The following is a 70,058-nucleotide window of genomic DNA, read 5'->3' on the forward strand; positions in this document are numbered from 1 at the left end:
TAGTGGGTGTGGTGAGAATGGGTTGGGTTGGACTTAATGATCACAGTGGTCTTTTCAACCTTAATGATTCCATGATTTTAAAGTTGAGTTTTCCTCCATGCTGGAAAAGGCAGAAGACAGCAGCTGTGAACAAAAGCAGTGTCTGATGGCAAGCGCTGTGTTTACAGCTCAGAAATGGGAGAATATTTCCCTGTCCCATGCAATCAGAGAGAGGAAAACTTCATAGAGCCTCTTTTCTAAACAGATATCCTGCTTCCTTCCCTCTGCCCTGCTTGTGCTTTGGGCTGAAAAGGTAAGCAGTGATTGCAGTTGCAGCAGAAAAATCCACCTCTGTGATTTTGGGCATGTTTCTCAAATTGGGAATGAGTCAAAACCCAGCACCCAGTGTATGCAGTCAAACTAGGACAAGTTGTTCTAACTATGCCCTTTCCTTGGCAAGCACAAAGGTGTCTACAAGCCCAGGATAATTTTTCCACGCTGCTATTGCTCCCTGGCATGGTGTGGGTGGATTTTGGTTCCCATGCCCTTCCCAGGCTGTCATCCGAGAGGTTTTCAAAGCTTTTGTTTATGCTACATGACTGGTGAGATAGGTTTTGGAGGGACTGATCCACCAGTGGACTGTGGCAAGAGAGCTGCTCTCCCCGTAACCCAGAGCAGCAGGGATGGGGGTGAAGAACCAAAGCCTGGGAAGGCTGCAGTACTCTGCAAAGGCAGACCAGTTCCTTTCCCTCCCTCTGCTTGACCACCAGAGAAAATATACACCATAAAACCATATATTTCCACAATAATAATAAAATAAAACAAACCAGCTACACACAGCTCTGAGTTTTTGGCTGATCCTCCTGGGAAAATACCCTCTGTTAGGCATATGATTGCATTCCCAGATATCCTGCTGTTTGTTTCTCTACCCTTCTGAAAACACACCTTTCAGGTTGGGATGGTTTCAGCCAGGATGTTTCCTCCATCCACCGCTCCTCCACATGCTGTGGGCTCACCTCTTGCAGAGACAACCCTGTTCTCCTTGCCCTCCCCATCTGCCTTTGAAGGATGTGGTTGTGGAGGTTTCAGCATGGCTATCATCCAAGGTGTGACGAGTTTCTAGATGTAACAAGCACCTTTCTCTCACCATGCACCTGGGGTTTTGATGTCTTGCTGGGTGAGCAAGAGTGGGTCAGGAGAGAAACTGGAGCACCCTGGTCTTCCCACATGTGCTGAATTTTTTCACTCTCAATTGAGCCTCACCTTCCACTCTCAGTTGGATCTCACCTGCAAGAAATCAGTACCACAGTTCCTAAAACAAACGAACAGAAGACAGGTTGTCTATGGAGCTCATTACAGCTTTCCCCCAGATGGAGAAAGGAAGTTTTCTCATTTCACTCTCAGCACTCATCTAACCATGGAAATTTTAGCTATCAGGCTGCACGTTACACAGCAGAGGATATTTCCAGCCCTGAAAGAGCCATCACTCAAATCATTGGATGAGTCAAGAAAATTAAAAGAAAAAAAAAGGAACAATTTTGCAAAGCTTGACTGTTTCCTTGCCTTCTGGGGAAGAAGAAGATATGTGGCATTCTGGGTGCCTTTATAATGGGTAGATAAGGGAAATTATATTTCTGACAGAAGGTAAATGGACATGTACACCAAGAATTTCTGGTATCCCTGCAGAGGTTCTCATAAGGCCAGCTGCTACTGCAGCTGTATCTCAGATGAGTTTCTCTCACATATCCCTGTCCTGGCAGCTTCAAATGACTGTACCCTACACCACCATGTGATTCCAGGATCTTGAATTTTAGGAGGGTTGAACCTCCAAAAAGCACACTTTCAGGGAAAAGGCAATGACAGGATTATTGGCTGTGCTGTGTTGCAGGTGCAGCTTCAATAAACCTGTATAAGATTATTTTTCTCTAAACACAGTTGTGGCCAGTGTTGTCCTCCTTATAGAAAGCTGGCATTAAATCCTTAAAGGGTATTCCAAGGGGATTTACTCTTTCACCTCTTCATCCCACTCACCCTTCTCCACTGTCCTTTTTCCTTCAGACCCTGCAGATCTTCAGTATCCCCCTTTGACTGTAGGGATCCCACCACCAACGTAAACCTTGGCTCTGAATCCAAGAATGATGATTCACGTCCACAACCTCTTTCCTTTACAAACAGGGTGGTGACCTCCAAATTAGTTGCAAGGAACGGTCCCATGTGAGGGTTGCTGATTGGGGTGTGCCCAAACTTTGTTGATAGTCTGATGGTATGAATAAGGCTGGGCTTGTGCAGTGTTTGCTACTCTGGATCTGATCCTTGAGCCAGGACATCAATGGGAATGTGAATCAGAGTACTTGACCACATAGTTGAACTAGATGGTCTTGGTGGCCTTTTCCAACCTTGATAATTCTATGCTTCTATGAGTTGTCTGATGTGTCTCAAGCTGATGGGGCTGAATTATTTCTTAGGACCTTGGAGGTTAAAGGCACGTGAGAAAATGTTTTTGGTAGCTTCTTTCTGGTAGCCATGGCCCCAGTGGGCTCATGTTCTTAGAATCATAGAATCATAGACTGACTTGGATTGGAAGGGGCCTTAATGATCATCTAGTTCCAATTCCCCTGCTGTAAACAGGTTTACCATCCACTAGATCAGACTGCCCAGTGTCCCATCCAACATGATCTTCAATGCTTCCAAGGTTAGGACATCTACAACTTCCCTGGGCAACCTGTTCTAGAGCCTCACCACTCCTGTTCCTCACACCTTGTGACCAATGGCAATACTTGTGGTGACAGTCAGCTGTCATGCTGAGATAAAAGTCTACCAAGTTCATATTGTTATCATCCAGGCACGGTGAATTTGAGCTAGTCCTGTGCTTCCTAGTTGGAGGTTTGGTAGCCTCCCCTATCTGCCATAAGGCCGAATTGAGGAGCTCTGTCCTGTCTGGAGTCTACTTGTTCTGTTTGGAGCTAGGACAAGAGGTAACAGCCTTAAATTCCACCAGGAGAGGTTCATGTTGGATATCTGAAAAAATTTATTTCCCAGAAGAGAGACAATGCACTGGAACAGGCTGTCCAGAGAAGTGGTGGAGTCCCCATCCCTGGCGATGTTCAAGAACCATGGAGACGTGGCACTTGACCACATGGTTTAATGGCCATGGTGGTGATGGGTCAACATTTGGACTTGATGATCTTAGTGGCCTTTTCCAACATTGATGATTATTTGATTCTGCCAGTCAGATGCCTCTATACCTAAGCCACTGCCATGAAATATGGAGCCTTCAATGACCCATCAAGGAGGGAGGAGAGAACATAACCTAACCAGACTAATGCAATCTGGGGCCAAGCTGGACTGCTTGCCCTGAATGGTCCAGCTGCATGATTCAGGCATATCAGGAGCACAGGTCATAGCTTGTTCCTTTCCTTCTTCTCCCATGATCTCTCCTCTCCCACACTCTACAGTTTGCAACCATGAACTGAATTGAAGAATGTCTGTGATTGGAGCCATCCTCCAGACAGAATAAAGGAGAAATGGGGGAAACTGACAATAAAACTTTCTTGGACCTTGACATTTGTTCCACATATCCACTCCATGCACTGAAAACTCTTTGTCTCACATCGGTTACACAAAAGGGGACTAGCTTTGCACAACATGCTCCTAAGGTCTGGCACAAACACACATGCTGACCACTGCCAAACACAAAGTGGGTTAAAGTTTATTCCCTAAAGCTCCAAGGCTCTGTTAATTTTTTGCACCCTCCATGGTACTATCAGATTGGTGCCCACCTAGCCCACTTTCTGCTCCCCACTTTGTCTTGTTTCTACCTTTTCTTTTTGTCTTGTTTTTTGTTTGTTTTTGGTTTTTTTTGCCTTTTGTTTGTTCCCCAAGCCTTTTCCTCTCCTTGCTTTTAAAAACTGAGCTTCAAGACAGACAGACTTGGCTCCTGCTGGTGATACTGGTGGGAGCCCAGAGCCCTGGCAGTGGCCCTGGGCGTGACTGCAATAGCAACATCATGCAATAAAAGCATGGTTTGGGACATGGCCAGAACCTGGTCCGAGTCTGAAAGCTTTTGAAGTTTTCTCCTTCAGGATACAGGGCTAGGGGCCAGGTGATGCTCTAGTTGCATTCTGCATCCAGGCTCTATAGGACACCCTGTAGTCTGATTGCAGCTGAGATTTGTGGAGCAAAAGAAAATGCTCCTCAAACCCTGAAGGTCTGTGGTTATAAGTGGCATCTGCACAAAACATGCTGACTGTGCACAGTGGTAAGTAATGCCACCATAGGGGACACAGTGAAGGACCAATCCTTCCCTCCCATCTCATTTTCTTACATTCCCTCTGACTGTCTTTAATTATTTCCCCACTCAAGCTTTGTCTGTTCGCTTTGATTTATTTTGCTTTGTAACAATATTTCTCTTCTCTCCTTCCAGTTCTGGTTGAAATATTAATCTTGTTTATTATTATTAGCCTTCTCTCTCTCTAATCTATTTAAATGGTTTCCCACATTTCCACTTCCTACAGCCCATTTCTCACTTGTAGATTTTCTGTTCAGCTGCACTTTGCTTTAACAGTGTCATTTATTTACTGCTCATTTTTTAATTTCAAAGCCTTTCTCCCTTCTTGTTGTGGCCTGTGTTCATGCACTGCTCCTTTCTTCCTGCTGAGGACAAGCATTTCTCTGCTTGGTTGGCTCCAAGATGGGCTGTATTAAGAGCAATAATTCAATTTCTTTTATTTCTTTCAATTTCTTTTCTGGATTTTTAGTGTGGATGGAGAGGAAAGTTTTGCTTTCTATTTCACTGCTGACCAGCTGGAGGCTGGGCATTGTAAGTAAAACAAACATGTGGACTAATACTTATCCTCCCACCCCCCACACTCCAGCAGATTGTATTTCCCTCCTAAAAGCATTCATGCATGTATTTGTACAATGTCTAGTGCAGAGAGCATGGCTTTTTCACAGATTATTTCCTAAGTATCACTGCTGCATTAGCTGTCATGTGGGACTCACATAACCTTGCTAAAAGAAGTGATGATTAAAGATTCATGCTCAAGGTCAGGGCAAATCTAGAAAGAAGAGTGGAGGCCTCTGAAAACAGGCTGCTTCCATCCTGCTACAGGCAAAGCAGAGAGAGAAGGCTCTGGGGTTTGAAGGAATGAGGAATTATTCAAAAGAAGGACTGGAAACAAAAGACAAGATGTAGAGTCTGGGCAAGAAGCCATCTGCATAGGATCCTGAATATACAGACTACGAACCAACATTTTGGAGAGCAATTTTGGGAAAAGAAAGAAAAATTGGATGCTATTCCTTCTGTTTCCACATGCTCCATGATCTTAAAATCTTAAAATCATAGAATCATTAAGGTTGAAAAAGCCTCTAAGATCATCTACAGTCCACTGTACACCATTCACCTTCCAATATTTCTCAATAAGCCATGTCCCTACACACCAAAAGCAACTCTGTCTTGCTTCTGAACTTCTCTTGGTCTTTTCTTTCTCTGAAGATGAAGGGTCCTAGTCTGATGTCTTCTTGACCATCACTTGTTTCATCTCTTTATTATTTTCATTTCCAACCATTCCAATTTAACTCCCACAGCTGTTCCCATCCTCTTCTGCCTCTGCTGCATCCTGAGCTATGTGGCAAGAGATGACAGTGTGATTGTGAGTGCAGGAGGAGGCAGTCTGGATGGACTGAAGAGGTCACCAAGAACTGGAAAAACCTGATAGAATCCACAGATAACAAGCATTGTCGCTTGGAAACCCCAAATGTTTCTGGAGGGCAGAGAAGAAGAGCAAACAAAAGCACTTGACTCCCATCCATGCTTGGGCCCATTGAGAACCTCAGTGACAGCCTCCAGGCACAAACAGTTGTGCTGTGGGCATTGTACAATACAGTGTTTTTCTGCTTAAAGCATTTTTCTAAGTGCAAGTGAGTTAATTCTGAAGGACTACAAGCAAGCCACTGAAAAAACCATTATTTACATATTCTCCCTTTTTCATTATGACAGATATGAAGCTGTTGTACTGTAGATGGAGAATGCCAGATGATGCCTATCAATGGAAGCAATGAGCCACGCCAGACTGGCATGACTGCCTCTGCCTTGCTCAAATTTTCGCTGCTCAACCCTACAGAGTAAGAAGATTCATTCCATGTCTGAATCATAAATTGTTCCTCCAATTAGCCCTGCAGACGCTGGAATAACAGATTGGATCTGAGTGAGAGGTAGAAGAAATTGCTGCACGTGATGGGTTATTTCCTACGCGCAAACACACCCAGCGTTGATTCCATATTATGGGCTGTCACTCCCCAAAACTTCAAATTGATGCAATCAGATGAAGTCAAAGCAAACACAGTCCCAGTATAAAACCTTTCGATGGTGCATCATCCCACACTGTGCAGACTCTGAGGGTGCAAGAATCATGAAGGCTTTGCTCATTGCCCTGCTGGTGGCAGTCCTGTGTGCCAAGCAAGGTAAGATGCTACAGAGGCTGGGGCAGCCAGGTGGAGAGGATGGAAATACCAGAAGAAATGTTAGAGATAATCCAAGAACAAGAGGATTTGACTGCTTTTGCTACAATTGCTGAAGTCCTGGTAGTGCACTTTTTCTTTGCTATTCCTTAATTCAAACAATATTTAATGAGGCTGAGTCTTAGCTTCTGCTCTACCAAGGTGCTCGTACTCCAAAGAAGATGAGCTCACCACTTGAGTATCTCTCACCCTTGAGTACCATGCTCTGAGCATCTCAAGATACACACACGAACTGAAAAATGCTAAGAGTTGAAGACCATCAAGCCTGCCAGTGTTTGGACAGTGCAGGGAGAGGGAAGTGATTGTCCCCCTCTACTCAACTCTTGTGAGGCCCCATCTGGAGTACTGCATCCAGGCCTGGGGCCCCCAGCACAAGAAAGATGCAGAGCTCTTGGAGCGGGTCCAGAGGAGGGCCACTAAAATGATCAGAGGGCTGGAGCACCTCTCCTGTGAGGAAAGGCTGAGGGAACTGGGCTTACTTAGCTTGGAGAAGGCTCTGGGGAGACCTCATCGTGGCCTTCCAATACTTGAAAGGAGCATATATACAGAAGGGGAAACAATTGTTTACATGGGTTGATAGTGATAAGACAAGGGGGAATGGTTTTAAACTAAGGCAGGGGAGATTTAGGTTAGATGTTAGGAGGAATTTTTTCATTCAGGGGGTAGTGATGCTCTGGAACAGGTTGCCCAGAGAGGTTGTGGATGCCCCATCCCTGGAGACATTCAAGGCAAGGCTTGATGTGGCTCTGGGCAGCCTGGTCTAGTGGTTGGCAACCCTGCCTATGGCAAGGGGGGGGGGGGGGGGTTGAGACTCAATGATCTTTGAGGTACTCTTCAACTTGGCCATTCTATGATTCTATGACTCTATGATTCTATGAATGCTCTCAGACATAGAGTTTGATTTTTGTGTGATCATATGAGGAGCCAAAACTTGGACTCAGTGATCCTTGTGGGTCCCTTCCAACTTGAAATATTCTATGAATTAAGCTGGGCTTATAGCTTCTCCTTCAGTTTTCTTTTTGTTCCTGAATGAAACTGCTGGAGTTGCTGATAGAGATAACAGGGCTAATGTTGAGGCTTCATCTTCTGCCAGCATTTCACTTTATTTCCCACAATGGCATTGCAATTAAGAAACTAGGTTGCTGGCAGATATTTGAAAGCCCAAGAGCTCTTTGCTCTCAGCTTTGATGAGCTTTCTTAAATGTCTCAGAATGAGTGCATTTGTAATGGGATCCACAATATGCTGTGCTTGGCCTCTTTCAAAAGGAGATACAGATATGACTTGATAATTGTCTTCAGATAACTAAATAATAATAATAATAATAGTAATAATAATAATAATAATAACGGTTGCTCTCCCTGCATGTTTGTAATCTATATGTTTGTACTGCAAACCTTTTTGCACCGCTAAGGCTATTTCTGGCTGCATTTGCAAAACTAGAGATAATGGAGGGTGTAGGCAAAACATAGGCAAGGCTTCACAACTACAATATTTTAAGTGGTTTCCTGACTTGCATTACTGAAAGAGGGGATGAGTGCATTTCAATTGCTTTTGCACATGCACTGGAATCTAAGTTCTGAAGGAAGTGTTGTCAAATAGCTATGTGTGATGTATCAGAGAAACAGATCAAGGAGAACTACATAGACTGAAAAATGTGGTAACATATTGGACAGACAGCAAGTCTGGAATTGTTCTGGCATGGTATTCAAAGGATATCAATCCACAGCTTGAGTCAGGGGACCTCCAGAAAGAAAGGTGGGAGGCTTAATACAAGTGACAGGGAAGGACTGAGTCAGCTAAAAAGATGTTAAAATTGCATCTGGGTAGGCTTCAGAACAAGGTGTTCAGTTGTTTGGTGAGGTTCAGAGCTCCAGATCTGTACACAAGGCACCTGAGCTCTCCATATTGAAGAAGGATAGCTTTTTCTTCTCTGACCTGGGGGAGTTTGAGCATAAAATGGCTTTTCATTCTCTTTTATAGCTGTTTCTGGAGTTGGCTAACAAAATATTTTTGTCAGGTTCAAATTCAGGCATGTGTCTGAATCAACTGAACAGCTGGGCTTCAGAGAATAGTGGAAAGAGATTAAGAAAAATAGACTCAAAATCAATTGCAGGGAGTTGCACTGTACAGAAATAAGAACTTGAGAAAGCCAAAAAGAGATGAAGCAGGGAAATTTTTGTCTATATGAAAACCCTCTGTGGGTTGCCAATTTATCACCTTTGATCAGGAATCATTGGAGTTTTGCCATTCAGGATCTTGTGGTCACCATTCCTGGAGGTGTTCAAGAAAAGAGTAAATGTAGTACTGAGTGGTATGGTTAATGGGCATGGTGGGAATGGACTGACCGTTGGACTAGATGATCTTAGTGGTCTTTTCCAACTTTTCTTTGATTGTATAATTATAACCATTGGTGGAAATGGAGCAAGCTGTCTTTGAGATATGCTTGACTGCCTCCTTTACCCCTAACCAGAAACATGGGACTCTGAACAGGATGGAAACCCTGTTTCCATTCCTAGCAATTGTGAACCAACCTCCAGGGAACACAATGGCACGTGGCTGTGTTTCTTGCTTGGCCAGCTGTCAAGCTTGGGAATTTGGCTCAATTTACTGCAGTTCTGCATGGAAATAGATACCCTTCCACCTCCTGTCTTTGTAATAGCCCTGGCTGAGATCTGCTTATAATGTCACCAAGGGTGTTCTGTTTGAGGCAGTGGTGGAAATACTCACTCCATTGTTCACAGCAACCTCTCCCAGGGAACTCCCTTTAATGTGACTCTGCTCAGTAATTTAGCTCACAGAAATATCATAGGCCTTAATTAATTTGTGTCTGTACAATGTTTTGCAGATGCACTCTGAATACTGAAAACTAAGCTCTCACCTGAGAACGGCACCAGTTTATTCCTTGCTGAAACTGTACTATGCTAAACTACAAGTTCTGCTTCTGCAGGTTGGCTGCCAACGAGGTCAGCAAAAAACTCGGGAAAGCTGGAGCTCAGACTGGAGGAAAAGTCACAGGAAAGCACTGCTCAGGCTGAGAAACATGTTTTCAGATTTAATCACCAAAAATCTAAAGTAAAGAGAGAAAACTTGTTTTCTTCTGTTTATTTGCCTTTTCAGCTTCATTAATCAAAACCAACCTCCTATTTCACTTGCCACGAAGACTCACTTGTAACATGTACTTTTTATTTTCCAAGGAGGGACATGGTGTTTGCAACTTTCTTCCCAGGAGGGTGTTGCTAAAGCCACTGATGTGTGTCATATATGCTCTTTCCAGCTTCCTCCTTGTTTTGCTACACATGCGAAAATGAACACTCCAACTGGAACTGTCTTAAAACCTACAAGTGTGAAGACCATGAGAAATACTGTACAACCACATATAGCACTGCTGGCTTTGGTGAGTACTAGTAACACATCAAGAATTATTTTTTTGTCTCTAAGGACAGTCATGGGCAATAATTTCTTCTGGGCAGTAGTTGGTCTTGTTGGAAAGAGTTGATCACCAGGGCTTGAGGCTCACATCAAATAATGTGGAAGAAAGCTATTTTCACAAGCAGATCTTGTTGCTTGATCTGGAAGCTCATACCTATGCTTTGTGACATAGGACAGAAAGTGGTTAGTTATAAAGAATGTAGTTTTAGAATTTAAGGTTTTTTTGCAGTCCTGCATGAAGCGTGGCATGAATTTCTATCAAGGATTTCTCAGTGTTGTGCACTTGAGCCAGGTTGTGTGAACTCTCACCCAGTACTCATCAAATCTGCTGATCTCTGTTATTCCTGCATTGCAAGTTAAATGTAGAGCATTATACTCCTCCCATTTTCCTCTGGTTACGACTTGCAGGGGAATCCTATGTCACAACTCTCCTTTCTTGTCTGTTTTTCATCCAGGCAAAGACATGGGATATCGCCTAACCAAGAAATGTTCAGCAAACTGTCCTGAGACCAACACAGACTTTGGTGTGGTGGCCATTTCTACCAAGTGCTGTGAGACCTCCCTCTGCAATTTCAGTGGTGCCAACAGTGTGAAATTAAGCTATGCCGTGATGTTCCTGGGAATGGTAGCCAGTTTGATCTGTGTCATTAAGGCAGGATTGTGATAAGGTTTGGGGTGGGAGAAGACATGACCACCCAAGGACCTACATGATCTTGCCAAACAGAGTAAACAACATCTTTTGTCAAGTGTCACCATCAAGGTCTATGCTATCCTGCATTTTTTTTTCCCCAACACTTTTTATTCAGATCTGACCCACAAAATGGCACGGCAGTATAGCTCCTATGTTTTCCCCCTTATTGTTTTGTACTAATTTTCCCTGAGAAAGCTATTTTGATTGCATGTATTGTCAGACAAAATAAAGATTTATGTTATTCTAGAGCATGTTTGATGTATCCACACTAAGCTCTGCCTGAGAAAACAGCTCTGCCCAAAACGGCTGCAGTTTGAATCTCTATATCACATCAAATTCCCTTTTTTTTTTTTTTAGTGTTTGGGAGTACTCTCTTGACTGCCTTTCTCCATTGACTCAATTGCATCTAGCAGTTGAAGAAAGACACTCCAAAAAGCCACATGTTCTGCCTGATCACTCAGAGCTGATGAATGAAAGTGTCAATGTGGAAAGGTCAAAGCCATTTGTGTTGTTCCCACCACAAGCTGGCACTTGTAGGAGCAGAGAGAATTGTTTTGTAACTGCAAGCACATGGGAGTGGGAGCTTGGCAGGTTGCACTCTTGGCAGTGCTAACAAGTCTTCATGTGATCTCTGCAATGTGGATGATTTCACCTCTTAAAATAAGTCAAAGTGCCTCTTTGAGATGCTGGGGATGTCCAAGAAAAGGATGGTGCTGTTGGACTTGTCCTCATTGAGAGGTGGCCTCTGTGACAGCTTGGAAAAGATGCTGGTTGGGTATTAGGAAACATTTCAGGTTGGATATTATGAAAAACTTCTCCGAAAGCGTGGTGAGATACTGGAACAAGCTGCCCAGGGAAATACTGGAGTCACCATCCCTGGAGGTTTTCCAGAAACATGGCACCATGAGGGACATGTTTTATTGGACATGGTGAGAATGTGTTGAAGATTGGATTTGATGATCTTAGAGATCTTTTCCAACCTTCATGATTCTATGACTTTAAATGATTGCTCATGCCTACAGGGATGGAAATTGTGCAGAAAGAGCCTGAAGAGGTGGTGATGCCTGATTAGGTGGGGTGATCTCTTTCGCTGCTGTATTTTGAGGCTAGGGAATGGGAGCAATGATGTGGAGATCCCAGGAGAGCTTTTGAAGGAACAGAACTCTTTCTAAGATGGACGAAGGACAAAGAACACTCTTGGAGCTAGAGGGTGCATAATTCCTGGTGGAACACATTTTGGGAGGGCTCAAGTAGAAGTAATACCTAGAAAAACTCCCATTTGCAGCCCAGCTGTGTTGGAGAGTTCTGCTCCATCAGTGCTCAAGGCAATCTGCAAAGGGCATGAACTTCTGCACCATGGGGAGAAACCACAGTGCTGGCTGAAGGCTGTGAAAGAAGGCTTAGTCACTCTTTAAAGATTTATTTTCTGGGCAACAAGAGTGTCCTGGCATTCCTTGAAATACGAGATGGGCCAGCTGAAGTGTCGTGGCATTTCTTTTTGGAAAGAGAAACAGAAACTTGGCTTTTGCCCTTCTCTTTAATCGTTTTCACCATCACTTTTCCTGTATGCTAACCACATTAATTTCTTAAATTATTCTTAAGGCTTTGGGCCAACTGGAAAATCCATAAACAACATTTGAATTAGGCACCATGGTTAACTTTAAATTTCAGCATTCGTTTCATGAAAAAATATACATGTTTTCACCAAAGTAAAGAAATTATTCATCCTTCTCCTGTGGTGATTTCAACAAGGTTTAGTACAAGATGATCAAAACAAGACTAGCAAAACACACATCCCCCTCACTCTCATTTAAATCCCTTGCTTCCCTTTCCAAAATGTTCTGGAATTTCATAACATCTAAACACCTGTAAGCTGTAATATTCTCTTCTCATTTGTCTGGGTCCCTCTGGTGACCTCTTTCTATCCACTTGGATTCTTTTCAATCTGTCTCACCTGGTGCTGATAAGAGTTGAAGATAGTATTAACATCACAGACACACATGGGGTCAGTTGCAGGCATGTACAAAAACCCTGCAATAACTCATTTAAAAAATAAACTCTTTCCATCTCCAAATCTCAGCAGCTTGCAGGAGACAAGAGATATTTTAGTTTTTGCTTGGATAAAACTACAAGGGAGGGAAGGAAAAAAAAAGTGCCTGGCAGATCTGCTATTTCTGTACCTGTTAATGGATGCTGCTGGCTGAAATAAACCTGAATGTGGGCTGCCTCTGCAGTGCAATGTACAGGCTGCAGAATGACATTGCCTGGTGGCTGGAGTACCTTTCTCTTCTATTACCTCAAATAATCTGCAGCAAAAGTTGATTTGCCAATAAAGACATATGAAATCTCTTCTGAATTGGAGACAATAAACTGTTTCAAGGAAATGAGGTTTGAAGTCCCTGGTATGGAGGGTGCAAGCTATTTTCCTCCTGCCCAGTACATTACGAAGGCATTGGCTTTCCATGGCCAAACAACACCCCTCCTTTGAGTTTTCTTGGTTAATTGCTGCCTCTGTTCCAGATGACTTTCATGCCCTACCTATTGAGAAAGCATTAATTTCCTCACCTTAGTCACGTAAGTATCCATACTAGCAATATTTCCACATTCAATTTACAAGACACTAGAAAGACTGACATCAACTGAAGAACTGGGCATGCCTTTCCAGTGAGATAATGATTGTAGGTGGGTCCTACTGGAAGCTCAACAATCTAGTGGGAGGTGGAAATATAAGCAATTTTGAGACCAAGAAAGAAAGAAATACAACAGATGGAGAGCAGCAAGAGGCAGAGTCCCTGTCAGAAGCCTGGGGCATGCAGGTTGTTCTGAGTGTCACATGAAAAGAACCCAGCTGGATCATTTTTGGGACTGTGCCTCAATCCCAATGGTTAGATGGCAGAAAGACAGTGGAGGGAGGAAAGGGCAACAGAAGACTCAGAAAAAAATGAAGAATGATCTTAGTTTGTACAGAGAGAAAGGTTGAAACATGATAAAAATGGAGAAATAAAGAGCACTGTATAGAAACCCAAAGGAGTACTTGTATCAGGCATTTCAAATTATATCGGTTGGCTGTATTTCTTTTTTCATGAAGACTTAATGAGTTGAGAACATTGATCAGGCAGCCTCTCACTCTCCTTGCTTTCATTGTTTTGTTTATTGTTTTTTTTTCTCCCTGACTTTTTTTTTCTTTTTTTTGCAATTTGTGAGAAAATTCACAGCTTGCTCGATGTGATGAGGGTGGATGTTATTTTTATTTTTTAATTCGAGTGGTCATTTTCATTGCCTGGTGGAATTTATTTTCCAATAAGCTAATATCTTCCCTCATATAAAATATCTACTTTTTGAACAGAAACATTTAGGATTCTGAACTGCAGTATTGAAAAGACTCAGAAAATTATATATGGTCCCCTATGAAATGCAGTGGAAGGAGACTTCTCTTGTGATCTAGCTGTACTGAGAATCCTGGGAGACATTTTGAATACATTTAAATCCCAATTTCAATTTCAAATTCAATCCATTTCCATATGCACTGAAACAGTGTGTGAGGATGGGATCCTGGAGGATGCAGCCTGTGCTGAGCCTGGAAAGATGAGCACTCTCTTCTCACGTGGACTCTGTTTTGTTTTCGTGTGTTGCTTTTCCTCCACTTATCCAGAATTAGAAACTGTTGCATACTTTGTGCCAGATGAGTAAGTCACATTGTGAAATAACTCAGAAAAGAAGGAGGGGGAGATATACGCTTGTTTAGATTTCCAACAAAGCATATTTCCCCATACAAGCTCTGACATGTTACTCTCAATCACTCATCATCTGACACACTGCAACACCACAGTTATTAGCCTAGCATATAAGCAAACACTGCAGAGGTATAAAAACTGCCCCATGTGTGCTCTGCTCATTTTGGAGGCTGCGAGACCTATAAAGGATGAAGGCTTCTCTTCTTGTTGTGCTTGTCATCGCCCTGTGCATGGAGAGCGGTGAGTTGCCAAGGGTTATTTTGTGCCAGCAAGACCCCAGAGCTGGGGAATTTATTTGACACTGCAGGCTGAGGAGGGGATTTTGCAGCACACATGGTACTATTGAGGCTCATTATGCTCTAGAAGATAGTCTGTTACTCAGGATAAGAACACCCAACCCTTGGGTTGCTGTATTCCCACCAGGAGAAGTCCTAGAACCTTAGGACCATTTGAGTTAGAAGGGAGGTTTAGAAGTCATCTAGTCCAACTCCCCTGAAATGAACAAGGACATCTACAGCTAGACCAGGTGCTCAGAGTCTGGTCCAGGCTGAAATGATGCTGAGGAGATGAAGTGGGAGTTGAGATACTCATCTCACCTGACATCTTCCAACCCACCCCAGAACTTGCAGTGACTGTGTAGGGAGCTGAGAGTCTTGGTGGATCTCCATGAGAAGGGGACTTAATTGAGGACTGTACAGAGCTGGAAGTGTAATACGGAATCATTGGCAATATGGAATCACTGAATCGTAGAATTGTTTGGTTGAAAGGTACCTTTATAAGTCATCTAGTCCAGTTCCCCTGCAATGAACAGAGGTACCTATAGCTCAATCAGGGTGTTCAGAGCCCTCTCAAGCTTGACCTTAAGTGTCTCAATTAAGGCTGCAAATTTGACCTGTAAGAACATGTAGCCTGACAGTTTTTTAATGCTTATTAATTGGTTCCAATTACAAATTTTAATTACCTGACTCGATAGAGATGTTCGTGCTGCAAGAAGATGCAGCTCTGGCTCCCATCTCTTTTCTGCAGATCCTCTGTCAAGATTAATCCCAGGTTTGAGATGGGGCCACAGAGTCCCGTCCTCATTCTTATAACTCTTTTTTTTCTTTATCTGAACATCTCCCTGAGTACTACAGGGGAAATATTTGATTTCCTCATCTCAGATGGCTTTTGCTCTGTTTTAAACCTAATATTACTCTGGCTTAGTTGTAGGGCCATAGAATAACTGAAAATTAACGTCAGTTTTAGACCCCATCTAGCAGGGCACTAAGACTCATAGTTAATTTGAGGCTGTAAATGTTTTTACTGTGGCACTTCACAGGCTTTAAACTTGGCATGTACTCAGTGAGGTTGAGAAACTCAAGGGCAATAAAACCAATCCCTTCCTGCAGCTTACCAACTATAATCACATTTTTTTAAAAAGATCACATAATGAGACAGCAAACTCACTGAAGGAGTTGGTGAAAATTAAAACATAGGCAGCACCATTTTGCTGTGCAATCTAGCCAGAAGGCTGGTAGCTGTTCCAATTAATCTTGAACCTGAATGATTTTAATGGTGCAAATTCTGCATCTGCCAGAACTTGTTCTTTCTAATGCCTTACATATGTTAACTGTTTATCTGGGTGGCTCAAATTATTCACATTAAAATCGTCATTGAAGAATGTTCAATTTCATTTAGAACAGAGGTCTTTCCTTGCTAGACGCAGGAGACCTTCAAGGCAGTCACATGCTTCCAGAGTCATCTTTAGTAGTATCACAGAATCATAAAATATCCAAAGTTGGAGGGACCCATAAGGAACATCAAGTCTAACTCCTGGCTTCACACAGGACCATCCAAAAATCAGTAAATGCTTTGTGGAAAAGAAACCTCACAAAAGGACAGTTGGCAAAATTACTTGCTTTCCCCCTCCCATGGCAACAGGACTCTTAAATTACTAGCGCTGGGAATCTGGGATGAAACAGGACTTAGGCATCTAAAAAGCCCCACTATTTCCTGCATAGATCCAGCAAGTTTCTCTTTGAACTAGATGAACTAGGGTTGGAACTCGATTATCTATGAGAATCCTTCTTACCCAAGCCAATCTATAATTCTACAAATGGGCTTAATTAAAGAAACTGCATTGATTAAAGCATAAAATGTATTACACATCTAGAAAACCCAGTCTGGGGACTCTGCTATCCTAGTCTATCCAAGGTGGAAAGGGTGGTTTCCAGTGGGGTGGAGCAGAGATATGCCTGATTGAGGGTTGCACAAGAGAAGTGAGCAAGGCAACACAAGTGTTGAGCTTGGGAAAGGAGGGAGACAGTGTCTGAGACACTACAAGCCCAACCACCCAATCTCTATGTCCTCTGCTAGTTGCTCTTCATCAAATGAGAGAAGGAGAGTAGAATATATGAGGACTAGAGGCCAAAATAGGAAAGGTTAGTACTGAGTGGCCACGGGAAGGGTTGTTAGTTGCAGTGGGGTGAGGAAGCAGCTTCCACAGAGGCAGAGAAGGATGGATACTTCCCTAAAATTCATTGTTGTGGTTTCCTATGAGATACAGTGCATGCCTTGGTCACTTGGGTTAATGGTAGGCAGTGGAGATCCTGTTTTGGTCAGACAGACTTGTTTGAGCCCTGTTTGGGTCCAACAGGGGCAGAAATATAGTCAGGACATTGCTGGCAAAGGCAGCAAGAAAGGCAAAGGAGCTTGGGCTAGAGAGAGGAAGGATGAGGGAAAAGAAGTGCAGGAGAAACAAAGCTAAGGGAGACTGCTGGCACAAGAACAAGATGCATATTAGCTGGTCACAGACAGGGATAGCCTGAGAATGAGAAGAATGAGACTAATCCCCTTTGGGTGGCATTACTGCAGGAGTGTTTGCTCCAGATAAACAGATGAGCAGGAAATTCCTGTTATCATGCAAAGAAACCTTCCTTAAGGATCTCTTTGCTATGAATGACTGCTTTAGCTTACTTGAGCACAAGCTGCTTTCATTCATTCCTATTAGCACAGCACTTTGCAGATGCAGTGTTACAGATGTACCAAATTTGTAGTGCTAGAGAGACTCTACCCTTGGACGGCTGTAAAAAAGAATGTGCTGCAGCTGAGGAGCTAGTTTGCTAAGCCATGTCATCTACAGAGCCAGGACTGCTTCCCAGCACAAGGGAGCTCCAAGAATAAATTCATCAAATGCAAGCATCCCTTTTCCCACCAAACACAGAGATGCAGAGCTACATGGTTTGTTTCTTATTTGAGATACGTTCTGGGAGCATGCAGAAAAAAAAACAAAACACCACACTCAGTATGGCCAGGAGACTTACTCTCAAGTCTCTCCTCCTTTTAGGATTCAAGATTTTTAAAAGAATTCACTGTTGGTCCACCTGTCTGTTCTGAGAAAGGATGTATAGGCCAGGACTCTTCAGATAACTTGAAGGGGATGTGAAAGAGAGTGGACAGGAATCATCTGGTCTCTTTCCATACAGCTATTGACAAGCAAATGGAGAAGGGGAGAAGGTTAGAAATTGGGTTAGAAAGAGACCACAAGAGCACCATGCTTCCAGTAGTAGTAGACTGGGGAACTCTTTCCAACAAACTTGTGATGCCAGAAGTTTCAATGGATTCAAGTGAGACTCAAGTATCCAGAAAGGAGATCACTTGAGAATTACTACACAAGTAAACCACACGGATTTGAACTTAAAGCAATTTTGGTCCAGGTGAGTAATTTTGGTCCAAATTTGGATGCCTGCCTGTGGCTGCTAGGCTTGATAGATCCTCAGTCTGGACTAGCACCACCAGTTTTGTGTTCATACAAATATTTCTAGAGATGAGTGATGGATGTTGTGTGCTTTTTTTGCAGCTTTCTCCTTGAGATGTTTCTCATGCAAAGATGCAACTTCCAATGTACAATGTCTCGGTACAACCTCGTGTGCTGACCATGAGAAGTACTGTCTTACGACATATTCTACCAAAGGACTCGGTGAGTGTGAAGCTTTTTCTAGTGCTCTGCTGACAAAAGAGGTTCAAGATTAGGCTGACTGCAGGTGTCCTCCCATCAGGAGATGTGACAGAAGAATTAAAAAGGCATCAAATATTACTGAGGTGTAAACTCAGCAAATTCATCTCTGTCACAATATATCATAACAATGCTTGTAAAGCACACCCAGGAGAGGGAAACAATGGAAAAGAGAAGATTTCTCTGCACAACAATCCTGTCTAATCTATAGGCTAAGAGATATATTTACAGAGTGTTGGAACTAGAAAAGACCAGGTGCTGTGGAAAGGACAAAGCCAAGGCAAGGTGATGATGACATCTTCATAGAATCATGGAATCACAAAGAATCACAAAAGAATCATAAAATGACTTGGGTTGGAAGGAACCTCAAAGATCATCTAGTTCCACGACCTTGCCATGGGCATGTATGCCAACTGCTAAGCCAGGCACTAGATAAGGTTGCCCACTGCCCTATCCACCCTGGCTTTGAACACCTCCAGGGATGAGGCAAACTTGCACTAAATAAATGCTTTAGATCTCTGAATTTATGCTTCAGGTTCCATTTATCTGGGCCTAAACATGGCATTAGAGTCTTAAGGTCTAGGGATGACCTCCATAGGTCACCTATAAACAAATAATGATGCAGTGTGCCAAAATCCAAGGGAAAACCAGCCAGATTTGGTATAGCTACAGTGGTATGCTCCCCACTGGATATTATGCAGACAGCTTATCATTTGTTAAAAAATACAATATAAAAAAATCTGACTTTTCCCCTTGTTCTTTCTCTCCCACATCAGGTGATGACCGTCAGCAAAGTATTACCAAGAAATGTGCTGCATTTTGCCCGACAATTGACTTGAATATAGGAATTGCCGGTGTTGCCACTAGCTGCTGCCAGACTTCCCTGTGCAACATCAGTGGGGCTAGCAGTGTGAAAACCAGTTACACCATGATAGCTGTGGGTGTCTTGGCCAGTCTTGCCTGCATCCTCCGCCTCGGGTTCTAAAGCAGATTTGGGAAAGGAGCTACTTGGCATTGCAAGAGTTCAATATCTCATCTGTACAGAAGTTTCTGTCAGGGTGAACTCTGTCTCTCCAACCTGGTGTATCACATCCCATCAGTAAATATTTTTACTCTTTCCACGCTCTGACAGCCATGCACAAAAGCATGACCCTACCTCAGAAAGGTGTTTGGAACACTTTGTATGCTCTGTACCATACAGACACCATTTGTCCTACTACATAACTTTATAACTCCATTCATTTTCCCCCTTCATTTTGGCCCTATCGTTTTCCTGTGCCATTTCTTCCTTTATACCATTTTATCCCGTTTGATATTAGAGTTGTTAAACAGAAGTTGGGCACAATAAAGTGTTATTTTAGTCTGTTGTGTGAGCGTGTGGCATGCCACATAAGGTGCAGTGGCTGGGTGCATCCACGTTATCAGCAACGAAAGCGGAAGTGTCAGTCTGCAAGTTGAACAGAAATAATGCTGAAATATATTGCATTCACTCTGCACTCACTTTGGGAAGCCCCTATGAAGGTTTTCCTTTTTTTTTTTTTTTGGTAGAAGTGTCATTTTGTGAATCTATTTCAGAGTAAACTCAATTCTGTATAACTTGCTTTCAATTTCTTTTCTGGATAAGCTGGCAGAAAGTAAATGGCTGTTGAGCTCTTCAGCAGGCAAACAGAGGGTACAACGTATGACTGAAAATGAAGGGATCTTGAGCATTAAATTTTCCTTAAAATGATTTAAAAAATCACTTATTTCAGTGGAAGTTGCTCTATAAGCATTATGGATTATTTTGGAAAGAAAAAAAGTAACTAGAGTGGTGCTTAAAGAAAACTCACTGGAAAAAAACAGGTGGCCTCCACCCTGTGCCTGCTGGAGTGTATAATAAATGATTAATTCTGAGAACAAATCTCTTATTTTTGCTAGTAAAGTTTTCTACCTGTGTTAAAATTGGATGAACTCATTCCCCTGTGCCGAACTTCCTTGTGGATAATAGCTGTGAATGAGAGATTTGCTCATTGAAACTCTTCCAACGTGAGTCACTCAATGCTGAAATGCTTTCTCCTGAGCTAGAGAAGCTCTCCATTAGGATTACTCCATCAAAGATCTCCCAGGGTAATTAGCTGGGTGCAGCTCACCCAGCTGGTTCTGTCTCCAAACTCACCACACTAGAGCAGCTACACATATTGCTCATTCAACTGGGATTTGCTGAGAGCAGAGGAACAGCAATACCGAGAAATATCTGGATCTTTATAACAGGTTTGCAAAGGAAATGTGGTCTTACAGCTCCAGCTTACTCAACCTGCTCCTGTCCCTTCTTGTCCACCCTTCCTTCCTTCCTTCCATACCTGACTACACACTCCCTAGCTATTTCCTATCCTTCCTCACTGGCTTCTTCATCCACTGCCATCCTGGACTTTGCTTCCAATCTCTCTTCTCACTGGAGATTCATCTCACTTTTTCTCCTTGGTGCAAATGCAAGATTGGCTAAGGATAATCCATCTTTAGCCACAAGCTCTTTGTTATCCCTGTGGTTTCTGTTACATTGCCATTCCTCAACTGAGCTGGCTCCAGTCTTCTATCCAATCTACTGACTTCACCTTTCTTTCCCTCCTTCTAAATTTAGAGATACTTCTGTGGCATATACATTTGAACATTTTGAACAAGCCAATAACTTCTGTGACCATACTCTGCCCTCAAATGGCCATACTCTGCCTCAAACTCAGGTCGTATGGTTGTGACGACCAAACTGAAGTAGTCTCCAGTCTTCGCTATCCACAGCCTTAGAATTTCTTAGGGATAGTGTTAGTTGGCACAGGCTAAGATCAAGCTGGGGCAGTAATAGTGACTGCACTGATTACAGTACACATCTTGTCCTGGAGAACTTGGGAATATAAACATGCTCTTGGCATCTAGGTTTAAAAGAAGGAACTGCTCTGTGCTACCAGAGCTTGGAGGATGCCCCTGTTTTGGACTGAGAGGAAGGCTGGTAACTGAAAGAAAAATATGTAGGAAAAAGGGCAGAAGACCCATGATTGAGCCTGCTACTGACATGCAGAACTTCATGCAAGATTTTATTTTTGTTGGGTTAATGCTTAGACTAGATGATCATAGTGGTCTTTTCCAATCTCACTGATTTTACAACTCTATGATCTATATTCTGTTTATGGCTGTTGTATGGAGGAGTTATGGACAGCACTGGGAAGACAGGATTCCCATCCCAAAGGGAGCAGCTCTATCTGTGGGCTCCAGCCTGCCTTCATCTAACTTTGTTTCTCCCTGACCCCAAAGGTTTTACATTCCGTGTTGCCCAGCAACAAAACCAATCAAGACTGACCCACATCTCATGTTACATAAAATGGTCCTTATCTGGAGATGGGAGTAGCAATTGCCCTGAGGCACAGGAGGTCCTTCCATATTAAACCCTCCTTGGCAATAGTTCTTGTATAAGAGGAGACTCCTCTCTGCTAGTCTGCCTGAGAAATCCTGATGTAACATCTCCCACACCTAATTTCATGTCCCTCCACCCAGGGTTTCTTATTTGTTGGCTACAATAATTGCATACTCCTGTTATAAGCACATCAACCTGCCTTGTAGAAACATTTGAGACACTTAGAGGGTTCTTGGGAAGATGTCTGGTGCCTCACATATAGTTGGGATTTATCCTGGTAGAAGTTGGCTCACTCTATGTGGATTATATAAGAGCTCAGTTTTCAGTGCTCTCAGTTACGGTGCCAGGACCTGAATCAGACAAGGAGATCTTGCCCTGACTAAATTAGGCATGTGTAGGAGGTGATTTGACCTTAGCCCTTGTTTTCCCTCAACTCAGGCTTTATCTCCATTGATATGGAAATTACTGTGCTGCCTTCTGTGCTCTTCATATGTGTTGTCTTTTTTTCCCCTCACAATATCAAGTTTTCATCCCTTATTTCTGGAGATCAGATCAACAACAAATGCACCAAAGACAAAAGAAGAGACAAGGTGGGTGTGTAAGATCAGAATAAGGTCCTCAAAGGGTCTAAAATGCTTCTGAAAGCAATGGAAAGGGGCAAAACCAACCCATTTTCAAAATTAGCTTTGGCTTTATTGAGATTCAGACAACTCATAGCTGCATTCTGAGGTCCATTTTAAATTTCTTAAATGGGTATCGATGAGATCATTCTACAGAGGTGATTCAGCCCCCATGGTTATTTTGATCTTCCTCAATCTTTCTTCCCACTTGGTGCCCCTGATTGGCCAGCTCCAGGCCTTCCTCCAGGCTAAGGTCAGCAGGAGATGCTTCCCCATTCTGACTGCTTATTGTTGTCTCTGACTGCTTTGAGTTTTGTAATCTGTCCTCTTGGGAAATAAGGAATCACTGTGACTTAGTCACTGAGTTGCAAATTATTTCTCTCTAGACGCGGGAAGAGAGCATGCTCCAGCAATATAATACGCTCAGGAAACAGCAGACTTTAATGTCTTGAGGACAGCTCTCAGATAACTGTTTGACATAGAAAAGTTTCCTACTCAATTTTCTCTTCTTAAACTCAGTACACACTTGTTGGGAGTTCTTAGTCACACTTGATGACTAACAAGATGGTCATGTGGTGAAAGGAATGAGCTAAAAACTTATTGCACTAAGGTTCATGTAGAAACAAGTGGGTGTTGGCAAGATTTGCATGATGAGGTTAAAATACTAAGGCCTGAACAGTAGGCCTTGAATCAAAGTTGACCTCTAGATGAATCTTATAACCCAACATTACATATCATCAGGATCTGATCATTAGCAAAATATGTACGATAATTAGTGAAATATATATCTTGGACAAAACATCTCATCTCGCAGATGTAGCTTAGATAAAGCACTATGAGAATGTGTTAACCTTTCCTTGTTTAGAAGCATAGTGTCAAGGCCTACTAGTACACAAACTTCCTTGGTTTCTCCTTGAGTCCTGGCCAGGCTTGAGGTGGAATCCAAAGGGAAAATGAAACCAGATGTTTCCACCTAATTATCATGTAAACTTGTTTATTCAACAATATAAAACATGGACCCTCTTGTAGTGAAGTTGGAGACCTCTCCCACAAGTGGGCACCCCAAGTACTGCTGTCTTCATATAGTAATGGTTAGGGTTAGCTGCATTGCCTTGTTCTGCTGTATCCTTTCACTTATTATCTCATTGCATTAAATTTAAGTAAAAGTAAACACACTTCTTTAACTTGGTGTCTGTGATATTTGTGCTGACCCTGTCCACTGGCAGAGCAGGGGTCTATGGCAATAAACAGAGCAGTCTTTCACAGATGGAGAAAAGTCATAGTTTCATAGGTTCATAAGGTTGGAAAGGACCTACAAGATCATCTAGTCCAACCATCCTCCTATCACTATCCCTACCCAACTACTAAATCAAATCCCTTAGCACCTCATCTAAACGCTTCTTGAACAGCGCTAGGGATGGTGCCTCAACCACCTCCCTAGGCAGGCCATTCCAGTGCCTGACCACTCTTTCAGAAAAAAAATGTTTCCTCAGGTCTAATCTAAATCTTCCCCGGCGCAACTTGTGGCCATTCCCTCTCGTCCTGTCATTATTTATCAGGGAGAAGAGTCCCACCCCCTCCTCACCACAACCTCCCTTCAGGAAGTGGTAGAGTGTGATAAGGTCTCTGAGCCTCCTTTTCTCCAGACTAAACAATCCCAGCTCCCTCAGCCGCTCCTCATAAGACTTGTGCTCCAGACCCCTCACCAGTTTTGTTGCCCTTCTCTGAACACGCCCCAGGGCCTCAATGTCCTTCTTGTAGTGAGGGGCCCAAAAGTCGCAGAAATACACAGAGTAAAAGTCTATGGGATAACCAATAGGAGAAAAACAAAGGGAAAATAGTTGCTTCCTTTTACCCTCATTACAAAATAACAGCAGAAGGAGACACCCACTAATTATGAATAACAACCTACTTATAAGACACAATAAACTTGATTGCCCTCTGCAAAGCAAAAGGTGATCTTTACCAGCATGTCCCCTGTGAACCTGACAAATCTCCAAGAGCACGAGTAGAGATGGCTATTTTGACTTTGGTCTTGATTAACTCTGGAATTTTCCACCTGGTTATGCCATCCCTGGAGCAGTTTTGGAAAAGCCTGAAAAGTGTCAGGGAGTCATGAGAATAAGGAAATAATCCAGTGTTAAATGAATCGTATTAGACACAAAGGAAACAATACGTTGAACCACAAAGACCAATAAAATATCCTACTGATGGCTACTGCTAGAAACCACCTCCCGTGTTATTCCATAAGGGTCAGAAAAAGGGGGTTTTGACAACTTGTTCTTTTGTGTGTTCTGCTCCCTGCTGTGCAGGACTAGTCTCACCTCAGAGGAATACTGAAGTAGAAGTACAAGCTCTTACAAGACACATCCTATTTCTCAGAATGTCAGAAGCTGATCTTAAGAAATTCAGAGGAGAGATACAAAGAGGAATGGAGAGAAAATGATTTATTTAAGAGGACAGATCGAAAAAGAGACATTGTGAGAAATGGCTTTTTTTGAAATAGATTGAGAATTCCAGAGTGACAATTTGTGGTATTGTAAATAGAAGTCTGATTTCCAGGAAGCACTGGATGTGGAGAAAAACAGACCCACTAAAAGATGCTTGAAATAGAAGTAAACTGTCATTAAATAAAACATTTATGGAATTTCAAAAGGTATTTGAGAAATACAACGAAAAAAGGAGTGAGCACTGAAGCTAATGGAAAAAAATGATAAAGAAAGGAAGGCTGACGCAAAAATTTGAGAAAAATGTTTTGTGTGAATAACCATTATCTAACTTCATTTACTGTAAAATTGACTTTATTAGAGCTATAACAGTGTAGGTGTGTTGTGAGTCTGGCCTTCTGTTTCTGTGTAATAATTAAGACAATGGTATGAGCCCTGGAAAAGGGATTACAAAATGCAAAATACAAAAATGCACTGCCAAGAATGTTTCCCTCTGCCTGCAGGCTCCGCTATTTCATCAGTGCAGTTGCTGCTTCTGTGGAAAGATAGGAGGAAATAAAGGCAATCAAAGAGAGAAGAGACAGCTCCCATTTCCCATTACTCATAAGACTGGAGGAGCAATAAACCAGGTGCTAAAGGGACTTTTCCCCAAGGTGCTATCCTCCTCCATGGGCTCCAGCATGGAGAACTCCCACATGCACATTACACACCCTTTGGTTGATTTCATGACTGGAACCTGTAAAACGGCTTCCATTCAAAAGGTATAAAACCTGTCCTCCAAACACCTTGCCAGTTCAGCTGAGAGGATCTGGTGGAGATGAGGACTACTCCTGTTATCTTGCTGGTTGCTGTCCTGTGTGTGGAGCAAGGTGAGCCTCTAATGCTGTAACCAACAAGAAGACAGAATTTAGGGAGCTATCATCAGCTTTGCAGTATTGCAATGCCACTGCCATGCAACTGTCAGCTTCCAAATATACCTTGATTAACAATGAGCTCTCTATTTGCTTCAGAAATAAGATCCTGATAAAGTAATTCTTTCCAGCAGGCAGTACCGAGTGATATAGCCCTGTGTTGCACTGGGTGCTGGATTATATTCATACAATGGTGTACAAGATACTTCTCAGCAATGCAAGTTGAAAGTGCCAGAAGATAGAAGAAAGTGTATTTTTTATTCATATTGGTTTTAAATATTTTACATTCTTTTCCATAGTGCGACTTCCCTCATTGTACGGAGCCATGTGTTTTGTCACATGTTATGTTCCCTAGGAAATGCAGCAGTGAGTTTTTTTATAGGTGAAATCAGAGTCATAGGTGCAAGAACTTTTCCATGCATATTCAGTGTTAAAGGCATATTTCTCCTGAAAGGAAGCCTGAAGTATTCTAAATGTGAGTCTTCCTTCTCAGACTGAACCATGCGTATTGCTGCTTTGATACTGGCACGTAGGAATAATGATCAGATTGCCAATATCTCCCCACGCCTGATGGTTTCCCAGAAACCATGATACATATCTAGCAGGGGTTGAGAAAGAGGCATTTAATTAATTCTTGCTCTCTGCTGTATTAAACCTTTACGCCCACGTTATTTTGGACAGATGGTTCTGCAGCATGCCTAGAAGTTTTGGTCGGTTTTGGGGTGGGGAAAGGGGTAGAAAAAAATGACTTTATGCCCAATCCTGAGTGATGTGAGATTCAAGACTCTGGCAGAACACATTTCATTGGCATACTTCATTGCTCTAGTGGGATGGTGATGTTCTATGTTGATATTAGCTTGCAAATGGATGTTAGGACAGCCTTTTACACAGCATATTTCTGTAGACCAGTCTAGATCAGAGAAAGCTAGTAATATTCTAACACAAGACTTCTACACTCAAGATCAAAAGATCACAACTTTCCATTCTAATAGAGACAAAGGCAATCTAGGACACAACCATTATTTCATTCTTCTCATATATCTGGGGTTCCATCCCACTCCTATGTTAAATTTTGTTCAAAACCCTTGGTCTCACAGCCCAGCAAACATGGTCTGTTTTATTTGTTTCCACGATCTCACCGGTATAGAACATTATGACCAGAAAAAATCTTAAAAAGTCAAGATTCTTTTCCCTGCTCCAATGCTAGGCCAGATCAGGCAGATGTTCATCAGAAGAACCTTTGAATGTTTACAGAAAAGAAGATAAAAAAGCCTGGAACTGCTCAGACACTACTTCCTTCAGTGAGCTAATCTAAATATCTAATGAGCACCTCTTTTCATGTAGTTCTCTGTTTTCACCACAGGGAGTTTATTACCTTCTATGCAGTATCTTTTTTCTTCCTTGAAGTGGTTTACTGTGTCTTTCCTCAGTGCTATCTTGCTTTGATTAAGAAAGTTAAATGCTTCAAACATTTTCTGCAAGGCTGTATTTTCAAGATTTCTGACCACTTCTCTTCCCTCTCCCCTGGTCTTTGTCCAAGTTCTTTGAATATTTTTTGAAGTGCCACATGCAGATTTGGACGTCAGTGTTTCAGCTGAGGTCTCAACAGAGTGGAAAGGCCACCTTGCATACCTTCCACATGACATTGCTGCCCGTGTTCCTTTGAGTGATGTTTGCTTTCATTGCTGTTCTGTGACACTGTTTGTTTCCACTGTTTACACTACCATTCCTAATTGTAACATAACCTGTCTTTCATCCTACATTTATGGGGTCAATCTTTATCTTAGTGCAACATACTTTTCTTTATTGAACTGCATACATTATTTTTTTCATCCTTTTGTTACATCCATGAATCAAAATCACCTAGAACTTTTCTTACAGTACATTTGCAGCTATTTTCTTTCCCTTCCCTTCCCTTCCCTTCCCTTCCCTTCCCTTCCCTTCCCTTCCCTTCCCTTCCCTTCCCTTCCCTTCCCTTCCCTTCCCTTCCCTTCCCTTCCCTTCCCTTCCCTTCCCTTCCCTTCCCTTCCCTTCCCTTCCCTTCCCTTCCCTTCCCTTCCCTTCCCTTCCCTTCCCTTCCCTTCCCTTCCCTTCCCTTCCCTTCCCTTCCCTTCCCTTCCCTTCCCTTCCCTTCCCTTCCCTTCCCTTCCCTTCCCTTCCCTTCCCTTCCCTTCCCTTCCCTTCCTTTCCCTTTCTCATAGAATCATAAAATAGCTTGGGTTAGAAGGGACTTCAAAGATTATCAAGTTCCAACCCCTTTGCTGGAGAAAGGGTTGCCAACTGCTAGATTAAACACTAGATCAGGTTTCACCCCATCCAGTCTGGCCTTGAATGTCTCCAGGGATGGACCATCCACATCTTTTGATGCAGCCCAGGATACAGTTGGTCTTCTGGACCACAAGCACACAGACATGGCTCATGTCCAGGTTTTCATCCACCAAGACTCCAAGACTAGGGGGACTGCTCTCAAGGACTTCTTCTCCCAGTCTGTATGCATACGTGGGACTGTCACGACACAAGTGCAACAGCTTGCACTTGGCTTTCTTGAACCACATTATGTTTATAAGAGCCCATCTTATGATTTATTCAAGGCCCTTCTGGGTGGCATCCCTTCCTTCTGCTGTATCAACTTGTCCTAGTTTTATGATTTTTTTTTATCAGTATTCCACATCATAACATCATGTAGTACACTGGGAGTTAAAGATGCTCCAGTTCTGTGGACTGTCCATAGTTCTGGGTATACCTGTCTCAGAAGAGAAGAACTACATAACCCAGAGGACTGTTCTCTGTTCTGTTTCCATTTTCCATTCAGAGGGAAAGATAAAACTGTTCACATGTCACAAGACAACCCTTTTTCCCTTTCTGTTCATCTTAGCAGTGCATGTACTTCCTAGCTATCTTCCTTCAACACTAGAGTAAGGCCTTTAATTTTTAGAAATTCTTTCATTTTATTTGATTTATTAGCTTCAGTTCCAATTACACTGTATTATATTGTATTATCTTGCATTCTGATATTGTATTTAGTAAATTAACTTTCCTCCTCAGATTGTTGCTGCTGTTTTGTTTGAGGCCCATCTCCCTATCTTTTCCTCTCTTTCCCTTTCCCTCTTTCCTGGGGCGTGGATCCTCCCACCTCATTACTCAGGGAACTGAGCAGAACCGGATCATAAACCATTGACACAGCTGCACCACTCAGCCTGGTATCATCTGTAGACTTGCTGAGGGTGTATCCAATCCCATCATTTATGTCATAAAGATGTTAAAGAGTATCAGTCCCAAGACAGACTGCTGGGGGATAGCATGCATCACTGACCTCCACCTGGGCACAGAGCCATTGACAGCAATCTTCTGGCTGTGACTATCCAATGATAAGTCCACTCTTCAAACCTATATTTCTTAAATTTAGAGACAAAGATATGGCATAGGACCATGTCAAAGGCTTTGCATGAGATCCAGTAAATTATATCAGTTTCCCTTCCTTTGTCCACTGATGCCATCACTCCATCATAGAACTTGCCTTGGTGAAGCCATGCTGGCTGTCAAAGATCATGTGCTCGTCCCCCATGTGCCCTAACATCTCTTCCAGGAGTATTTGTTTCACAAGCTTCCCAGACACAGAGATGAGACTCCCTGGCCAATAGTTCTCCGGGTCCACGCTCCTCCCTTATAAATAGGAATGACATTTCCCTTTTTCCAGTCACTGAGGACTTCACGTAACAGCCACATGATCTTCAAGAACTTCTAATTTAATAGTTTCTCTGAACTACATTGCCCTTGTACTTCTTTGTAGCCAACTTCTTATCAGGCAAAACCACACTCACAGAAACATGTCCTCTAGTTCCTTTCTGCCCTTTCTGTACTGATAGAGTCCTCGCATTTACCAGGTGCTTGGCAAGCATTTTGTGTTGATTCACTTTCCAAAAAAATCTGTATTTTTAAATAAACAAATCCCCTCTCCTACACACACAGATTTTACTCTTGGTGATTTTGAAAGCTCACCACAACCAAGTCTCTGAATCAGTTAATCTGTTGAGCTAGGATCTGGTTTCTCATGCATACTGTGATTCTGTTTTTTTTTTTCTCTCCTATTATCATCATGTTCCATAGGCTTTCATTTTTACCTTACAGCCTTCTGCATCTCTCGGCAAGCACAAACATCCTTGGTAGACAGGACAACTCATTGTTATCTGTCTGTACTGCTGGTCATCCTCTATATTTGTATTTCAGACGTATACCACTAACTCAGCATTTCCCAGTTAAACCATTCTTTCGGTTAAGACTTCCCATTTGCTGTCTATCTTACAGTAGTATGCAGAAGTTCAACACAGAATCTAACTGCTCTCCCCAGGCTCCCTACAACTGGGGTTAGGCCAGCTCAGTTAGTGGTGTTTGACCCCAAGAAAAGATATGTGACAATACCCTCCAAGACAGTTAAAAGAAAAGTAGAACACTAGGCAATGTTTGTCTCCTCAAAATACTTCAGGACTCAGGTATCCTCAAGTTTTCCAGCGCAAACTCTTAGGGAGAAGCAAATGAGCAGTCACTGACAATCCACCTGAAGAAGCTCTCAGAACAGAGAAGCTATTGCTCCACAATAATCTCCATCATAAAAGTCCCCCAAATCCTCAAATTCCACTCACATCTACCACTACCAGAGATTGCAAGCAAATCGATAATACTTCTCAGTCTGAGACATGTGAGACAGAGAGGGATTTAACATTGCTGCCACAGGTCAAGGGATAAAGTTAGTCACTGGTCATTCACACACAAGATTTTGTCAGGATATAACTAGGAAAAATGTAGATACTTCCATTGCAGGTATTGGAGTTCTTAAACTACAAAATGTGCTCCTTTCCCCTCCCAGTTTATCCGTTTATGTGCTATGTGTGCCAAGAACAGGAGTCCAACAAGGACTGTTTAACCATTTCCATGTGTGCAAAGGAAGACAAATATTGTGTGACTGTTCGTGACAATGTTGGAACAAGTAAGTTACTGAACAACTCTTTATTTGTGCTGTAGGAAAAGGAGACCTATGAATTCATGCTAGTCACAGCCGCATATGAAAACAATAGCCCCAATCACCAATTGTTAGGAAACCCTGCTGCTCTCTGTTGCAAACACTGCATTGTCGCTTGATACTGTTAACCAAGAGTTGGCGAAATGCTGACACCATGTACAGCAACAGCAGTTAAACCATAATTCTGGTTAAAATGTCTTATTTATTGTCTATCTTAGACTGATACACATAAGACTACTCTGCCCAGACTTTTTAAGGTCAGACTGGACCAGGCTTTGATCTGGCTGCAGGTGTCCCTGTTTATTGCAGGGGAGTTGGACCAGATGACATTTAAAGGTTCCTTCCAACTCAGATGACTGTATCATTCTATGCTAATTTCACTTTAGAGACAGATATAACTTGGAACTCAGAGAAGACCAGCACCACATTGCAGCAGTATTGATATGGCCAGACTGCTGCTAGTCCTGAGAGGACCTATTTGCCTTGGGGACTACTCCCTAGCCTCTTATTTTATTTTTTATTTTTAAAATAATGATAACCAGTGCAGATTTAGCTAGGAAAACATTATATCAATAATCCTTGCATTTTATTCTTTTTTTTTCCCTTCTCTTCCACATTAGACCTTGACAAGCCTAAGTATATCATCTCTAAGATGTGTTCTCCAATATGTCCAACAAGAAGTCAGCAACAAAACCAAACCTACCGGAATGTTTCATGCTGTGAGAAACCATTGTGCAATGTGAATGGAGGCAGCAGCAAGCAAGGCAGCTATGGAGTGTTCCTGGGTGTCCTAGCTAGTATCACTTACATTTTTGCCTGTGGACGGTGATGGGTTAGGAAAAGCTCCTTGTGTTGTCATTATTGTCTGAAATAAAAGTATCTTGCACTGGGATAATTACTGCTCTCAAGAGCTCATGACTTGCAGATGAGCTTTACCTGGGATTTTCAATGATCTCAGTAAGTTAGATGCTGAACTCCCATTGATTTCCTAAGTCTACTTGAATCTGAAGTGTCTTCAGACAGTCACGTCATCTAAGAAAACACATAAAAGACCCTTTTGACATGTTCAGGCTTCAAATCGTTACAACTTTGAAGAGATTCTTGAAGACATATTTCTCTCACTTTGAGTTTCTTAAAGCTGTGTGGAATCACAATCCACCCTGCCAGAAACACAGGTAATATTTCTATAGCTATGTCAATGCAGTGGAGAAGCTCAGTATCTTTTTCTGGTCACAGTAAGTTGGTTATCACACATCAGTTTATAAACAAGAAATAAGAAGTAAAGTTTATTTCTGGCAATATTTTGGAAATTTCTCCAGCCTCAATCGGCAGCAATTTCTGGCTCCCATAGCTGTTTGCACTTGGAAGTGTATGATGAGCACTCTTCATCTCTCAGCTCTGATGTGTCAACTGAATTTGAAGAAAAGGCAAAGATGAACACATGTGACCCAGAGAGGATATGCAATGTCTGGTACTGGGGAGATGGGCGGGAGAAGGAAAGGGTTTGGTATACTGTCTTCTCATGGATCTGGTCCAGCTGGACAAGAAAATGTCTCCATATCTATTTCCCTTTTTTTTTTTTTTTCAGAGCCAACACAACCCAACTGTTGTGCTATCACCAAACTCAGTCATTTAGAGACTGTGAGATAGTTGAAAGAAAACCATGGCATAGAAATGATTGATTGTGCTGGGATTTGTTGGGTTTTACATTCCAGGCTCTCTGCTCCCTCCTCTCCCAGCAAGAGCTGCAGCTGAAGGGAGGCAGAAAAGCTCTGTATGAGGCCTGGGGATGCCTACAGAGAAGAGGAGCAGGCAGCTTAAGACTAACATAAATAGCCCAGAGCTTCCTGGTCATAACCCCTGCTGCAAGCTCATTTCTCTGGAGCAAAAATAAAAAAGAGAAAAGTTGGCAGCAACACTTGCTCAGCTGTGTTCTGACACCAGGACTCATCCTAACAATTCAAGGCCTTTGTTTTGTGGTTGTTCCTTTTTTTTTTTTTTTTTTTTAATGAGATGCTTTATTTGGCGGCTAAATGAGATCTTTAATTTGTCTAAGGCATTGTCTTGAAAGTCAGCATATTTTTGGCTGCAAATTTGGAAGGATGCATTACTGGTGATGGCAACAGGGTCTTGGTTTCTCTAACCACAGGACTCAGTAAGATCGACAATTCATTGGAATAAATGGAATCAACCTCACAAAGTGGGGCACATGCATCCTTGCCAGTCTGGCCAACTTGGTGAGGGATTATTTAAAGTAGGAAAGATGGGGGAATAGGAGAGTTATAGAGAGCACCCAGATAGCAACTCAAGGCTGAAGTGGGTATAACTCCTTCAAGTGCTGGATTAAAGTACACACTAAGGTGACACTGTTGTGGATGTTTGCTACAGGATGCCTATCAGGGGGAGGAAGTAGATGAGGCCTTTACAGTTCTGTATTCATTGAGGAGGAAGCAGGGTAATAAGTAGGACTGCAAAAGTAGACTTCAGGAGAGCCAACTTTGACCTCTTCAGGGACCTCCTTGAATGAATCCTATGAGAAAAGGCCCTAGAAGGAAGAGATCCAAGGCTAGTATTGAAGGATCACATCCTCTAGCCTAAAGTATGATGTATCTCCATGGGCAAGAAATTGAGGTCCTGGCAATCAGGAGAGGTGACTGAAGACTGGAAGAAAACAAATATCATCCCAGTCTTCAACAAGGGCAAGGAAGATCCAGGGAACCACAGGTAAGTCAACTTCACCTCAGTCCCTGGGAAAGTAGTGAGACAGCTTATCCAGGAGGCTATCTCTAAGTATGTGGAAGACAAGAAGGATTCACCAAGGCAATATGCTACACTAACCTACTGCTTTTTGTGATGGGACAACAGGCTGGATGAAGGGAGAGCAGTGGATATTGTCTACTGGGACTTCAGCAAGACTTTCTACAGTTTCCCATTATTCCTCATAGTCAAGCTCAGGAAGTGTGGGCTTGATGAGTGGATGCTGAGGTGAACTGAGAATGGCAGGTCTCAGAGGGTTGTGCTCAGTGGCATAGAGTCTTTTGGAGGCCTGTAGTTAGCAGTATCCCCAGGGGTCAATACTGGTTCCAGTATTGCTTAAGTCATTTATCAATGATTTGATAGTGAAGCTTCCAATGCAAGTTTGCTGATACAAAACTGGGAGGAGTGGCTGATGCTCCAGAGTGCTGTGCTGCTATTTGGAAGGATTTTGACAGGTGGAGAGATGTTATATGTTGTCTGGCTAAGGTCCCAGATCATCACCAGTCTGGTAACTGCTTTTCCTGGGCTGGAGAAAGGTGTAGGTCAAAGGTATGGGTTCCTATGGTGCAGGAATTTGGGCACAGACTGACAAATTACCTCTTAATCCAGGAAAATATTGTATTTGCCTTTTCCAATGAAGCTAAAGTGCATGGCCATATCCAAGATCATGTTACTGGTGATCTCCAGGATTAACTGCATTTGTTGGCAGCAGACATCCAGACGATGCTTAGGGATGCTCCTTTAGCACAAGGATCTGTTCTGGAAGATGATGCTTAGAGGTGCTCCTGTTCTGCAGTCTCACAACTTTGAGTTCCATACCCAGAACTGGGAGATGTGCTTTGCATCCAGATTGCAGTAGATACAATGGGAAGGCAACCAGAGACAGCAACCACACCTAGTACATGCTAGTTAATGTGCCAACTAACACATCAAAACCAAGAACATTTAAATGAAGCAGGCCACAAGAAAAGGTGGCTTTTTCCATATGCACATTGGTAAGGGGTATTAAGCAAACTAAGTGGTGACTAAGCATAGAGGAAAAGAAATCTTGGGCATCACAGCTACCAAGCTTGTTTCACCTGTTTCTGTTTCTTCAGGATGACAATCAGGGGATTTCCCAAATGCAGTGTCCATTGTTATAAAGGGGATGGGGAAACTCTGGCGAAATACAGAGTAGTCAGCCCAGGCTTCAGTCTTGGAAGGAAAACAGAAATAAAATGTCATACAACTTGTAATGGTGTAGGGGCTATCATGGAGATGGGAATGAATAGCAAGAATTTTCTGACAGATGGGTGTTATTCCCACCTGTGACAAAGTGGCAAAATCTGTAGATAATGTACTTAGTGGTACTTATCACATATTTTAGTGTTAATACAGCTTTTGTCACCATAGCACATGACAGCCTCATAAGGAAGCTAGTTCACAAGCAAGTAACTGTTAGTGGCTTGATGTCAAACCAAAAGGATGTATTAAACAGGATCCTCTGCATCTTGCCATGGTTCTGGTATGATGCAATATTTTAATACCAGTTTGAAAGATGGACTAGGGAATAAATAGATTGAGCTTGCAGGTGACACACTGGGAGAATGTGAGAAAGAGAATGAAATCTGCACAGGACAAGCACAGAGCTCTACTATTACTGTGGACATATCATTTGCACAAATACAGGATGAGGAAATGCCCCTTCTAGGCATTTGGCAAAAAAAAGAAGTTGCAGAGGGTGTCAGATCATGCATTTAACATCTGTCATATTTGAGAGGGAAATAGAACAAAAAAGAGGCCTTGCGTCTATTGAAAAGTTGCACACTTCACACTGGGAAGTGTAAACTGGAGTTTGATGGGATGAGATCCTTCCAGTCTCTTCCCCAGTGGGAAAGCTTGAGCTGCTGCATTCTCTCCACTTTTTGTTTAAGGGTTGGTTCACATGGCCACAAAGGAGCTTTTAGATAGGATCAGAAAGGATCCTAGCATCTCAGGGATGAAGAGCTGCAGCTGACTGCTGGGAGAACTGCCTCCAGCATCAGCAGCTAGAGCATCATAATCCAGATGCATGATAGAAATAATGTCCTCAGCATCTCACTAGCATATTCTCCCTCCCCTCCCCTCCCCTCCCCTCCCCTCCCCTCCCCTCCCCTCCCCTCCCCTCCCCTCCCCTCCCCTCCCCTCCCCTCCCCTCCCCTCCCCTCCCCTCCCCTCCCCTCCCCTCCCCTCCCCTCCCCTCCCCTCCCCTCCCCTCCCCTCCCCTCCCCTCCCCTCCCCTCCCCTCCCCTCCCCTCCCCTCCCCTCCCCTCCCCTCCCCTCCCCTCCCCTCCCCTCCCCTCCCCTCCCCTCCCCTCCCCTCCCCTCCCCTCCCCTCCCCTCCCCTCCCCTCCCCTCCCCTCCCCTCCCCTCCCCTCCCCTCCCCTCCCCTCCCCTCCCCTCCCCTCCCCTCCCCTTCCCTTCCCTTCCCTTCCCTTCCCTTCCCTTCCCTTCCCTTCCCTTCCCTTCCCTTCCCTTCCCTTCCCTTCCCTTCCCTTCCCTTCCCTTCCCTTCCCTTCCCTTCCCTTCCCTTCCCTTCCCTTCCCTTCCCTAGAATGTTTAGATGTTGTGCTAAGGGACATGGTTTACTGGGAAAATACTGGTAGGTGGATGGTTGGACTGGATGATCTTGGAGGTCTTTTCCAACCTTGGTGATTCTATGATTCTATGATTTTTTTTTCATTACAGCATAACTGTGTTTTGCTATTCAGGCTAGACTTTACTTCATAGAACAATGTCTGGCACCAAATGTGACCCCAAAAAAGCTCCTTCCACTGACATCATATAGGAAGATCAACCCAAAGGGTATTCAACTTCAGAATACCTCCATGGTTCCCAGCAACACGAGTACAAGCACTAGACATGCTGACACAGCTCTGTATAATATGAATGAGATAGGAATTTCTCTTTTTTCAGCTGATTTGTCACCCAGGTAAGCCCCTAAACACCATGCAAAGCACTGTCATCATGCACTATGAAGTTCATCATACATGACAGATTTCATCACACATGACAAGAAGTTCAGTGTTGGTGGAGGAGAACCAGGAAGCAAGCACTGGCTCTGTGCCTGGTGCTCACAATAGCTCATCTGGGACCTATCCCTGGCTCCAGGGCCTGCTCCAGCATAAGATGTAATCAGAAATTATATAACCTGCAGACACTGCTTTTGGGAACAAGAAACTCTCTTTCTGAAGTCTAGAGGAAATGAGTGTAACGAAACTCTGGGAGACAAATCTTCTGGGAGAAGAAAGCAATATTATCATACAAAATTTTAAGGCAGGTCGATTTTGCCCTCTCAAACTTATTTTTACAGATTTAATCAATTGACTTTCTCACAAGCACCAGCACGTGTGACACTAGCCAGGTGATCTGGCCAGTGTCAATTCCATGGCACACTTAAACAAGAAATGACAGCTATGCAGTCCTCACCATACTTCTAAGGCATTTGGCAGAGCACAACAAGCTGATTTTGGATTTGCCTCTTATAGTCTTTAAAAGGAAAGAAGCTATCTTGGCTCATTTTTCCTTTTATTTTGTCTCTTTTAACTCAAAAATACTGAACTTTCCAGTTGTTTTGCTTTGCTTATCTGGGTATTTTATTGCTCCCAACATATCTCCATTCTCTTACTTAAGGTCAGTTTGTTGTTCTGCTTTGTTTGAAAGCAATCTAATACAGAATAGGATAGAGCAATAAACACATGCCTTTCCTCTTAACCCTTGTGTTTCTGTTTCTTTTAGGTGCTTTCACACACATGGACATACATCCAATTGTATTTTACCCATACTGAACTTAGTATTTCTACTACAAAACTTCAGAAATCCAGCACCTTGCCTACAGCTTCACTATGACACATTTTTGATGGAAGAGATGGGAGAGGACTGGAATGCTTCTTCTCTTCCCCAAATGACCAGGCTTTTAATGCCCTGCACTTGTAGAGAAGTCCCCAAGCACAGAAACCTTTGCAGGAGGTTTCAGAATCTCACTACAGTTCAGAAGAGACCAGGAATGGAAACAAAGCTACAACATGTCTCCAAATTTCAGGCAGGAAAAGGAGATAATGATTGAAGATGGGATACCTGATATACAAGTATAGGATCAACCAGCAGACAGAGCTGGAGAAAAGGCCACAACTTAAGTCCAATGGACATATAGAAGATGAGGCCAAAAACAAAACTTGAGATAAAGTAATGACAGCATGGCTTCAAGGTTCACTCGGGACAAGGCTGGAGATATGCACACCAACCACATAGTCCAGACAAGGACAAAAGGGTCAGGTTTGGGTAGAGGAGCTGGTTTATAATACTGGAGGGCATCATTCTAGAGCAACCTTTCTTTGGAGGTATTCTGGTTGTTCTAGACGGGGACATATCCTCCAGCACACTTCAATAGCAACAATCAGAATGCAACTTTATGCTTGAGTAATGACCTCTGCTTAAAGCTTCACTGTTCAAAAAGCCTAGAATAAACAAGCAAGACAGAGTGTGAGTCATACAGAATAGAATTAGTAAGAATGCTGCTGCAGATACCAATTGGACATGCAGCAGTCAGTGAACTACTTTCACCTTAACGGTTCTGGGAAAGAGGGAAATCTGACATGTTGACATCAACTACAAACAGAAGTTCATAAATCTGGCAGCCTGACTATGACTGCATGCTCCTGACTTCCTCTTGGACTGATCAGACAAAGGACCTGTTTTAGTATACTGCAGCCCAAAGACTGTGCACTCACATATTCAGGAACACCAGTTATTTTGGGTTTGTCCCCATGGGCTGCAGCAAAGAACGTGTCATCAAGGTGGTGGAGAGTAAGTGAGCATTTTGGCACCATAGAAAGCAAGAAAGTCCAAAGAAACATCTGTGGATTGGACTGCCAATGAAAAAACCTGTGTCTGGAGCTGCCTGTGAGGAACATGCCTGAAGATCTGCTGGCAACTCTGATCCTGAAGCGCCCAAAGGGGCTTCAGGAGGAGAAAGCTGAACACAAGGTTGGAGAAAATAGGTATTCTGTGTTTTACACTGAGATGGTCTTGGCAAGTGGGACAGCATCTTCCAAGGTTAGACTTCCTATCCTCCTCAGCAGAACACTTCTCTTTTCCAGAGAATGTTGTAGCTAATGAAAAGAAAGGACTAGAAAGGACTCCGTACTCTTCTTGTGTCATCTTTGCAAAGTGGTTTTAGCAGATTTGCTCTGGGAAGATATTCTGCTCCACCAGCAGAAGAAACACATAATTTGTTTCTATACCACTGGGGTATAGGTTCCTCAGAGAAATAACCCTGGCCAGAGTCAGGCATTCTCCCCAAGCCTTGAAACAGAGGAGATACAGACACCTGGTTACGTAAATGCTGAGCAAGCTTTCAGCAGTCCCACGTTTCAAACTCCCAAAGTGCCAGTTCAGCCCTAAAGTCTTGCATACCTAGTAATTCCAGTTTTAATTGCTGCACTGATCTCCACTAACACGCTCTCTTGACCCGTGAAGGGAACTGCCATTATCTTCATTTCCTTATTTTCAACTAGCCATTTCTCCCCAGCACACAGAAAGCCATGTAATACGTAACTCTTGCATTAATTTGCTTTCAGTTCCAGCTGCTTCCTTTTACCTCCCAAAGTAAAAGGATTAACTTGAGCATATCTCTTTACCTGAATCCACTTTTTCCCAGCACAGATCACATTCCTGCTGCTGGATTTTATCCCTTCTGACTTTCTTACTGCCTCTGAGGATATATTTTTCCACCTTGCATTTGCAATATGATATCTACACTTCAGCAAAGTCATTCAACAAGCCCCAAACCTACGAGGCTGGATCATTCAGCAGTGTTTGGCTGTACATTGCTTTGCCAGCCTCCTTACCAAGGCTGTGGTATGGGAGATGTGGGCATGACCAGTTTGCTTTTAGAAGAGTTTCTTTACCTGGTGCTTTTTCCATACCATGGAAAAAATGATCCCTAGGCATTCTGTCCACCTGTTCTACTTGTAGCATCCTGCAATTATTGCTGTCCCTACCCAGTCATTACAATATTACTGGGATGACATCACATCCCACCCTGAACTGTGTCCTGTCACTCTGAGATCCTATTTATTCCTTCCTAGCAGAAGAAATAATTCTTTCCACTAAGAGGTGGAACTGCTAATGTTAAATTTGTGGGGGTGGGGAAACCAGAGAGCTGTAGGTGTTTGTATGTGTCTGCTGGGGATGGGTGGAGCATACAATGCACCAAAGGGATAGGAGGGATGAAACAACATGCTGTACTTTCCTGATAACCAGACATGCCATGAGATTGCTCACATACGGACTATAAAAAGTCAGCCTGACTCTTACAAATAACGCATGAACTTGTCTGTTGGGCACTCTGACACAGCCATCTTGCAAGTTCATGAGAACGATGGTGCACAGAACAACTGAATTATATTCAGGCTATTGCAAAGCTGAAACTTGACAGGTTTTGTGCATCTGAGTTGGAAACCAAAGAAAGAAAAAGCACTAGCAGCCCAATTCAGTGGAAGACATTACACCACAAAAACACACCACTCATACTCAGTTCCTGCTAGAATAACTGACAGTGATAAATAAAAATGAGCCATAAAAGAAATGAGGGAAGGGGGAGCTTGTGAGAACAGATTTGGTTTCAAAGTAGAGGATTGAACACACACTGAAAAAGTCAGGAGCTGGAATTTCTTCCAACAAGACTCAGACTCATTTGCCAGAAAATGCTGTTCCTGCAGAATTAAACCCAGCTGTAGCACACGGAGTTTGTCAAACCTGCATTCCTAGACTGCCTTCATCAGCAGACTTCACAGTCTCCCTCCCTCAGCAGCCACTATCCAGCTCATTTCCTGCAAGACTTTGCTATTTCTCTGGGACCTACTGAACCTGAGTCACAACTGCAACCCTTTTTATTGGACAACTCAATACTCTGAAGACCTGTCCTGCCTGGTAGCTCACTGTTCCATGCTGTCTCTGCTGCTTGGCCTTGTACTTTCAAGATTTCCAACTCTCTATTCCTAATCCCATTTGGGATCTAGTAAACAGGTCAGAAAATTGGTTGCTTATTTGCTTGGGTCTTAGAATAATAAAATCATAGAATCACCAAAGTTGGAAAAGACCATCAAGTTCATCTTGTTAATCTATTTTTGTATGCATGGGGCTGTGGATGCAACATGCATGAAAAGAAGGCACCACACATGCCAGGAATCTTCCCACGTATGTATGGGTTTCTGCATGCAGAGGATACGGGCATGAAGGGGGCTATGCACAGAGGGAGCTGCACACACATTGCATGCAGGGTGTTAGTGGATGTATCAGGTGCACACGTGCACGCAGGGAATATGTACATGTGTGTTTTGGGATCACAAATACAGTAGGTGAAAAGAGCTGTGAATGCAGAGTGTTGCTCACGAGAAGAGTTACACGAGTGAGGTCCTGCATGTAAGGGGCCCTGCGCATGAATGCCCTTCCCCCAGGGAAATCGAGCGAACGTGAAATAGGGGTGGAAAAAACCCCGAAGTGGGGGAAGGGAAGCAGGGGGCCAAGGGACAGCTGGCTTTACTCCCACACAACCTCCGATCATCCCGCGCGCAAAACCGCCCTTCAGCACCCATCCCTCTCCAGGCCCCCGGAGCGACGAAGCGGGGAAACGAAACTAGCGAAGCCAGGGGAGAGGAGGGGGAGGGCGGTGCAGAGTGCGGAGGCGGGCCGCTGGGCGGCGCCGGTGGCCTTTTCCCGCCTCCAGCGCTCGGACCTACCGCCAGCCTTGCGCGCTCGTCGCTTCTTTGCGCATCTCGTTGGCCCCATTGCTGCACCATGAAGGCGTTTCTGCTCGCCGTGTTGGCTGCAGTGCTGTGCGTGGAAAGAGGTAAGAGATCAGCCTCCAGATATCACCACCTTTTCCCGAGGTCCTCCAAGCTTTTTCCAGCCCCTGCTTTGGGGGCGAATTAGGGGGAAGTGGTAGGGTCTGCGTCTTGCAGGGGGTGGTCTGGAAGTTGTAGGCATGCGGGAAGGGGCGAGGGTTATGAAAGAGGTGGGGGAAACAGGGCTGAGCCATGAACGGGGTTGGCGGAGGTTTTGGGAGATGGGGGGGACCTCTCAGCAGTGTTTCCCTTGCAGCTGGAACTTCAGTGCCTGTATTATAGGTGTGCACCTCCAGCTGCGTACGTCTGCATTTTGGAGCTTCTCCAGTTGCAGCTTGAACAAAGAGCAGGGGTGGCTCCGCTCCCCCCTTTCGCTGCAGCGTGTTGGGATAACGGCGCTGAAATGAGTTGAGATGCTACCGAGGAGAAGGGAGGAAGGGAGGGTGGAGGGGAGATGGAGCCCTGCCCCAGTAATGGCAGATGGGGCAAAGTGTGGGGAGAACTGCTTGTGATTCTGTCTCTTGTTCCCCAGCGTTCTTAACGACAGGCTGATATGGCCAGCGGGTGGGGAGGTGGCACCACCAAGGGACGGGGCCCTGTGGAGGACGTTTTGGAGTTGCTCTTGTACCCGGTGCCAACGTGCTTCATGTTTCTGGGTGTGAAACTGCAAGTTGGCTAAGTTGTAGGTCTGCAGTCTCCATGATTCAATTTTCGCCTAGCCGAACTCCATGGGGTGATGCAAAAAACAGTGTTGTTTTTGTATGGCAGTGCTTGGAGAAAGCCAGACAAAGAGCAAACCGAGGGAATTTTTTGTCATCTCACCTTCTTGTTAGGAAACACTCGAGGACACCAGTGAGAATAAACTAGTTTTCTGCGCTTCTTTTATCACCTTTCTCTTGGGATTCGTGAAACAACAGGCAGTTTAAGCGCTGGGTCTCCATCAGAGGCCAGTGAGCATGTGCTCAGGCCCAGGCAGCAAGAAGTTAATGCATTTCCCCCCCTCCCAGCCCTTTCCAAAAAAACCACTTAAGATTAGGTTCAAACCCAGGCAGAAGGGTTTGCTGTGAGTTTGTTTTATCTGCAAACATTTCCAACACATCCAGGGAGTTTTTTGTTCAGTGTTCAAAGTGCCCCAAAGAGCTGGTGTACTGTATGTAAGAATCTTGTCCCTTAGGAAAGAACATTTGGCGTAGGGATGAATGGAGAACTGCCGAAGCAGCAGCATTTTTCACTGGTGCTGCTGAGCTTTGGAGCGGGCTTTTAAAGGCTTTTTTTGTTGTCCCTGCATTGCTCTTTGCAAGAAGGAATTCAACTTCTTATCTGAAGAATTATACCAAATGATCTGCTCTGCTTTGGAAGCCTTTTGTTCCTCTAAGGAGCCAAGCAGCAAACAAATAAACACATAAATTCTTCTCATTGAAGAAAACTGCCTTTTCTAGTTGATGAAAACGAGGCTTTCCTTTTGCATTGTTCAGTCTGATTTTTTATTTTAGCCTTGAGCTCCAACTCTTTGCTCTGTCTCCAGCTGCGTAAAAATAATTCTGCTCCCCTCTTGTGCCTTTTGTCTGAAGTATGCAGCCTGTTTGCTCTCAACTCTGCAGTCGGTCATTTCATTCTGTTTTGCCTAAGCAGAAAGCAGCAGTGGTTAATTAAGAGTGAATATTTCCTCTCTTAAACTATGCTGCATCCTGGAAGGACTTAGTCTATGTTAAGACAAAGGGTAATAGACAGATGTGACAAAGGAAAAGGTGTGGACAGGACAATGTTAAGAACATAGATTTAGTGGCAGAGGACTTAATGCCTAGAGGCGCTTTTATTTGTACATACAAATATTTCTGATGTGTATGTATCTGTAATCTTTAAGGCTTAATGAACAGTACTGCATCACTCAACTTGTGTGTTCTGCATAATGAGCAAATACTTATGGGAATGTACGTGCTACCTTAATGTTCACAGGAAGCCTATAATCCACTTAATTCCTGCTTGCAGATGATTCCCATGAAATGGAATGAATCGCTTTGCCTCAGTTTACCGTCATGGTGGTTGCAAGAAGAAAGGTTTGGGACAGTCACCTGAAACTTGAGAGCAGGGATATACTGGGGATAGTGGAAGAAGTGGGAGCCAGGCTTTCCTTGGATGTCCCAGGCTGACTTTTGGTCAATGAAGAGTGGCAATCCATGGAAATTACATTGGCAGTCAGTGATGGCCCTGCAATGATTGACTCAGTCCTGCCTCTCAGTCCTCTTCCTCCCCTAGACTCAAAGGCAAGGTCCACTTCGGAATCTTCCCTGAGGCCTTGACTCATCTGGTGGCCCTGTAATCCTGACTGCTCCATATAGGTTGTGACTGCCCTGTTGGCATGCTCAAGTAGCACTACTTTGTTGCCAGGATCGTTGGCAGACTGATTGTGATGGTTGAAGGCTCTATGAGACAGTTCAGGAAATTGTTGCTAGGGGGTTGTGGTGTTGGATTCTTCTCCAGAGTGTGACATTCAAGCCCGCCCACTAACCTGCTTTGATCTGTTTCCGTGAGATTTGCTATTGTGTTTGTGTTTTATTTTTTTTCCCCACTTTGGCCATTGCTGCTCAAAAATCATTCTTCTGAGCACAGTTGTTATTTTTTTCCCCGATTTTCCTATATAGGGCTTTTTGTATTTTTCTGAGATAAATAAGATTGAGAAGAACCTCAAGAGGTCATGCAGGCCCATTGCAGAGTGGAACAGCTGATATCAATATTTTTCCAATTTATTCTTCAAAATATACCACAGCAGGGACTGTGAAGCCTTAGCAAACTCATCCAGGGCTTTTCTGGTATCCCTTTCTTAGGATAATCTGTTTGCCATGGGAATGAAAGGGATAAGAAGGAGGAAGAAGGCAGCTTTGCACTTCCTCCCATCCTGAATCCTTCACTCCTCCATTTTGCATCCTATAAACAAGGAGGAGAGAGGCAGGGCCTCATGGAAGAGTTTGCAGTCTGAATGCTCCAAAATCAGAGCCTGTCAAGCATTGGGAACAGACATGCTCTGTCTGTGTATGTAGGTCAACAATTGCTGAGTGGATGTGATGTTCTTATATGTAAAATACAGAGAAGATCATCTGTCCACTGCAAAATACATGTCTGTGCTGAGTCACTGGTCTAGACTGTTTCTGCAACCATTTTCCTCCACTGTGTGCTATTTCCCAGTCTTTCCTTTTACATGGGCAGGCCTCGAGGATGTTGGATGGGAGCTAGCCTAGTGCAATCCATTCCTCTGGTGTAGGGGGTAGACCACATTAGGGGGTCTGCTATGTAAGAAATCATGCTTATTTGCTACCCTTTGCCCCAGATTAGAAGAGTTAGTTGCAAATGCTACTGTCATAGTGCAATGACTCCCTGTTTAGCTAGGCAGTGCAAGTCTTTGCATATCATGCTGCAGTGTTGGGCTTACTCTTGCAAGGAAATCATTTCTACCATATGTTAGCTTGAGCATAGCCTGAGCTTTGTGCCCTGCTGCCAAAGGCAGGCCATGAAAAGCTTAAACCTGTAGTCACATCACACCCGGGACATTTCCCATCAGTGACCACTGCAGCAAAGGTGAATAAGTCCAAATTTCAGACTCCAGCCTGCAAGCCTGTGCTTGTTTTCATGTTTCAGGTTGTGATGGACTTGCTTTTAGTATAAATAGAAGAATACCATAAAGTAGCAGGCTGACCTGCATTTACATTGAGGTTTTAGTTGGCCAACCAACCAAAGTCTCCAACCAAGATCTTAAAGTGTATTCCTTCTGCTTGAACCCTTTAGTTGGCCAAGTTTTGGGAACAAAAACCTGTCACAGATTGACAGCAAACATGGGCTGTGGCTGGGTGCAGTGGGTGCTGAGTGTTGGAGGTAAGAGCCACAGCAGGGACATCTTCCCACTAGCCCTTCACTAAGATGTGCCATTTTCTTTCAGCTCACACGCTCGTCTGCTTTTCGTGCTCCGATGCATCGTCCAACTGGGCCTGCCTGACACCTGTCAAGTGTGCAGACAATGAAAACCACTGTGTGACCACGTACGTTGGAGTGGGAATCGGTGAGTGGTGTTGGTACCTTATGCCCTTCTTAGCTGGATCACCTAGGAAGGTGCAAGGTTTTATTTCATTTAGTTGGAGAGTGGAAAAAGTGATGCTTGGCTGCTGAGTGTTGGACCATCCCAGGAGTGTTTTATGAGGAACTTGCTGCCAAACCAAGTCACGTTAAAGCCCATGTGCATGCACTCATGCTAGGAGTCTGAAGGGAATTTAGAAGTGGAGCGAGGAGGTTGCTGATGAATCCAGTGGATGGGTAGAGGATTTCCTCCACAAGAAATTTCTAGGGTTACCCTTTTTTGCCTTTGCCCTGTGCTAGCTGTTGTTTGGGTTGTTATCTCTGAGTCCTTCCTTTGCTTTCTTCTCTGAGTGCAGCATGATTAGGAATTTGCAGATTCTTTCACCATGCGTGTGCTTTTCACAGAAGGGAAAAGGCACCAGGAAAAATCTGAAGGCTCTCTTAGGAAAGTAGGCTGCCCTACCAGGTCTTCTGGTGGCATTGCAGAGCCCACATCCCACCCTGGCTTGCCTCACTTCACTCCACTGCCAGTGTGCAGGAGGGAAGAGTGTTTCAAACACAGCTTTTGCACCCCGTAATGTGGATGGATTGTGCGTGCACAGACAGAGGCCAGGAGCTTTTTTAAACCTGTCACCTGCTATTGTCTTCCTGTTTCTTGTGCTCACTGGTAAATGTGATATGTGCCAAGCTCAGAACACAGTGTTTGCCCCTTGAGTCCCTCTCTGGTTCTCCCTGTCTCGCCTGAGGAGCCCCAGGATCAAGCTTGAGTGGGATTTTTCAGTTTTTTTCCCACCAGATTTCCAAATTCTGGACAGCTGCCTGGAAGAGGTGTTGTGTAGTGTGGAAAGTCAGCGGGGGTGTTTCTTGAGGTGCAAGGGCTGATGTAGGTTACTGAGAAACTCTACAACCTCTGTGCTGCTTGTCTTTTCAGTACTGTTATTTCCTTTGCAAAACACGATCAGAAAGCTGAAAAGTTTTAAACTCATCTCCTCTCTTGCTTTTATTCCCAATCTAAATTCAGGCAGCAAGTCTGGCCAGTCCATCTCCAAAGGCTGCTCTCCCATTTGCCCCAGTGCCGGGATTAACCTTGGCATAGCAGCTGCCTCCGTCTACTGCTGTGACTCCTTCCTCTGCAACATCAGTGGCTCCAGCAGCATTAAAGCCAGCTATACTGTCCTGGCCTTGGGGATCCTGGTCAGCTTTGTCTACGTCCTCAGGGCTCGTGAGTGATGGGGAAGGCCAAGGAAGACCCTGCGCCCTGGGGACCTCTGCACCTCTGCAACATGGCGCCTTGTCTTCCATTGGCCGTCACAGGTCTCGTTAGCTGATGTCTTCTCTATTGCTGCCTACAAGGAGATCTTCTACTTCTCAGCAGGCCTCCAACAGTGATTGTTTCCCAGACTTTACACTCTTCCAGTATCAGAGACTTGAGTGGCTGGGCCTAACCCTTCTCTTCCTCCTTTGGATATACCCCACTGCACTCTAGCACTTCCCAGTGGATCGTTTTGGAAGGGTTCCTGCTTTTTTAACCTGTGCCCCCAGTTTTTAAGGTTGCTTTAAACAAGGCTGGGACTCAACAAGAAGCAATTGTCCCCAGACACTGCTCACTCAAGCATTCAGATGGCCCTGGAGGTGCCTGATACCAGTATGCCCTAACATGTCCCACCAGGCATGGGGAACGCATGACCCCAGTGGAGACAAATTCCCAGCCCCTGCAGCCAGAGTCTCTTTTTATAAATTTCTTCCAATCTTGGGCTGACTTTTTCTGGAAAACAAATGACGTGTACCTTGTCCCTCTGAGCTCTGTAAGTGCCAGACCTGAATAAACATGCTCCTGTTGTTAACCTGAGCAGGGATGTGTACTGTGTGTGTTTCGTTGCTGCCACCAGAGAGATTAGGAACACTTGAGGAAAACTCAAATATTATGCGCAGCATGAGAGCTTCTTACCCTCTCAAGTGTCTTTTGAGTGCTCCATCTCAGCAGTTCACCTCTGAGCAGCGAGTTCACCTCCTCCCTGTCCCTCTTTCTGAGAGCATTGATAAAATACTTTTTGGCCAGCATGCTTCACATCTCTTCAGCATCGCTTTTTCCAGGTGCATTTTAGTGAAAAATACCAGCCATTGGGATCTGAATCAACCCTATTGCTCCTAACAGTGCGAATAAGCCCTGTACAAGTTAGTCTGTGCAATACAGAGACTTGTTGCCTCAATTTCACAGCTTACAGACTTGGGATTGTGATAATGGATAACATCGATATCTAAATGAAGCAGGGCAAAATGTCTGTTTGCAAAATTTAATGAAGTCTGAGGCAAAGAGATCAGATATCTGCAGTCCCTGGATGGTTGATGATGTCTGTGGACGACAGAAGGTGACTTCACCAAACCTGCCACTCCTGACTTCTAGATCCCAGGATTTTCCCAGGTCTCTCCACAGCATTGCTCCTGGAAGCTCTCAGCCATCCCATGTGAGATGTGTCTTCCTCCTGCCTCCGTGTTGTGCTGGTTTCCTATCTACCTTTCCTACTTGCTAGATTCAAAATAAGCCAAAAGTGAGCCTTAATCTTAGGCGAAAACTTGCTGTCAATTCCACAATTTGGTGAGAAGTGCACTGGGCTTTTTTTTAGCAGCAAAAGTTGAGTGTAGCATTTGACTATACTCAGCCTTGCCTTCCTTTCCTATGATTGTGTTTCTTCTACTTGGTGTCAAAAACAACAAACTTACAAGTGGCACAGGCTGTTCAGTTATACCTCTGTCCCCACTTAAATGAGTAGTGAACAACTTTTCAATGAAAGACGAGTGCAGTTGTATAGACATCTTACAACAAAAGCATGACAATGTCTTTTTCCCTCCTCAGTTTGTTCCCCATCTATTAATTAAAATGTCATAGATGCTAATGATGGGGTATACAACAGGAATGGCTGGTCATTGTGAATGACTAGGTGATGAGTCTGGTAAGAATGCATGGTAGTCTATTATCTCACTAGGATTGAGATGTGCCTTTGGTTGTCTCAACCTCCATTGTTTTCCAGGTTTATCAAGGCTCAATCCTGCTTGAGGTGCACTGTGATCCAGTGTCCAGCCCTCTGCTATGTGCATTAGCATGTGGCAAGCCATGGAAGAAGTTCACAGGGGTCAGGCAGTTAATACTCCCTAGCTTCCCTGTGTCTAAGGCTTCAAGCCTCCCTCCTGAGAGGGATAGAAACCTTTTTTTCAGGATAAAATTGTTCCTTACTGCTTCATGTGAGTAGATGGTGTAGTTCACAAGGGATTAATGTGGATCAAAGGGATGGGGGTGCCATCATGGGAGACCAAGGCAGCGCCAACTGTTCTACCCATCAGCAACAGGACACAAGGTCTTCTTTTCTAGCTACCTGGTAATCTTAATTTTGGAGTCAAATTATTCTTACAACAGCAAGCAAAGAATTAGACTTATAAGACATTGGCATAGTTATGTTCTAATGCATGTTCATACCTTTACAAGGCTCCCCTGTGGCTGACACACCAGAGATGGTGCCATGGAATAAGTCTATAAGCAGGACTGGAAGGCATGGACACTTCTTTCAATCATAAAATTATAGAATATCCCAAGTTAGAAGGAACCCATAACGATCATTTAATTTAGCTCCTGGCTCTACTCAGGACCACCTGAAAATCAGACCAATGGCCCATTCCTTCTTATTTTGTCATTTCAGAGTTTCCTAATACCAAAGGCTTGGTTGTGCAGGAGAGCAAGGGGGCAGAAAAAGTGGTCAGCAGGCTATATAACCTATACAAATAAGTTATATTACTGGCATTATCAAGGAATGTGATCTGAAGGTTAATTTGCACGTGTTCTTAAGCATATAGATGGTAAATAGATTGCATATGGAGATTGTTCTTTGTTTTTTTCTTCACTCTAATTTTCTGTTTCTCTCGTTGTGTGGTTTATTCTTGTACTTTTAGTATGGAGGAGAGGAGAGATTTGCAATTTTTCCTTTCAAACACAGCTGGTAAAGATCACTTTGATTGATATATGTGCATTTGGGAGACAGGGAGGGTATGGCAGCCTGTCAAGAGCAAGAGATGTAATTCAATAGTTTAATTTCAGGTATCACATGAACAGTTCTCACTGTAGATATTGTTTTTTGCCCCTGAATCTCCAGCATTCGAAATCATAAGAGAACCTCATCTATCATGAAGTCCAGAGGTGAAAACCCTCAAAATATGCAAATGTAGTAATTAAAAACATTAACAACATGAAGAAAATAAAAGAATAAGCCCAGCATTTACAGAGCATTAAAACTGGAGACTTGTTAAACCAAGTGGCTGATTTGGAGCTGGAGGGCCATGATGGGACAACCCTTAAGTGCTTTGAATGTGCTTACTTGGTCTGTGGAATTAGAGATTGAAATCTTCGTGAAAATCTCAGATCTTCATGTTTTCTGACCAAAAAATGGTTTAAAGGGGAGACAGCTTTGCTTTATATAAAATACCCTGGAGCAATTTTTACTGGAAAATGAGAACAGCTTAGGTCAAAAAACTGCCTGCTTTGGAGCATGCTAATGAGAAAATGGTTTCTGTGCTTCCATCCTGGAAATGGCTGTATTACAACAGCAGCTGCTGCCGCCTACCACTATGTTAACGTCACAAGGGCTCCCATTTTCTGTGTATTGTCTGTACATGCTCAAAGCTTACTGCAGCACCAGTGCTTTCTGCTCAGGTACAACTGCGTTTGCTATTTGCTGAAAGGAGGACTTAAAAAAATGAACAGTGTTCTTCCAAAACTTTTTTTGAGAATTTTTTTTTGTAGAAGGACAGACCTCCTTTTGGGAAATAATAGACTTGATGTGACTTCCTTGAACAAACAGACAGAACAAATATTGCCAATTGCTTAATCCTGCTATGCGGATGTTCTTGCTAGGTGTTGATTTATTCAAGTTATGTGTTACTTGAGATAACTTTCCTCCTAGAGACCTTTGCAATAGAGGTGGCTGTGGTTCCACCAACCCTGCATGTGAAGCAGCTCTGATACATGGAGGTTGTATTTTCATACTGGAGTGAGATATAGCTGTCCCATCTCTGGGGAAGGCAGATGTGTTACACATCTGGATGCTTGGATTTTTAGAGCCCTGTTACAACTCTGCCTTGTGAATCCAATGATTTGCATGCTGAAGTTGGGTTCTTTCACTGCAGGAGATGTGGGTCTTGACTATTCTCCTTTGAGGAATTGCTTTCCCATCTGAAATGCTGTTGATTGAGGGTATCAAACTGTAACAGATCTAGACATGCACAAGTCTGCGTTTGCTGGGAGTATTCATGGTGCGCAGGCAAGCAAAGCCCTGGGTCAACTCTGCCATCTACTGGCCTTTGCAAGACCTGGTAGAGATGCTTTGAAGCCAAGATCTCGCAGATCAGGGAGAAGTTCTTAATACAAATGAAATGGAGAATCGAGACCCAAGGGTAAACTACCTTTAAGCACATAATTGCATGCAAAGCTGAAAATGAGAGGCTTCAGAGGTTGATGGAATGTATTATTTTGTCCAACTCTGTGCTGTTAATGTCAACTGAGAAATGAAAAGCAAAATAGGCTTCCCGGGTCCAATGTTTTCTGAACACCTTTCCAGCCCCAAACCTACCACTTCATTAAAACTGAAACACTTCGTGAAGATATAATAAGGCCAATAACGTGTTGCAAGAAAAAAATATTGATGCATTTTATTTCAATTTTGTTGAATGATCTCATTTCACTGAGATGGTTACATAGAAATGTTGATTTTACTAATGCATATGAGTGAGCTTTGTAATTGTGTATTACCTTTATTGTAACAGAGAAAGCAAAAGAAAGAAATATTGATTTCTTTCAATATATTAACATAAATATACGTGTAGTGTATGTTACATAATGTTTGTTACACTCTAATAAAATTATATGAAATTAATAGAAAAGATACACTTAGAACATTTTTTTATGGTTCTGAGTTATAGATATTTATTCAAGAATATTGCTTTGGGTTGGATGCAGAGTCCAGGGCTGTGGGGTTGCAGGCTGGTCACAAACAGCATAGCCATGAATCTGAGCCTATGGACTTTAGGGAGAGATAAATTTATACTTATCAACCCAAAGCCATTGGCGTCTCTTTCTGTTACCCTGATGGACAAAGGCCAGAGATTGTCTTTGCCTATCTTGGGGTTCCATAGCTCAGTCTCATTGAAGGAGATTATATTCACTGGGCAATGTATGGTAATTGTAGAGTAACAGCAATGGGTTTCTTAGGTTTGAAACAAAGAAATAAAAGTATTTTTCTCTGGATAACTCAACCTGGAATTTGTCCTTCCTAGGAAAGGATCTTTTCCACTGTTCTTCCTTCGTTAAATCCATGTTTTGCAGACTCATTTATGAGTGTTTTGGGTATTTTGTTTCTCCAGATCAGAGAAAGCCATTAATGTTTTGACCTCAAGGTGTCAAAGCTGTTTTCTTCATTAAAATTCATATTTCTGGGTGAGCATCTCTGAGATGTAAAACCAATGTCCATAAGTGTTTCTGGAAACAAAAGAACACAGATTGTTGCCACTGTTTCAGTTGCACTTGAGTCTACAAACATTTCTCACTGGCCTTCCAAGGACATGTTGATTACGTCAGGAAGGAAGACCTCTGGGGATGGAAGGTAGCCTCCAGGAAACAGGTACATTTGCTTGTTTTGTTGTGGAGAAGTTGGGATAAGAATGTAGGCAGACAGCTTGAAGGTCAAAATCTGAGGTCTGGATGCTAGGTGATAAAAAACAAACAAACAAAAAAAACCCCCACAACTGAATCTTAAAATCTTAGAATCATAGATTGGCTTGGGTTGGAAGGGACATTAAAGATTGGCCACTAGAACAGGCTGTCTAGGGCCCCATCCAACCTGGCCTTGAATACCTCCAGGGATGGGGCATTTCCTTGCCTTGCTCTCCTTCTCTGTGCCTATTAACACAAATGATGACTCTGTGTTGTTTCTCACACAGGTTCTTCGGCCCATATCACCAAGAGCAATGTCAATTTTTCCTCATTTGCCAGCTGCTCCCAGCAACTCTGCTATATTCTCATTATTAAAATTGCAGGAATGTAGTCACTCATTCCTGCACATGAATGCGAGCTTTGCATGAGGAACCCTTGCTGAACTCAGACTAGCCAAACTTGCTGGTTATAGGAAAGACATCCATTTAGTATCACTATTTGAAGAAAGAAGACAAAAATCAAGTACAATAACCAAATGGATGTATGGTAGAACCTTGCATGTGACCTCTTGGCAATGCTCAGGACATTTATCAGGGCATGGTATAGCTTGTGGATAACATGTTGGATATCAACTCCTGCTTTATTCAAGGCCGCTTAAATTTTTCTGATATTTTTCTCCTTTTCTCATTTTCATGTGTATATTACTCATCATGAAGCTTGCTGGAACAAATTGGATAGGAAATTTGAGGTCTAGAAACAGTGAAAATGATGAACTACAAAAATAATCCTAAAAAATTTTCATTTGGGGAAATGCTAGAACCAGGCATTTGCATTTTCTTCTCTTGCTAGAAGGTGGCAGTGGCAGGCCCCAAATCCTCAGTAGGATGTCCTGGATGTGCTGATGTATCAAGACCACAAACTCACTTCTGCTAAGAGAAATAATACAACAAGAAGCTTATCTGGAGTCTGGAGAGGAGGAAGAAATAGATTAGCTCAGCATTCTCTCAGCTACATCCCATGCACGGAGACACCATGTTGTCTCTGGGTATCTATTTCTGTTTTTGAACACTTACATGGAGAAATATTTGTCCTTATATTGCATCAGAATTTCTATTCCTATAATTTGTGGGTAGAGCTGCTTCTCCTTTCCATAGGCATCCTCAAAGACAGCTCAAGACAATCTTCCTTGCCCCTCTTTTAGCTCACATGTTGTTAAACCCTCTGAGTTCTCTTTTCCACGCTGAACAACTCAACTTATCATGGATACAGGCAGTTTGGGAAGGACAGGGAGGGAAAATGAGGAAGTGAAGTAACCCTTCATGTGAGAGAAGCTGAAATGTCTGAAGCTCTGCCTGGGGAAAAGTGATGAGTTAGCTGAAAGCTTATGTGATCAGCAGGCAGATCAGTATGGGTGATGATGCAGTGAATGTCTGATACAGACCAGGGGGAAGTAGATGAGGCTTTCTTCAGAAAACTGAGACAAGTTTTAGAATCATCGAATAGCAGAAGTTGGAAAAAAGTTGGAAGGGACCCACAAGGATCATAGAACTGTGAAATCATTATATGGCTTAGGGGATCTTAAGGATCACCTAGTTCCAATCTCACTGCCATTGATAGGATTGCCACCCATCAGTTCAGGCTGCCCACGGCCCTATCCAACCTGGTCTTGAGCATCTCCAGGGATAGTGCATCCATGACTTTTCTGGGCAGCCTGTGCCAGGGCCTCACCTCTGAGTAAATAATTTCTTCCTAACATTTAACCTAACTTGCTCCTTTTTTAGTTTAAAGCCATTCCCCCTTGTCGTGTCAGTATCAGACCATGCAAAAATTTGGTCCCCCTCCTGCTTATAAGCTCCCTTCAACTACTGGCCATAGTGAAGTTTTCACGGAGTCTTCTCCAAGCTAAGCAAGTCCAACTTCCACTACCTGTCTTTCATAGAAAAGGTGCTCCAGACCTTTGAGCATCTTTGTGGCCCTCTTTTGAACCAACTCCAGCAGCTCCTCATCCTTCCTGGGTGCCCCAGGCCTGGACACAGTACTCCAGATGGGACCTTACAAGGACAGAATAGAGAGAGACAATCACCTCCCTCATCCTGCTGCCATCCCTCTTTTGATGCAGTCCAGGGTGCAGTTGGCCTTCTGGGTTGCAAGAACACACTGTTGGCTCATGTTCGGCTTTTCATCCACCAGGACCCTCGAGTCCTTCTCAGCAGGACTGTTCTCAATGAGTTCTTTTTCTGCTTTGTACATGTATCTGTGGTTGCCGTGACCTAAGTGCAAAACCTTGTATTTGGCCTTATTGAACTTCATTAGGTTTTCATGGAATCTCTTCTCAAGTATGTCCAGGTGTATGCCTCCAGCTGGCACTTCTTCCTTCTGCTGTGTCAACTTCAGCCCTAAGGTTGGTGTTTCCAGCAAACTTGTTGAGGGTGAATTGAGGATTGAGCCCAACTCGTGGCTCCACACAGGACCACCCAAAATTCAAAACTATTTCTGAGAGTGTTGTCTAAACGTTCCTTGAACTCCAGCAGCATGGTTCCATGACCACTTCCCTGGGCAGCCTGTTTCAGTTCCCAAACAACTTTTTGGTGAAGAGCCTCTTCCTAATGTCTTTGAAAAATTATGGCGAATGGGAGAGATTCCTGATGACTAGAAGGAAGCAAATGTCAGTTCTCATCTCAGTCAGCCTCATCTCAGCTTCTGGGAAGGTGATGAAGGAACATATCCTGGAAATTGTTTCTGTATGTAAGAAGGGCGAGACAGTGATCAGAAGTAATTAGCATGGATTTTAAAGGGGAAATCATGCCCCACCTTCTTGAAGTGACGAGCTTGGTGGGAGATGACGGAAGAAAATTTGTGTGGCCAAAGCTCAGTTAGAATGGAGGCTGACCAGTATTGTGGTGGACAATAAAAAGTTTTTTTGTTTTTTTTTTTTTAGTTTTTTAACAACAAAAAGAGGACCAGCAAAAACAATGGCTTGTTATTTGATGAGAATAGTCATTTTATGAAGTGGGGCATAGACAAAGCAGAATACCTTCATTGCCTCTGCCTTCAACAGTGATGATGTGCTCTGAGACCTGAGTTGGAGAACCGTGACTGCAGTAATGATCAACTCTCATCCAAGTACCGACTGATGTGTAATTTGCTGCTCCACCTGGATGCATGTAAGTCCATGGGTCCTGATGGGTTTCATTCTGGAGTACTCAGATCTGGTTGATATCATCACGAGACCTCTCTTAATTATTTTTCAATGGTCTTTGGAATCTGAAGAGGTCCCAGTTGACTGGAACCTGGCAAACATTCCAGTTTTCAAGAAGGGCAAGAAAGAAGTCCCTGGTAATTATAGACCTGTCAGTCTCACTTCAGTGCTTGGCAGAATTACAGAGAAAATTATGCTTGCAGTTATTGAAAAACACCTGAAGGACAATGTGGTCATTGGTCACAGCTAACATGGGTTCAGGAGGGTAAGGTTTGTTTAACTAACTTAATTTCTTTTTATGACAAGGTCACCCATCTAGTTGACCAAGGGAAGCCAGCTGATGTTGTTATTTGGATTTTGGTAAGGCTTTTGATACTGCTTCTCACGTTTATCATGTGGACAGTGTGGCTCCAAGACACATAGATTTTCTACTGGTGTGAGCAAGCTGAACCTGGGGATACACTCCTACCAGTCCAAAAATAAATAGAAGTTTTCAGCTTCAATGCCAAGCACTGTAGCATTATAGGAAGACAGTGAGGGCCTGGAGACAAAGCCACTTCCTTTCAGCCAGGCCATTTTGTGTTTTAAATGTATTATCCTTGTTCTTCCCTTCCGGGTCAATGGAAGTGACTCAGATAGGAAAATATCTCCTGTTAATTGGATTAAGACTTGAAGAAACATAGGGGATAATTAAGCCAGGCAATAAATAAGCTGAGCAAGTGATTTACATTCCTGCAATATTAACAGGAAAGCTGATTGGAGTAAATAATCTTGAAAGAAGTGTCTACTTTCTAAGTCAGTTAGGGTTGATGAGAAGGGAAAAAAATGGGTTATAAGCAAAGCAAACAAACAACAACAACAAAAACAACAAAATCCAGACAATCAGGGACTAGAAAATTTTGGTATAGAAGGAATATGAATTCCCACTAACTATGAAGATATGACTCATCTGCTTTGGCAGGGGGATTGGACTCGATGATCTCTTAAGGTCCCTTTCAACCTCTATGATTCTATGATTCTATGATTCTATGATTCTATGATCCTATGATCTTTTCACTGCATATTATAAACAGATGGGGGAACACACCTAGGTAGTTACTAACTCCTGGAAAATCCCCAGTAAGTGCTATGTGTAGATCAGTCTAAATTACCTAGGGGTAAGAAGTACTTGCATCAAGTTCAAAGGAAAAAAAAAAAAGAGATGGCTTAAAGAAAAAAAACAAAAACTCTTAATGAATTATTACATACAAGGAACATGACTCCCATAAAATTAAATCATCTTGTTCCCTATCTCCCCATACTGGTAATTACACAGAGATGCTCAAGCAAAATACACTTCATACATCTGGGGCAGAGAGGATAAATTTCAGAGACCAGAAGGAATTTGGGAAGAGCATCAAAATTAAGGAAACTTCTTAGTTTTGGAGTCTGCTCTAATCAGTTTGTCCCATCTCCTGCACTAGTTGACATCCCCTGTACTCCTGTCCAGTATCAAGATGAAAAAGTGTTGTGAGTGCTGCCAAGCTTTCTATACCCATTTGCATCTCCAGGCTATAGAAAGACTGATCTTCTATCAGATATAAAAGTCGCAAATCTGTGCTCAGTACAGTGCTTTGGGCCTCAGGCTGGTCAGAACAGGGAGACTAATGCCCTTTTCCCAAGGACATCTTCCAACTACTCAGTTCCAAGAATTACCGGACCTTTTATGGGCTTAAGGGATGGCTGAAGTGCTTTGCAAAACATATTCTGATATATACATATTCTGATATAACAGTTTTTAATCCAGCCCCAGCCATGTTAGGTCTTGGGCATTCATTGTAAGGAGCTGTAGTAAAATCAATTAGTAAGAATAAGACTGCTGTGACTAATAAGTTAATGCCTGAATGGAAATGGTTTCAAGAGAACTGCAGGGTTGAATTCCTGATACATGCAATCATAGGCATATACCATATTCAGCCTTGGTATTTCTGGCTTTTACCTCACTTTTCCATATTTCTCTTTAACTTTTAATGTCACTCCTCATCAGTGCAGGAAACAGAGGGGTGAATAGATGGATGTTTAATTCTTCTTTCTAGGTGCAAAGCGACACTAATCCCTGCAGAATCATGGTGTCCATGATGGGGAAGATGATGCATTAAAGGTGAAGCTTGTCTCATTTAATCTCTCCACACCAGCAGGTTTACTCATTAGACAAACCCATCCTTGCTGCTGCCTTCCTTAAGTGGCTTTCATCATTGACGTTATTTTGTAGTTACTAGGACAAAACTATGAACTGTTTGACAAATCTCCTTTTTCATCTTTCTAATACATAGCTTATATTGTGGATATAATTAACACTAAAACATGTCCTAACTTAATATCAAAGGTTGGGAAACAGATTAATTTTACAAGGTCAGCTAGTAAATCATTGGTAGGGCTAAAAATATATCTCCAAGCATCTGCTTTTAAGGTCAGTGCCTGCCCCTGTTGCTTCCAGTAACTCATGCACTTATTATCAGGATTACACAAAAATAGCATTAGAGTACTCATGAAGAAGAATTAACTAGTGGTTAAACCATGTGGAATAAAATGCTGTCTCTATTTCTGGGGTTTCTACCTTACTGCATAAGCCTAATTAACCTCTCTGCATCTCAGCTTCTTATATCTGATCTTGATATAATAATACTTACTCATGTTGCAGGAGTATTCTCAGGTTTAACCTACTTGTAGGTGTGCAACAAAAGCCTAGTGCTAGCATATGACACAGTTATTTCAGCATCCCTGCACATCTACCTTTGAATTCTATCAAAGCATTTCCTTCCTGGAAATATATGGGATTTCTAGCAAATACACTAAGCGATAAATACAGTCAAGAGAATGGAAGCTTTGAAATGTAAAGAAAGTCTTTTTCTCTACTTTGAAAGTAGAGAAGACTAAATTGAAACTAGTGGCTGCACTTCATCAAGCACATATCAGCCCGTGATGCTGGAACTTTACCACAGAGGTGTATGAACATCTCTTAGGACTTCTTGGCAAGTCCTATTCAGTGGGAAAGTGTCTGCTGGGGAGGCTGGGGGTTTTGGAGTACATTGCATTTGGAATATATTGGGAAGTTATAGGATGTTTCCAACATGTTCCAGCAGGTGAAGGACTATTCCACCAGATGACAGTGTCTTCTTAGAATCATGAATCATAAAAGTCAGAAAAGATCACTGATATCAACAAGTCCAACTGTTAACCCATCACCGTCATGCCCACTAAACTATGTCCTTCAGTGTCACATCTCCAAGTTTCTTGAGCACCTCCAGAGATGATTACTTCATCACTCCCCTGAGCAACCTGTTCCAATGCCTTGCCATTCCTAATATCCAATCTGAACCTCTCCTTGTGCAATGTAAGGCCATTACCTCTCATCCTATCTTGTTCTCCAGGAGATTGTCTCTAAGACAGGAAAGTGGCTTGGCCCAGGTCTGTCAGGTTGGAAAAAAAAAATTAAACGTGCCTTTCCCTTTTATTTATAATAAAAAAATGCCTCTGAAATGCAGCAAATTCTTGCACTTATTTGCATTTGAACACATACAGTAGAAAATTTATTTTATTATTTGAATCTATCTTGTGATTGTTGAGTCAGGTCTATATGGATTATGTCCTTTTAAATTCTTTTTCTTCTCTGTAATTAATGGAAATCTCCATTACAATTGGATTTGAAGACCCACAGAAGAAAAAATGAGTAAAACAAAATGCTGTTTGGATGTTCATATTAGTTCTGGTTTCTTATTTTGTTGCTTGCCAAAACTGCAAAGCAATTGCATAAGGTGTGTGTAGAAGAGGAAGTATTTCAGCTGCTGCTTAAAGACTCAGATAAGATCAACTGAAACTATATACAAATGAGTTATGTCGTCATCACCTAAAGCAACCCCCCAGACTGAAGGAATGCACAGGCTTTAAGAAAGGTATCAGCACTGCAAAAAATTTTTCCATCCAAAAAACTTAGAATGTAATGAAGATCACATGAAGAATGCATGTGAAACCATTCATCTAGTGCACATTTTTTTGAGGTCACTTAATACCAGAAACTAGAATCCACACCCCTTTCCACCTTTAGTTTTTCTCTTAAGAACAAAGCAAACACAACCAGAGTACTTCCCCCTTCTTAATAGGATTATAAAATTATCTCTCTTGAATTTGATGAATGTCATACCAAGAACATACCAAAATACCATTCCCTAGATAATTTAGGGCTGGAATTAGCTACTAGGCTTTCATAATCAACATAATGATTTTATTATGGTGCCGCTGAGAAAGCAATTGTTCTGAACTCATGAGGGTGTAGATAACATAGAAGTGTTGTTTCTAAGTGAAAGTTATCATAGAATCATATCATCATTAGGGTTGGAAAGGACTTCTAAAATCATCTAGTCCAACCATCCATCTACCACCAGCATTGACCTGTTGTAGGACAGTAACTGGAACTTCAGGTTTGGACTGATGAGGACGGGGTTGCTCATCTGGAAAAGAAGACACGGAAGACCATTTCTTTTTCATATTTGGTGAGCTCAAGTGATACTAAAGCTGAGATGATCCTCCAATGATGTGGTATGTAACAAAGATGATGAGAATGTCTCCAATAATGTCTTTGTTTCAGGTTTCTCTTCTCCTTTATTAAAAATGTGTGTTGGGTGTGTTGGGTCTTTTAAACTGTTTTTGCAATCTCACAGCCAATGTTGTCCATCACACATTGCAGAAGACAAGATGTAATAGCATGACTCCAGCCTGAGGAATGGGAAAGACAGGTTAAAGTCTGGCAAATAAAAGTTTGAGGGTAAGAAAGACAAGCTATTTGGAGAACAAGAATTAATGGGCTTGTCACCTCCCTTGGAGAGGGTTGCCTTAGAGCAGAATGTCTTCTCCAGGCACTGTGCTTGGTGATTGGTTGGAATAATGGACCTCAGAGACTTTCTCAGCTCAGACTTTCATGGTCTGGCTCTTCTCCATATGCTTGACTCCCATCCATTAGCTGCTTAAGCACTGACAAGACCCCCTCTCAGTCTTCTTATGAAGACGAACTTTACAGTAAAGGTGATGGAGGACTAGTGTCCTACAGAGCTTGTGGAGTCTCCTTCTCTGGAGGTATTCAAGACCCATCTGGGACACCTACCTGTGTGATCTATGGTAGGGTACCTGCTTTAGCATGGAGGTTGGACTTGATGATCTCTTGAGGTCCCTTCCAACCTCTGCAATTCTGTGATTCTCCAGACTGAAAAGTCCCAGGTCTGTCATCCTTTTCTCATAAGGAAGTTGCTCCAGGACTCCAAACATCTCTGTGACCCTCAGATGGACTCTCTCCAAGAGTTCCCTGTCTTCCTTGAACCACAGAGCCCAGAAGTATACTCTAGATGTGGCTTCACCAGGGCAGAGTACAAGGGGAGGATCACCTCCTTTGTCTTGCTGGCCACATTATTTTTCATGCACCCCAGGATGCCATTGGCCTTCTTGGTCATAAAGGCACACTTCTGGCTGATGGCCAACCTATTGTCCACCAGAACAGCCAGGTCCTTCTCTGCAGAGCTCCTTTCCAGCAGGTCAGCTGCCAACCTGTATTGATGCATGCAGTCATTCCTCCCCAGGTGTAGGACTCTGCACTTGCCTTTGTTGAACCTCATCAGGTTCCTCTCTGCCCAACTTTCCAGTACATGGGATTTAATGCCTTGCTGTTCACAGCTAAATTTTCCCCCAGTCTGCATAGAAGCCACCAACGTTTCTCTAACCACAATGAAAAAAAAAAAAAAGAAGAAATATCAACAAGCTGCAAAGCAGAGATACTGGAATGATTTAATACCCCTAGGCTTGCACATCATGCTTAGACACAAAGGATCCAGCTTAAACAACCTCAGCTATTGTTTATCAAGTAAACCCTAATTTTCTTCTCCAAGGAACATGAAAAGAAATGACTGTATAGCAGGAGGTGTGGCTTACTTTGTGGATGGTTAAATACATTTATAGCTCAATTAGACTAGTTTTTCAAGTAGAATTGAATCTCAAGTTAGATTCAGTACATGGCAAGGCATCAGGAGGTGTAGCGTTAAAACTTGTGGTGAAGACCAGTGGCAGCTTAGTGAACAGGTGACAAGGATCCACGCAAGATGAAGCTCTTCCTGCCTATTCTCTTGGTTGCCATCACTGGTATGGAGTTTGGTAAGTTCCCACTCTGCCTTGTCCTTACTGCTGAGGGAGATACAAGGTGAAGGCCTCCCACTTTGAGGAATTTTCATCAAAAATCTGTCTATGAAATATTTCCACCCTTTCAGATGTCCAGGACCATCATGTTCTCATTGAGGTTGTTAGTTTAGGCTCTGTAGGAAGTGTTAAAAATAAGATGTGTTTCTGCAGTGTTGTTTCTCTGATACGAATTTCAACTTTCACTTTTTGTGTTCTTGCTCATTCTGACTCTCATCTTTTTCTTTTTTTTATGTCTTAATTTTAGTTCCTCTTTTAATATTTAATCCTGAAGCCAGCCAGCATATTTAATGCCATGAGTGTAGCAGCTCTCTCTAATTATATGTTGCCTTTATAGTTTATTAAACTTCAACTGTCAGAATTGGGAAAGACAGGCTGGGGCTCAAAGCTCCTGACCCAAAGTACTGCAGGGCTGATTTTTCCAGCTCCATTTAGTAACACATTGTTGCCTGCATGAATCCAAGGACAATGTTTGTCAGACTACCTTGGGAAATAACCTAGAATGAAGAGTTTTGGGGATTTTCCTCCTTGGCAGAGGACTAGAGTTTTTCATGGCTGTAAGCATCACCCCTACACTCCTTCCTGCTTCATTTCTATCTACCTTTGCTGGTCATACGACAACAACTTAATATCAGATGTGATCCATCTGGGATGTGGAGGTAGAGAGCAAGCCCCATGAGTTCCATATATTCAGGGATGTCATGCAAAACCTTCACATGTTCAGCTGTGAAATTCAGTTGTTTCTCTTCCATCACCAGCTCCACAAAGTCAAGTTTGGAGAGGCATATGACATATGGCTGAGGGAGTAGAAAATCCTTTTATCACAGACAGCCTCACATGAGCAGCAGTGCCACAGCCTCTAATGGTGGAATGTGACTACATGGTGTATAGGACATCTTGATATAGACTCCTCACCCTTTGGTTACTTCTTGCTCCACAACATTGATGGTGTCAGGCTGTGTGTTCAGGTTTGAGTGGATATCCAAGGCAAGTCCTATGCCGGACAAGTCCTGTGGTTGCTCTGGGGTTATTCATATGCTCTGGGTATCTCTGGATAGAGCCACTGCAGAGAATGATTTTATTGGAACCTAGCTAGGATTTTTGCCTTTTTCCTTTTTATTTACAGTTTAATATAATAAATAGATGACTCCCTTCCTCAGTCTTTGGGTCTGAATATTGAATTCATCCAGGGAGGGCCAAGTTGATGAAGAAAGGAAGGGCTTTTTGAAGATGTTTTGCAAGATGCTCTCTAGGGAGGCAGATCCAACCCAGGACTGACAGAGCAGTTCTCTGTTTTGTTGTTGTTGTTGTTGTTTGTTTTTTGTTTTAAATCCTGCTATCTTTTAAAGCATGGCTTTGGACACTTGTAATCCAATGCTTTTGGGGTTTTTGTGCTGTGCCAAAATTAATCTTTTTCTAAACATCTGAAGTTTTTGCATATTCTGGTAAGTCAGTCAGAAGTGAGGTATGGAAGATTTGCCAATATCTAAATCTATCTGAATCTAGCAAAATCTTCTCTAAGAAATTCCAAGCTCTTTATCTTTTGCTTTCAGCACACACACACATACACACACACGCAAAAATGCTATAACTGCTAATATTAAAATACTTTAACATTTTTATTTTTCTCTTCTTCTAAAGAAAAGCCTTCTTTAAGCCATCTGTCTGCATTTCTTTCCATGGTGTGGTTTCATTTTTAAGCTACTATATGTCTGCTTGTCAGTGTGTAGATTCATAAGCTCTTAAAATAAAAAAGGCACCACTGCAGTTCTTCTGTCTTCACAAATATATGCTGTTCCCAAATAAGCTTCACAGATATTTCAGAGCTTGTTTCAAACAGAGCTTTTATATTTTAAATGTTAAATTCTCTAAATCTCGGTGTTCTTCACTGCTTTGTGCAATGCCAGCTCACCATGACTGCTGAAGTACTGCCTTATTTTCAAAAGTGAAGCTGTTTAATTCTAGCTTTTGGTCATCTAGCTGTGTTAATCACTTCTTGATCTGCTGTTTTTTCCATCTTCAAAAAAAGCTATATTAATAAATATAGCTAATATATTTATTCATGTTTGAACCTGCTAGTTTGAATGATAAGGAAAATACCAAGTTTGCACCTGTTGGAAACTAAAATCTCTTAATTTGACATTCCTTTGTGCTTTCTTATTTTCCAAATTTAAGTACCAATCCTGTGGCTTTGGCTCGTCAGGTGATGAATTTCATGAAATCTGAGAATAAAGACAAAGCTTTCTACCTAAGGGTGTATTTGACATCTACCAGACAAAGAATTAAAGCAAACAAAGAATCAGTTCACAGTAAACAAATAAGGATAATAAAGTGAGCTTTGAATAAAAACAAGAAAATTGCTGAAGCTATTTATGAAAGGGCTCTTTCTGGGTTGCTAATTAGGGTGAAGTTGCAGGTAATAGCTATTTTCATAAGGTGTCTTACCTGCCTCAGCCTGCTCTTATGAGAGTCCATCTTAGGTGTGCTGAGATGAGCTAACTGTTTCTCTTTCTTGGTGAGGTTTAAAGCACTTTCATCATGACTGTCATACAGATGGGATAAAAAACGTTTTCCAGACAAGGAAATGCCTGAGGAGGAGCTACCAGCCTGTGACCATGCCGATATGTAATTCTATGACTTCAAGGCATTAAAGAGAGTACCTAGGTCATGTATGGAGTTCTTCATCAAGACTGAGGAATAAAGCACTCTGGACAGCTTGTCCAGTGGTTTATATTGCCTGGGAACCTTTGATAGGAAATACCAATCAACTATTTTGGCTTGATATCTTTAGCTTGGAGTGCTCAGGAAATACTGTACCAAAGTGCCCTGAGCTTCTTGGCGTCTCCTGGAGAAATTTCTCCATCCAAAAGACTTCAAGCACTGAATGACTTGAGCTATGGTTATTCTGTACATCTAGAAGGAAAGTGATGAAAGAACTTAGGAAATGTCAAGTACTGAGGCAGAGTGAGATACCTTGAATTAGATTTGGGGCCTTTTGTGCCAGAGTGTTTTTTCATAGCCTCTTTCTAGAGCACAGGAGCCAAGAATAGTCTGTTATTGTACCCATAGTCTTCCTTTTTTTTTTTTTTTTTTTTTTAATTTACATATTCCTCAGTAGAGGAAACAGATTGTGTTTAACTTGCTCCTATGGCTCAGTAAGTTAGATGGAGACAGTTCCTCCAATCTGCGATGATCTTCTACCCATGAGCTAATGGCTGGAGAGTGGTCATCATCAGATGAAATTCTCCCTGCTGCAGTTCATGTTTAAGTCTGACTTTTTTCCATGTCCAGACCTTTTACTGATGCTCCAGAAACATATAGACAAAGAGAAAAGTAAATACAGGGGATAATTTAGCTACAAGTGTGCTTATTGTTCTGTGGGTATAACAGATGAAAAACACCTGGGGATGTGTTTGACTGGCAAACAGAATGGTTAGTTGCTTGTCATAAGCATGTGACGCAAAGTCTGGTAGCTAATTGTGGTAATAATTAAAAGAAAAACATCTTGCAAATTACATAATTGAAAGGTTGGATTTCTCCTAGCTTTTTGTATGTCCTAGCTGGCTGCTGGCGCCTGAGATAAGTTCACTGAAGAATTCATGCTCTGAGATTTTGTGTTTCATGAAGCTTGTCATGATGGTATCCAGGTAGTCACCATGCAGAACAGTCAGCCCTGTCTTAGGCAACATGATTACCCATATTAATTTGTAATAAGGGAGGAGTAGGTGGGTCAAGATGTTCTTACTCCCTGCCTTTGTGAACTTTCTGTTGACCTGTTGGCTTTGTTGGATTTTTAAGTCATCTTCATCTATTTTTATTTAGTGTTGGGATGTTCCAGTACATTCAGCATGTATTTACAGCATGCTTTATGGTGCAGAATCAACGATTAAGTAAAATTATCCTTAAACTCTCTTGTTTACCTAAGAAATATCTGGAAGTAAGTAAAACAAAAACAAAGCATGAAGAAATCAACTTGCCAACCACCTTGATAACAAAACAAGATCATAAGAATCAATCTTGTCCCCGAAATATTCAGTAACCTAAAACAGTACTTTCCTGTACTATAGGGCCTCCTGCGTATGGCTCTGTTTTTCCTGCCTTGTTACTGAGAGAGTTGAACCTACATCTGAGACTGGCTGGCTGACCAGATTAATGTATTTCTCATTCCCTGTAGTGAAAATATGTTCTGCTGTGCTATTTCTGTGCAGTGTATGAATATTTTGGAGAGTGATACTTCTTAGATGTATCTGGGAATCATGGACAGAACCTGATGTTCTACACTAAGGCTAATCTCATATTTTTCCTCCTTATAGCCCAAACCCTGCAGTGTTACACCTGCCATGAGCCTACAGCAGCTGAAAAGTGCATGAAGATCCAGAATTGTGGTAAGAATGAAACCATGTGCAAGACAACCATGTACTCCTTGGAGGAAGGTAAGAGCAAGTCTTCTTTTTCGGTTATTGCAAACCAGTGCTTCTCCAGTGCAGTCTGCTGGTATGAGGAGAAGTACCTTTTCTCACTTATGTATTTAAGACTGGAAGTGATATTTCATGGGGGCAGAGAGCAGCCTCCTGCTCTTTTCACATCAGCACTTAGTGAATGCAAGTTCGTAGCTGATGCTCAACACTGGGCACGGTCAGAGAAAATGTGTTAACTTTAGTCTGAGACAAGGAGTTGGAGAGTTCTATCTCTCCAGACATCTGTATGGCCTACACAATGGGTGTGTAGAATAGAAAGCTGATAGAGATGTGCCAAACTCAGTAAGGTAGGAAAGCCAACTGCTGCTCAACCAGAAACAAACCAAAAGTAGAACCGAGTTCTCCAGAGCCTTTAGGAAGGCATCATCAGTCTGTAAGAGACCATAAAGGCCATGACCTGTCCAAATAAATAGATGTACTGCTAGGATGGAGGTTCTGCCTTTTTTCTGGCTTATCTGGAAAGGCTTTGTTTGCATGTAGCAGAGGAAGGAGATACTGAGTAGAACCAAAGTAGAAATAGATACTTCTGCAGGAGTAAGCTGACCCAGACAGGACACAGAGAATGCAACATGCTGCTCAGCTTAGAACCACTGGACAAGAACTGTTTCTTAGGTTTCTGGTAAGAAGCGGTCCAGTTGTGCTTGAACTGGTGCCAAGTCTTCAGTGGTGAAGTTAGTTTATGTTTCAGCTAGGGACGTAGAGATTGCTGTTCACTCCTCCCATTTCTAACTGTTCCTTCTTTCTCGCTTTGTTGCAGTTTATCCTTTTGTAGGACTCTCAACTGTCACCAAGATGTGCTCTTCAGTCTGCAGTCCATCTGATGTGGATGGGATTGGCATGACACGCCCTGTCTCCTGCTGTTACTCCAATTTGTGCAACATTGATGGTGCAGCTAGTTTGAGAATCAGCTTTATGCCAGTTGGGTTGTTAGCCAGTATCGTTTGTGGTCTTTTCTGGTCTAGACTGTGAGGAGATGAGGAGGGCATGTTTCTGCCAAAGAACTCAACAGAGTAGAGAATGAAACCCTGCCAGCCCAGCTTTCCATTTGGAAGCCTCATGGACTACCTTCAACATGTCCCACAAATGGTGTTTCTAGTTCCCAACCTCCTCCCATAATCAAGACAGAAGCAAAAATTCAGGAATTCCAAGAAAAAGTTTTGAGATTGATTCTCCAACAATTCCCATAGAAATAACTTCCTTTCGTTTGCTGGTCTGGTTGATTTTGAACTAAAAATTACAGTTTGTATCGTATATTTAAAGCAAAAGACACAGAGCTAAGTGTTCCTTAGAGCACTCTCTTCCTCACATGTTCATCAGAAGAATATCTCAACTGACCAATCTCTTCATATGAAATTCACATTTAGGTAGCATATTCTCCCCAGCCCACAGTTTTGTCCTGGCCCATTGTGCTGTCTAGATTTCCTTCTTAGTTTGTAAGAAGTTGGAGAGTCATTTATATGCTTCCAGAATATGAGATAGGAGATCGGTGACCTGATCCAAGGAAGCTGAAATAACTTTTGTTTTCTGTACCCTTTTGATCAAAATAAAAACATTATTAAATCTGTAGTGGTCTCTCAATTTATTTATAATGTATGTGTATTCCAACAATTTTTATTTCTACTCATTTTACATATTTTCAAATTCCCCTGCCCAGTATTGTTCTATACAGTGGGATGAGTTAGGTTTTGTGATCAGTCTTGCAGTAAATCTGTAAGACATTTCTCATTATTCCCTACTGACAGAGGGCTTTCATCAAATTTTCTTTCACAAACTTCATTTGTAAGGAACTATCCTTATTGAGATTATAGGTTTTGTTAAATTCTTGCCTGAATTTGAATTCTGATCTTGTCCAATTCTTCCTTTTCCTATAAAACCTTTTCAAGAATTACCAGCAAATTACTCCTCCTCTAATTATCACTTAATGATATTTGAAATTTTCAATAAACATGTTATTTGAAGCCTTCCACGTAGCATCTGCACTCGAGCAGGTTTTGAAGAGAGGCAGTGCATTTTCCATCCCTGAGATGTTTCACAATTTAGCTGGATGAAAGCCCTGAGAAACCTGGGCTGATATCATGGTTGAGAGCTTTGATCAAGAACTTGAATTAGAGACCACCTGGGGTCCTTCTTCCAACTTGAGTTTCTTGTGATGTTATAATCCACTTACTGACATCACCAGAGCATGAACATCATTATTTCCAAGGGCACTGCAGAGTTTGGTAGCTGCTTCTGCAGCTATTTTCACTTGCCCCACGTTGCTTCCTATTGCCAAAATGGGATGAATATTGGATGAACCCCCATTCTGGATTTATATATAGCTCCTAGCTGGTATCAAATGTGGTTTTGTTTTTTGTTTTTTGAAAAAAGTGTGGCCAAGATGTTGCATAGAGGTGACAAGAGAAATCACATTCCTGTCTGTAGAAATCACCTACAGGTTTGTCCTAGCTGACAGTGTTTTTCAGCATCCTCAGCTTGTGAGCAATGTCCAAAGCTTGGAGATGTGTGAGATTTGTGGCCTGCTGCAGTACGAATCTGGTATATGGGGATTTCCTTTTTATCTGACAGCTCTGACAATCAGCAGTCTCAGGTTTTGCTGGTGTAGGGGCTTGATCAGGACCATCAGTATGCATTTTCATGTTGAGTTTGTTCACGCTCCCCTGACTTCAGAGCACCTTTTTATGATCAGTGCCACTATTTCATTAAGGTGAATTTGTTTCTTTTCTAAATTTTCTACCTCAGTTTCAATCAAATCCTTTGTTCTTACAGGTGAGCAATAATGAGATTGCTTCCTGTCTACCTTTGTTACACCATTACCTATGGGTACCCTGGTAGCTCTACTTCTAGCCAAAGATATTGCTCCTAGTCATTCATGATTCCATTAAGGATGAGAGTTAATGGTCTTAAATTTTGCCAGGAGAGGTTCAGGCTGGGTATTAGGAAAAAATTATTCAGAGAAAGAGTGGTCAGGCACTGGTATAGACTGCTCAAGGAGATGATGGAGTTGCTGTCTCTGGATCTTTTCAAGAATGGTGGAGATATGGCACAGAGCGAGTGTGGTAGGGATAGGTTGGACTAGATAATCTCAGTGGTCTTTTTCAACCTTAATGATTCTATTATTCTATGAATCTATGAGTTGACATGATTCTATGAAGTGAAACAGGCACTTGTTGATCTTGCTGTGCTATTGCTAAGACCTAGTGCAAGTGATTTTTCATGTACTGTGTAAATGCAATGGTAACGTGCCACCTCTTGACAACTACATTCCTCAAGACCACCTCTCTGCTCTTCATCCCCTCATTGAATTTTCACTCTGGAGCACTTTACCAAGGGAGTAAAATTTATTTTACAGTCTAAATAATCTGAGATATTCCTGAAAGCAAAGCTGGAGCCCAAGTGGATAAGAACTTCCTCATCTCAGTCCTTAAGGACTTGTGAAAAACACTGCTTTACTTTCTCCAAATGAAGCCTAAAGGAGCCTGTATATTTTGAATCTTGTTAAATGGAGGATTTATTTGGATGTGGCCAGAGCACTGAGTTACTTGCACACTTGTCAGGAATGGAAAAACTGTTGGCTAGAAGTCAGCACTTCTATACATTAAACCAGTATTACGTATTTGCTAGAAATGCATCTTCACCAGAATTTCACTGCACTGCTCTTTTTCAGATATTAGTCACTGGGCTTGGTCTACCTTGTCCTTACCCTGCATTTATTGATACTCACTGGGGTCATGGCCCAGAACATCATGAAACTGTGACGTCAAAGAGCATTTAAAAACAAATATATCAGCAACAAAACTACTGTGTTATATTGTTATTTTAATGAACACCACTAAAAATACCCATGCAGTCATGCACATCAAGAGTATAAATCACTGGCAAAGATACTGAAAGTGGTTGAAACCAAGCTACCCTGGACTCGAAGAAGTGAGCTGAGCCTGTCAGTCTGGAGGAACATGGTCCCAGTTTTAGAGAGAACAAATAGATAGCCCAGTAGCACAGTAAATGCAGTACAGTCATTGCGAGTAATAGGCCTCAAGCTTTTTATTGAGTTTGCAGGTCC

General features: G+C 42.6%; 5 protein-coding genes across 5 annotated transcripts; all 5 read left to right on the top strand.

Annotated features, from left to right (window-relative positions):
- Positions 1-6,361: 6,361 nt before the first annotated feature.
- LOC136058743 (lymphocyte antigen 6E-like) lies at positions 6,362-10,865 on the top strand. Its single transcript, XM_065752426.1, has 3 exons — positions 6,362-6,441; positions 9,774-9,893; positions 10,384-10,865. Exons 1-3 carry the CDS (start codon positions 6,390-6,392, stop codon positions 10,590-10,592), a joined length of 381 nt encoding a protein of 126 aa, XP_065608498.1. The 5' UTR covers positions 6,362-6,389; the 3' UTR covers positions 10,593-10,865.
- Positions 10,866-14,523: 3,658 nt separating this feature from the next.
- LOC136058370 (lymphocyte antigen 6E-like) lies at positions 14,524-19,710 on the top strand. The gene is made up of 3 exons (XM_065751748.1): positions 14,524-14,593; positions 18,192-18,311; positions 19,124-19,710. Exons 1-3 carry the CDS (start codon positions 14,542-14,544, stop codon positions 19,330-19,332), a joined length of 381 nt encoding a protein of 126 aa, XP_065607820.1. The 5' UTR covers positions 14,524-14,541; the 3' UTR covers positions 19,333-19,710.
- A 5,859-nt stretch (positions 19,711-25,569) lies between these two features.
- Positions 25,570-32,303, top strand: LOC136058746 (lymphocyte antigen 6E-like). The gene is made up of 3 exons (XM_065752430.1): positions 25,570-25,665; positions 30,572-30,691; positions 31,345-32,303. Exons 1-3 carry the CDS (start codon positions 25,614-25,616, stop codon positions 31,551-31,553), a joined length of 381 nt encoding a protein of 126 aa, XP_065608502.1. The 5' UTR covers positions 25,570-25,613; the 3' UTR covers positions 31,554-32,303.
- An 8,933-nt stretch (positions 32,304-41,236) lies between these two features.
- LOC136058745 (lymphocyte antigen 6E) lies at positions 41,237-47,260 on the top strand. Its single transcript, XM_065752429.1, has 3 exons — positions 41,237-41,351; positions 45,278-45,397; positions 46,433-47,260. Exons 1-3 carry the CDS (start codon positions 41,300-41,302, stop codon positions 46,639-46,641), a joined length of 381 nt encoding a protein of 126 aa, XP_065608501.1. The 5' UTR covers positions 41,237-41,299; the 3' UTR covers positions 46,642-47,260.
- A 13,817-nt stretch (positions 47,261-61,077) lies between these two features.
- Positions 61,078-67,288, top strand: LOC136059001 (ly6/PLAUR domain-containing protein 2-like). Its single transcript, XM_065752855.1, has 3 exons — positions 61,078-61,478; positions 65,834-65,953; positions 66,756-67,288. The coding sequence occupies exons 1-3, from the start codon at positions 61,427-61,429 to the stop codon at positions 66,965-66,967; spliced, it is 384 nt and encodes a 127-aa protein (XP_065608927.1). The 5' UTR covers positions 61,078-61,426; the 3' UTR covers positions 66,968-67,288.
- The last annotated feature ends 2,770 nt before the right edge of the window (positions 67,289-70,058 follow it).

This window comes from Cyrtonyx montezumae, unplaced genomic scaffold (assembly GCF_038088225.1).
Source record: "Cyrtonyx montezumae isolate F1298 unplaced genomic scaffold, pur_monq_1.0 scaffold_8, whole genome shotgun sequence".
NCBI classification, from domain to species: domain Eukaryota; kingdom Metazoa; phylum Chordata; class Aves; order Galliformes; family Odontophoridae; genus Cyrtonyx; species Cyrtonyx montezumae.

Excerpts from the sequence above, each read along its gene's own strand:
- LOC136059001 (XM_065752855.1), top strand. The coding sequence starts at position 61,427 with ATGAAGCTCTTCCTGCCTATTCTCTTGGTTGCCATCACTGGTATGGAG. Across the intron at positions 61,479-65,833 it reads CATCACTGGTATGGAGTTTG|CCCAAACCCTGCAGTGTTAC; the intron begins GTAAGTTCCCAC and ends TCCTCCTTATAG. Across the intron at positions 65,954-66,755 it reads CATGTACTCCTTGGAGGAAG|TTTATCCTTTTGTAGGACTC; the intron begins GTAAGAGCAAGT and ends GCTTTGTTGCAG.
- LOC136058370 (XM_065751748.1), top strand. The coding sequence starts at position 14,542 with ATGAAGGCTTCTCTTCTTGTTGTGCTTGTCATCGCCCTGTGCATGGAG. Across the intron at positions 14,594-18,191 it reads CGCCCTGTGCATGGAGAGCG|CTTTCTCCTTGAGATGTTTC; the intron begins GTGAGTTGCCAA and ends CTTTTTTTGCAG. Across the intron at positions 18,312-19,123 it reads ATATTCTACCAAAGGACTCG|GTGATGACCGTCAGCAAAGT; the intron begins GTGAGTGTGAAG and ends CTCCCACATCAG.
- LOC136058746 (XM_065752430.1), top strand. The coding sequence starts at position 25,614 with ATGAGGACTACTCCTGTTATCTTGCTGGTTGCTGTCCTGTGTGTGGAG. Across the intron at positions 25,666-30,571 it reads TGTCCTGTGTGTGGAGCAAG|TTTATCCGTTTATGTGCTAT; the intron begins GTGAGCCTCTAA and ends TTCCCCTCCCAG. Across the intron at positions 30,692-31,344 it reads TCGTGACAATGTTGGAACAA|ACCTTGACAAGCCTAAGTAT; the intron begins GTAAGTTACTGA and ends CTTCCACATTAG.
- LOC136058745 (XM_065752429.1), top strand. The coding sequence starts at position 41,300 with ATGAAGGCGTTTCTGCTCGCCGTGTTGGCTGCAGTGCTGTGCGTGGAA. Across the intron at positions 41,352-45,277 it reads AGTGCTGTGCGTGGAAAGAG|CTCACACGCTCGTCTGCTTT; the intron begins GTAAGAGATCAG and ends ATTTTCTTTCAG. Across the intron at positions 45,398-46,432 it reads GTACGTTGGAGTGGGAATCG|GCAGCAAGTCTGGCCAGTCC; the intron begins GTGAGTGGTGTT and ends ATCTAAATTCAG.
- LOC136058743 (XM_065752426.1), top strand. The coding sequence starts at position 6,390 with ATGAAGGCTTTGCTCATTGCCCTGCTGGTGGCAGTCCTGTGTGCCAAG. Across the intron at positions 6,442-9,773 it reads AGTCCTGTGTGCCAAGCAAG|CTTCCTCCTTGTTTTGCTAC; the intron begins GTAAGATGCTAC and ends TGCTCTTTCCAG. Across the intron at positions 9,894-10,383 it reads ATATAGCACTGCTGGCTTTG|GCAAAGACATGGGATATCGC; the intron begins GTGAGTACTAGT and ends TTTTTCATCCAG.